Source organism: Physella acuta, unplaced genomic scaffold (genome assembly GCF_028476545.2).
Source record: "Physella acuta isolate Inbredline_101_S28 unplaced genomic scaffold, ASM2847654v3 ptg000150l, whole genome shotgun sequence".
Lineage (NCBI taxonomy): Eukaryota > Metazoa > Mollusca > Gastropoda > Physidae > Physella > Physella acuta.
In genome coordinates, this window is record NW_026731669.1 from 1 (window position 1) to 58,991 (window position 58,991).

Below are 58,991 nucleotides of genomic sequence, written 5' to 3' on the forward strand. Positions count from 1 at the left end.
TAATTAAAGAGCAAATTTGACAAATCCCGAAAACGGTGGATGTGGGGGGGGGGGGGGGGCGATGACGCCGTGACGTAAACCTGCTAATAATAGAGAAAACAAGCTACGTCAAGCTGTATTTATCACCGACTATAGATACAAATCGTTAGTATTATATCTTAGCAGAGGGAGGGGGGGGGGGGGGGGGGAGAGGGAGAGTTACATCAACTCAACGATGCAAAATATGCCTGAGGTAAACGGTTCGGTTGAGAAACGTAATATCTTATGTGTTAATCAATGTATAAAAAAGGTGGGGTTGGCAAAAATTAAATACATAAAAATTATATTTGCATCCATATACGCATGCGTATATACATACTTACTTACATGTGTACATATATACACGTACATATATATATATATATATATATATATATATATATATATATATATATATATATATATATATATATATATATAATATGTAAAAAAGTATATTAAATTGTTTATATATGTTTGTATGTTATTTATGTATATTACTGCAGCTCTGAAAACCTTGCAAGTAATAAGTTTGCGAATACTCCATCAATGCTTGCATGACATAAAATTACTATTTAAGCTTATGCCATAAGCACTCCACATGACAGCCAGTTACCAATAAATTAATCATTCAAATTCTCAAAAGTTTTATGACCTAAGCGAAGCTAGGCAGTATGCCTACTCCCTCTCTCCCTCCCTCCCTCCCTCTCTCTCTCTCTCTCTCTCTCAATATATATATATATATATATATATATATATATATATATATATATATATATATATATATATACATATATATATATATATATATATATATATATATATATATATATATATATATATACACATATATATATATATATATATATATATATATATACATATATATATATATATATATATATATATATATATATATATATATATATATATATATATATATATATATATTAGCTGATAGAGATATTTTTTTGAAAGAATAGCAACAAAGATACAGAACTGATTTTTTTTTTAAACTGGTGTCAAAATAAGTATTTTATAACTGTTTTAAAAATAGTTTCACAGTATATGACTTTTTCTTTTAACAAACTGCAACACAAATTATTGTAAACACGAGATTAACTAATTAAATCAGCTAAAACTTTTCATAAGTGTCGATATCCTCTGCCTGGTTGCAGAAATTCGGGCTATTTTTCTTAAAATAGCCTTAAATAGCCTTAAAACACTTTTTAAAAATCTTCTTATCATTAGTTGTTTGTTTATGTCCTTTTCAACTTAATTCAATGTAATGGTGTATGTTTCAAGTTCGGATAACGGTTTGGGCTTGTTACCTGAGTCTACAAAGCTCTGAAGAATACCTGATTTACGTTTATATGACGAGGTAAAGAAAAATAAGCACTACTTCATCTACCCAAATGGGTCGCTAAGACTAAAGAGAAGGTTTACTTACTTATAATGGTGTATTGCTACATTTTTAAACAAATGTAATTTATTATATATTTTTAAATATTTTTTATATAACGCAACTTTAATTTTAAAAAAGTATTTGTAAATCGTATTTACCTATTACACGTTCAATACATTGAATTTTTAAGACATTTTCTTATTTATACACTTGTTGGTTTCACGTATTTGTTTTTAATAACATTTTATTCCGACACATAATTGAATGTTTGTTGTGTTTGTAGTGACAATTGTATTTAAAATGTTAATTTGTTGTTAATGCAAATTGGTTAATTGAAGAAGTGACAAAAAGGAAAGGAAAGTTGTTGCCTGTGCTACATCATATCCGAAGAGAATATATTGGCCTACACCCGTCTAACCCAACAGAAAAATCGGGCAGATGGTCGATCAGAGTTATCGGAAACACAGAGACTGAAGTAGGTTCAACAAGAAAAGAGTTGGACTTTAAAGTTTTAAAGGCTTCGGTGAAGTTGCAGATGAGATCACCGATAGTCTCACTGAAACAGATCTGATGGGTGGTAGTGTACCGTTGGCCACTATGCAGCAAAAACATCTTGGCAAGAATTCGTTCCTTTTATTTCAGAAAGATTTGTATCTGCCCGGCGAGTCGACTCCGTTGCGGCTCATCCGTATACTGAGAGATACTGGTGACTCTCAGTCATTTATACTGAAGGGAGTCCTACACCTATCAGCATCTACGGAGACAGGAGATTGTACGCTGATCCTTGGAATAGGACAGGTGGTAAATCGTGTGACTCTCCACCACATCGATATCAAGTCAGATCTTGTCAATGGAGCTTTGATTGTAGGGGTCCAATCGAAATTTCCAGAGGAACCAGAAGAAGGCATCTCGCTGTTGCTGGGCAATGGCCTGGCCGACACAAAAGTGTTCGTCAATCCAAATTCCACTCCTTTCTCTAACCAAATGGCACGGCCAGACGGTGACCTGGAGGTAAACACAATTGGCGCCGTTACCAGGGCCATGAGTTCAAAAATCTCAAGAACCGACTTCCGTTGGGGTAGAATTGGCGGGTACATTCCAAAAAAGTTTGCATCAAGACGAAGGGGGCAAACCAGCAAAAGAACATTTAATTGAAGAACAGACCAAGGATGTGGAGATAGCCCAACTCCACTTAAATGCCCTGATGTTGGAAGAGACAAAACAGGGTCCGTCTGTATATTATTGGAAAGAAAGTATACTCATGAGAAGATGAAGACCCCGAGGGTGAAGAGTCCTCTGTCAAAGTGTCGTTCCGACCAAGTTTAGAAGAGACATTTTTACCATGATGTAGATATTGGGTCAGGAGAGACATTTTGATCTTGGCACATGATACGCCTCTTTCAGGCCAGTTGGGAGTAAAAAAACTGCGTATCAGAGGATAGCTTAACAATTCAGGAATTCCCATGTTGCTGTTTGCTTCCAGATAGGCGGTACATGAATCTCTGGGATTTAGTCTTTTCGAACTGGTGTTCGGCCATACAGTTCGAGGTCCACTGAAATCACTTAAGGAGATGTGGATGTCTTCGACCCCAACCAAAGGTCTTCTAGATTACGTCCTTAGATTTAAGAATCAACTAATTGACGCCTGTCGGCTGGCCCGATCTCACTTAAAATAATCACAGAATAAAATAAAAACATGGTATGATAGGAAGGCAAAAGCCCGCTCGTTCTCACCGGGGGATGAGGTATTGGTGTTTCTCCCCATACCAGGTCAGACACTACAAGCCAGATATTTCGGCCCATAGAGGGTCAAATCCAAGATCGATGACTTGAATTACGTGATAAAGACCCCCGATAGAAAGAAGAAAAGACAAATGTGCCATGTCAATATGTTAAAAGAATATTTTAAGAGAGAAGAAAGACACCAAGCCCCATTGAAGACTGTCGCTATGATAAACGTTAGTCATCCTGAATATGAGATCCGAACAGAAAAGGCAGGACAAAAAAATTCCGAGATCTTGTCCAATTTACCAGCAAAACTCTCGCACTATTCTATATTGATCAAATAAATCAACATTTGCATATATGCTTGGGTTGAAATAGTATTACTTTAATACACATTAGTTACCGTAATTTGTATGAGGGATATCTCATAACTATTCCACCCCCTCACATGAATCTACATTTTTTTTTGTACATTTTAAGTGGACAACTTTATAAATAAGGGCACAAGCTACAATGCAAACAGTTTCTAATAAATAAAATAGGTAGAGGGGTGACATATTAAGTAAAAGAGACAATTCAAGATCTGTATTATATCACTTTTTACATGCCCAAAATTAAAACGATTAAATACAACTGCAATGGATATAATTACCGATAGTCCATACACTAGGCTAACAATGCGTTTTAATAAATGACTAGTTACGAGTTATTTTTCACAAGTTATCATATAGCTTAATTATTATGTACCGGAATATCCAACCCGATTTGTCAATTGTACTGATTGTTAAAGAACAAGTACTTTACAGAATGCCAAATAAGGTTAGAATCGTAAATGTTTTCTAATTAATATCCCTTGATTTAGATTTGAGTGTGAGTGGATATAACATTAGACACTAAAGGGTGTGCTCTTCTTCCGTTTTTCCAACATTAGGCGGCAAATCAATTCAATGTAAGGATCGTTTATAGGTTTCACTAAAGGCGCAGTCCACAGTGTTGAATATTTTTCTTTGTCAAGTAGTACAGAATCGTAACCTAAAAATAGATTTAAAACAAGCTTAGTCACGCTGACGTTCAAGATCAATGAATTAAACATAATTTGTGACGTAGCTAACAATAATTGTATCGGTAAACCAGAAATACGTAATGTTTATATTACAGGGTAGCACGTAATATACATAGACGACTACATATTTTTATATACATTCAAATTGTTAGCTTTTTTACAACACATAACTTTCACAAAAATCAGAGAAGAGTGTAACCATTTCAAAATTTGATAAACCAACTGATATTTTAGTTGCAATTACAAATATGACATGAATGACGGATTTATATATTTATTTATTTATATATATATATATATATATATATATATATATATATATATATATATATATATATATATATATATATATATATATATATATATATATATCTTTAAAAGCTTACTATAAAAAATATTTTGTGAATTGCTGAAGTAACGTGTTGCAGTATCATCAAATTTATGGTCAAATTAAAACTTTTGTTTGAGCAATTTGTAGGTATAAACGTCATTATTGTACCGGCATTGTCTAGGCGGGTGATCGAATAGCTGCTAACACGACAGTTCCCTAGTTCAAGTCTTCTGACAGCTGATGCTAATGTATTTTCCAATTAGTATTTTGCCAACATTTTCATTCATCAAGTTAAACTTATTTTTTCAATACGTGATTTATTCTGTAACCTTATGTAGTCAAATTATAGAGAACTTTTAAAAATATGTAATTAGCTTGTTAGCAATATTCTTTCGTTTTTTTTTTTCCAAACCATATAGTCTGGTAACAGACATTATGTCTCATTCAACAAAATAAGAAGTAAAATTAAAATTTGAAACGTGTTTAGAAGAGCTAATAGCCAAATTATTCAATAACATAATATTGCAGACAAAATATGTGGCTAATTCTATCAACTTCCTTTTTAAGATTGTATTGTTTTTTAATAGTGTGAATACATTAGCTCATTATTTCGTTGGACCACTTCAACTAACGCTCTGGTACACGTCCCAAGGCTTCACTTTACTGGAAGCATCTAATGTTTTACGATGCAGTATGAGCCATGAACATTTGACCTAGTTTCAATTAAATTATTTTTACAATTACTGAATATAGAAGAACTTTTAGCACGAAGTGTTTTCATGTTGTAGATGGGTTTAATTAAGTTTGTCTAATTAACTTTTTGCTAAAAATCACTCACGTAAGCCCATAAAATTTAGCGTTCGATTTAAGAGTGTTAATCGATTCACAGGGAAAATTGTAATAGACAACGATGTCCTGTTGGAAACAACCAGCTTTTTAATTACTCACCGAGATCATCGATCTGTAAAGAAGTAATTTGGCGTATTAATTAAAAATACTCGCATGTATATTTCATTTTTAATTTAAATTAAATCATGCAATTGTACTGTCAATTTAGAATTAGACGACGATTTAAATCTGGTTTTATTTTTACATTACACATATTATTATTTCGAAATTTCACAAGTGCCAGTAGTGTGTGTGTGTGGTTTTGAATACGGTTATAATAAACTAGCTGCATACCCGTGCACCGCCACGGTAAATCTTTTTTAAATGTACCATTTTGGGAACAGAGATTTAATGATTTGTTATACTATAGTGCTACACTTGCAAATCCCCCTTAAAGCAATTGAAGCAAAATGAATAAGCAGCTGACTGCATCATTTCCTTTCTATAAGGAGTGTGTAAAAAAAGTGGCGCAATTGTAATCTTTATGTTTTTTGGAAGGGTTCTAAGACAGATATAGTTTAATTAATGAGAAGTCAATACATTAAAATAACAGCGCCGACCACCATAAAATAGACCCCGAACGAAATGAAATTTATATAATTTATAGAGAAAATATATACTTTTAACAGTGTCCGTCCCCCGAATAAAGTCTACCGCCCCCCCCCCCCGAAAATTTCAAGTGCCCTTCCCCCCCCCCCCCCCTGGAGAAAATAAAAAAGTCCGGAAGAAACACTGCTAGCCCAGGGGTCAGCAACCTTTTGATACGCAGGAGCCAAAAGTTACAATTTACAAACTTACCCAGTTTTTAAAGTGCCACAACGTTTAGTTCAATATTTTGGTATTTGATTAAGATTAGGTAAATAAATTTGATTTGTTATTTTAAATAAATAGCTTTAAATAAGAAATAATATTTATTCATATAAAACATAGACATGTTTTGCCAGAATAGTAAAATTAGTAATCAAATAATATTATTCTAGGACTATCTCGATCCACTTTAGAAGCTGTTAATTTTTATTTTATTTTTTCTTTACGGCTCAGGAGGTGTCTGCCATTAGCCAGTCAGGCCTCAACACGACAAACGCCAACTGGCTTGGATATCGGTTTGAATAACTTGCATCGTACGCTTTTATCCTTTGGTTCTTATAAGGCTTAACTTCTATTCTACTGACCGCAGGGTAAAGTCGTACCCCACCGTCCAGTAAAAATGAAATTAGATAACTATTAATATGTTTGCAAGGAGCTGGAGAGCCGCATCTGGACGTCAAAAGAGCCACATGCAGCTCGCGAGCCCAGAGGCGTAGCGACCCTTTTCCGGCGCCCAGGGACAAACTTTCGATTTGCACCCCCCCCCCCTCAAACTTTCGATTTGCACCCCATCCCCTCAAACTTTCGATTTGCACCCCATCCCCTCAAACTTTCGATTTGCACCCCATCCCATCAAACTTTCGATTTGCACTCCTCCTAAAACTTTTGATTTTGACCCCCCCCCTCAAACTTTCGATTTGAACCCCCCTTCAAACTTTTTCCAACCCATTTTGGCGCCCCCTAAGGTCAGAAATTAATATCGAGCTTCTAAGAATAGACCTTAGTAACGCTAACATATTGCATCAGTCACATTGATGCTTAACACTATTTTTTTACGTGTTCAATAACAAATCATGTTCATTTGTGTCACTTTAGTGGATGACGCAATCTGCATCATTGTTAACAGGGTGCTTGTTTGCATAATGGCGCCAATTAGTTTTAAGGAGCCAGGGGTGGGGGGTCCTGAGAGCGCCCCTCTGCGTCTCTCGGACACATAGGCGGTCACCGAAGTGTGTTCTACCATATTATTTCGGTGAGTGATTAGTGTACACTCAAGGTAGTGTAGGTAAACCCGTGTTCGGATATTTATGATCCAAGCACATGCATTGTTTACATTTAAATAACTCACTTTTAGAAAAGACGTTCACGCGTCTAAGAACATATGATTGGTAACGCGTTAGTGAAATCCTTCTAATATATTTCGTCAAACTTTCTTCTATCCCCGCGGCAACGCGCGGGGGACGGGTAAGCTAGTATAAATATAAATTTACAGTTAGACAAACCCAGGGCATCTCATAAAATCGCTATAGTAGAAAGCTGTTAAAAGAGGGCTTGAAGAATCAACCAAAATATGTTAGTTCATTTTTAAGCATTTAAAGAAAGAAATTAGAAATGATTAACATTTACATTGATTGTTAGACAAATAATATAGCAGTGAGTAAAATGTAAATTTTACCTAAAAAGACAATACATTTGTGTATGTGTGTTGTCTATAGAAAACTGCAGGTTTTTAAATTCTAATGTTAGATTTGTAATGCGACTTATTTCCAAAAAATCGACAAATATGGACAAAACAAGCGCAGTTTACCCAGCTAAGATACATAAAATATGACAAAAGCCATTACAAAACACGTATATATATATATATATATATATATATATATATATATATATATATATATATATATATATATATATTTATTTATTTATTTATTTATTTATTTATTTATTTATTTATATAAATAAATAAATAAATAAATAAATAAATAAATAAATAAATAAATATATATATATATATATATATATATATATATATATATATATATATATATATATATATATATATATATATATATATGTTTGTGAAGATATTTATTGTAGAAATTTAATTAAATGTAGTTGCATTTTCCTATTATAATGCATACATCATCCCTGTAGACAATCATGAAGCTGAGATGTGCTATGGAGGAGAAGCTGCTAGACAAGAACATATTAATAGCTGTTTAAAGAATCCAGGTCACCTCTGAAAGATTTCAATATTAAATGTCTACCCTCTCGTTACCATGACAATGACCTCATGTTTGAGACAATCAAAGCTATGGCAACCCTAACCGTCCAGGTAAAGACTAAATTCACCAGTCTAGAGAGACCAGAGTTTTACCCAGGCACTCAAGTTCCATATCCATGTTATAATGACAGAGGAAGTTACGTGATGAGGTTAGGGACTGGAAGAGTGGTCCAGATTTTTAAGTACACAGCAATAGACGGAATTTGTCATTGTGCCAAGTGTAAAGACTCTGCCACACTCAACAAAAGTCTATGGGGTCCTAGGTATTTTGACAGCCAGACACGTGGTGTTTGACGACAGTGAAGCGAGACCGACCACATGTGTTTTAGGCTTTGACGATAATGAAATTCACGTGACCAGTCTAACCGACAGGAATGTGTAAGAAGCAGACGTTGAGAAAGACAGGTGTTGGTTGAATTACGTCACATGTGATCTAGATTTTATTGATGAACTGGTCACAAAGTGGCGACACTTTGAAGATCTTTGTCGTGAAGTAAATAAAATATACAGGAGATTTGCTGATGTCGACAAGTTGACCGTTATTGTATCACATCCTCATGGCTGTCCTAAAGTAACTGCTCTTCAGAAATTCTGAGAATTGGTAGTGTTACCAAGGTCTCTAGTTTCCTGTTGCAATATATTTGAGAATACTTTTAATAAGCTAATAGTGCGTGTGTTTATATAATGAATTACCAATTTACATAATCACGTGATGTATAAACCATTACAATATCATGTATATAGGTCTGTGTCACTATCACATTTCTAGACCATTGCCAGGAATTTTTGACATTCATTAAAAAAAACCTCATAACGTTTATTTAGTAACTCCAACCCACCTCTTCCCTCCACGTATCGCTAGATATTACATACTACTGCATTTGTCACATTTCAGCATACTACTTCACGTCTTTCGAGTTTTTCTTTCTCAAATATACACTTACATGGCTTACATTTATACATTTTAATTAAAAGATTAACAAAATGTTTGTGAACGTGAGAATAGACAACAAGGACTAAAGTATTGAATATTAATTTTTAAACTGCTAAAGAACATGATAAAACATTTTCTTAACTCAACTCTACTCTCTGCCGCTTTTACAGTGATAGAAATCAAATCCCTCTTCCCGTCACTTATTAACTATCTGTCACAGAATTTGAAGATGGGTTTACATATTTAATACTCAAAAAAAGTTAACGATACATTCTCCGTGTAATGATATTTTATCGTATCACATTTAAACGCATCATTTCGTTGTTGATGTACTATTACATTATTACGTATTTAATTAAGCGCATCAGATAGTTTTACTGGTTCATGGAAAATATTTTGTGTAGTTAAAAGTTGCATAGGCATTTACAATTAATACAATAAGGATTTTGCTGTTATTTTCCTGGATTCATTATGCAATTCTATGATAAACTCAAGAAAAAAATGTACAAAATATCAAGTTTTTAAAGTAATTGTTTTACTTTATTTTCCGTATACCCAATTAAAATAGTCACTGACGTCTAAACTGTTTTAAACGACAGATATATAAATTAATACACAGTAGCTAAAGAAATGAAAGAACACCTTTAAGCCTAGTGTATACAGCACCGCAACATTGCGTCATTTCGGGAATTCCTGTTATGATACAGTATCATGTGACTCTTACGTGGCATTTTTAACTTATTTTTGACACATGTAGCGTGGTCACTAAAAGACAAAGGCTAAGAAGATTTTATAATTTTATTTTAATTCCTCTTTTTTGTATATTTCTAATAATCGTATCTGCTTGTTTAAAATATTTTCGTCACAGTAAGAAGACAGATTAAAAAATAGCTGGATGGATTAAAAAGGAGGTAAGGATAATGCTTATGTAGCTCGTCAATAAAGCCCATATTTATAGTCTACACATAGCCTACATTAATATATATATATATATATATATATATATTTATATATATATATATATATATATATATATATATATATATATATATATATATATAATTGTGTGTGTGTGTGTGTGTGTATTTATTTATTTATTTATCTGTATTTAATCAATATTATAATATCCATCTACGAATTATGTGTATTAAGAATTATGTGTATGTGTATGAACACTTATTTGAAGAAAAGGATTTGGCTACCCTAGTTATGTCAGAAAGTATGTTGGGAAAAAAACATGAATGAGCTGATTGCCACAGAGACTTTGCTACAATACCGAGAGTTTTCTATACTAATCTTACAAATATGACAGGGTCTGAAAGTATATCATGCTTTTATAAGACTCAAACGAAAATCTGCATATGATCGAGTGCTGACAATAACGAGATTTCAAGAAAAGCAAAATCAGGATTTTTGACACCTCATATAATCGAAAAAATGTTGAATTAACTACACACAGCATTCAACATATCTTTGATAATTTGGGGCTCAAATAGTGAAGTCTAATGCGGATATGATTAAGGCAGTAACAACACGGGATTGTCTTCAATTGAAGGCTAGAGATGTTAATTTTGTGACTGTGGTTTCTATCGTCATATTTCGGAACTTTTGGTAATTTTTTATGCCTAAAATATTATAATAATCGGTTAATACGTTATAGAACAATGCTGGATAAGAGCGACACACTTTCAGTCTCACACACACGTGAGATTTTGCCTATTTAAGTTAGATATAAATCTGATCATTTACATTTCCTGTTTGAAATAAATCTAGACATATCGATTTACGCCAGAAACAGGTCGCCTTATTTTGTTATACAGTTAAGTCATTATCAGAGTTCCTTCACTTTATTTAGAAATAATTTCTGAAAGCTTTCCAATGCTATGTTGAATGTTATTAATTTATCAAATTGTATGGCGAAGATTTTATTAAAAAAATATTCAAAAAGTTTATAACAAAGTGTGCTGAGGACAAGGAGTATAAAATTGACATATGCTGACTTTTAGAATGTTAATAATGAAAGTTCCCGCTGTTCTTTGCTACAAAAAGTACTTAAATACACACAATATGTTTGTCCAACACATTTTAACCCTCTTTTATGTCGTATTATCTTTACTTGAACATATATGACACAAATAGACCACACGTTATTTAGCCAATGCGGTGTCTTAATTTCCCATAAACAAGTAATAGCGGGGAAATCAGAAAACCGGGACATTTTATAGGTTATAAATAGAATTTCGTTGTACCTGACTGTACGGCCATTTTGAAAACATTTTAATTCGCATCTGAAGGTAGAGTTTAAGATTGTTGTTGATGTACTACTTTAAATTATTAATAATATAGGCCTAGATTTATAGCTGTATATTGTAATCCTATTAATTGGGATTATTGTATTAAAAACGCAACTGAAACCAAATTAGGAAATAACTTAATTTAAGTGGTTGATCTGGATTATATTTAGTTATGTTAAGACTAGTTAGGAGTGTAAAAAAATAGTTTCTTATATAAATTTAACACATTTAACCTATAAGCCCATATAACCGCTATAGTTTTTGCAACAATTTAGAAACTGTCCGTAAAATGTTCTTGTCCTTTGATTGATTTAGCTTTATTCATCTACTTCTAGTTTTATAATTAAATAGAGACGTTAAATAAAAGGCAAGTGTTTATAGAATATTGTTGGACATTTATTATTTAATTAATCGTACTTGTATGTGATGTATAAATGCAATTGTAAATGTAGCAAATACGATTTGCCCAAACATACTAGAACCAACGATATACAAGTTATAATGACATAAGAAAAAAGAAACAAATTTGACAGTCAAGTTATTGATTCGTAGCCCAAGTACAGGGTTGTGCTGCTCTAAAGTCTAAATCATTCAGTTACCATCCCATACAGTGACGAAGCTGAGGTAGAATAGCACAACACGTCACCACCCGCCCCCCCCCCCCCCCCGTTATCTGTCCTTGAAGGGGAAGTGTGTGTCTCGTAGTGTTATTGTACTTCATTCAGCAGCTTATATGCGACAATTGGTCAAGACTGCATTTGCAACAGACTGACTGATAGCGTAAGTGACGGCGTTGAAATGTACGGCCAGTTTTACCACTATCTCTGATCTAAATGGTAAAGTTTCAGTGTGAGACGTTACTTGTTAGTGAATATTTGTACTTTAACCACGTGACCACCTCGTATGTAGGCTCCTATCATAGTGTAGAAGGATGTAGTATTTTCGCCGTTTGAATTGGCAAATACTATGGGCCTACATTCTTTACAAGGAAGTTAAAGGGGGGGGGGTGTGAAGAGAGACTTGCCTAATAGGGAAGCTTTACACCCCCACCCCATAACCATCCCCACCCCCCGAAGAAGTGCTTAAAAGAAACAGTGTTCTTTCTGAAAAAACAAATAACGTTCATCATTTCCATAATTGATGTTTTCTAGTTTTGAGTATTGATGATCCATATGCCAGAAGGGATAATACATAACTATAATACATACATAATTATTAAAATATTTAGCCTTTATAAAATAGTTGCAACAAAACATTATAGCTCCGAGGTACACATTAAACAGCTTATGGACCCATAAATGAAGCAATTACATTTAACATTAATTCCATAATTAATAGTAGACACACTGGTTAACATAAAATTGGGTCCAACACATAAGCGTCAACAGATTTAAAATGTGGCAATTAAAACTTGCGGTATCGACACCCAAAAAGAAATCGAGTACTAGCATCAATAATCTTAGTATTAGATTATGCAAAAACTTAATAATTAAAAATAATTAAAGTTATGTAGATACTTTTTATATCTAGCATTTATTTAGCAGATCAAACTAATTTGCAATCAAAATTTGAGTAGTTATATATAACTTGATAAATAGTGTCCGGAGTGTGTTCGTGTCTTTTTATCGATACTATAATATTTATAAAAGGGATCAATCATTTGTAGCAGACGTTCTCACTTCCTTGGTCGCCCGATTTGTTTTAATGGAGCTGCTTTCAACTTTCGGGTTAGTCCGACTTAAAAATAAAATTCATAGCAGATGGTACAGTCTTATCTGAGTAGTAGATTCTACTGAGCAGTTTGGTAAACATTTAAATAATTGTATTAATTTATTGGGCCCAAACAGTACATTTATGAGTTTAAATATCTAGCTAGAATTAAAGAAGAATCTAGATCTAGATCTAGATCTAGATCTAGATCTAGATCTGGATTCTAGACTAGCTAGTCCCTCAAGATCTCTAGATTTCTAGATGAAGGCTAGATAATCTAGATCTAGATTCTAGATTAGATCTAGATCTAGATCTCACATCTATATTCTGGATCTAGATCTAGAATATTCTAATCTAGATCTTGTCTAGCTAGATTTAGATTCTAGATCTAGTCTAGATTCTAGATCTAGATCTATTCTAAATTCTAGAATAGAACTAGATTCTAGAATAGATCTAGACTAGATCTAGATATCTAGACTAGATCTAGAATCTAAATCTAGCTAGACTAGATCTAGAATCTAGATCTAGATTAGAATATTCTAGATCTAATCCAGAATCTAGATGTGAGATCTAGAATCTAGTCTAGATCTAGATCTAGATTATCTAGCATTGATCTAGAAATCTAGATCTTGAGGGACTAGCTAGTCTAGAATCCAGATCTAGAATCTAGATTTCTAGATTCTACTTTTCAGTTTTCTAGATCTGGGCCCACATCTAGATCTAGTCTAGATCTAGATCTACATCTAGCTCATCTAGTTTCTTGATCTAGATCTAGATATCTAGCTAGTCTAGATCTACATTTCTAGACTAGATCTAGAATTATAGGTTTAGAGTATATATCTAGATACTTAAGACTTTAAGACAAGTTAAGAGTAGTACTTTACTTAGTAGATCTAGATCTATTATTAGGCGGTTGATAGAATCTAGATCGGTAGTTGTAGATCTATAGGCCTATTAATTATGTAGTAGATCTATAATAATATATCATGATAATCTAGATCTGGACAAGATAATAGATCACTAGATATATTGAAAATCTATTCTATGTCTATTCTAATCATCTAATGATATAGATATTCTAGATCTACATCTAAATTCTAGTATTAAACTGGATCTAGAAATCTAGTCTCGATTGGATCTAGAATCTAGATCTAACTCTAGATCAATACAACTTCCAGAACTGAATCCAATTTGTGTTAGATTGTAATCACTGACGAGGAGCCACATTGGTTGTTAACAGTCTTTATTTACAGCCATGATGGAAAGAGGAAGAGGAAGTACGATATACAAGGGACATCACTCATAATAATAACAACATTATAAATATAACTAATACAAGAAGACTGAGTTCCCTTGACCTCACAATTATCTCAATCTATTACATCCCTTTACCCTTAGAACACAATAACACATCTCTCAATAGAACAATTGATAGTATCCTAAAATCACCAATTATATTGTAACATGAACACTATGGTAGATTACATCCTTACAAACAATGCACAATATGCTACAACATAATCAAGATACAAAACAATGATGTCAAAGTCCTTTTGACCTTTAAAATCATAGGTCTAACTTATTTGGGACTTTGATTGTCCTGTTTGACCTTCTCAGTGGCTTTTGATTTGGTGACTCAATATTCTGACCATTTGGATTCTCTATCTCAGGAGGTCTAGGATTTAAATCATTAACTCCAGAATTTACATTTTCTGACTCCAGACAACTTAGTTCACTCATATCAACAGAACTTGGTTGTGGAACAAACTGAGTTGGTGTGAACTGTTCAGATTTGGTGGGATTGACAGATTCACACTTATTATCTGCACAAGTTATTTTTAACTTTATAAGACACAGGTCCTGTACATTGAACAATTTGACCTGGTATCCATTTTTCCTTTCTCCCATAATTTCTTAGATACACATTATCATTAACACCAAATTCTCTTTCAATGAATGTTTGTCATGATTTAATGGAACTATTTTTGAATTGGCATCTGAAAGTATTATGCTGTTATTCAGATCCTTGACTGACATAGATTTCTTTGATTGATCAATTTTCTCATGTAATCTGATAGTGCTTGTTGGTAACCAAAAATACTGTTTAAAAGTACTATCCTGGACCATATCACTTTGCAACTGTGATCCAGTATTTGAAGTGGGTGTATTAAATGGCAAAAATCTTTTTCTTCTTTTGATGTTACCCTTTTAGTTTCTGTAAGTGCTAATGATGTTAGCAAAGTTGTTTGATGATCACATTCCTTCTTACTAATGTATTCTCTTTAAAACATTTGAAATTGCCATATCACCATAATCATTTATTAAGTTACAGATACTTTGTTTAGGCAACTCTGACTGATAATGGACTGCATCTTCTCCATCTTTTATATTATCTTCACAAAGGGTTTTATTTCTTATTTTATATGGTCTTAAGTCATCATTCACAGACTCTTCAGGCCAACCATTCTTACAGTACTCATATATTTTTATTAAGCACTCATCTTTTTGTGTTTCTCTTTTAATATCATTCACATTTATATTGGAGTTATCCATGATAGTGAAGAGAACAAATACATCTTCTGGTACATAGCTAAGGCTTTGGTTTTTTAAAGGTAATCTACTAAGACTATCTGCACTATTCTCAGATCCAGGTTTGTATTTCAATTCATAATTGTATGCAGTTAGTGTGATAGCCCATCTTTGAATTCTTGGTGAGGCATGCTCAGGTAGGGTTTTGTTTTCTCCAAATAAACCTAGCAATGGTTTATGATCTGTAAAGATGGTGAATTTCCTACCAAACAGAAACTTATGAAATTTCTTAACACCAAAAATGATGCCTAAGCCTTCCCTATCTAACTGAGAATAATTTTTCTCAGCCTGGTTCAAAGATCTACTGGCAAAAGCAATGGGTCTGTCACCCTTCTCATCCATGTGGGACAAGACTGCTCCTGCACCATCTGGTGAAGCATCACATGTCAATACAAGTCTTTTCCCTGGGTCATAGTGAGTTAGTAAGGTGTCAGCAGACAAAGCCTCTTTTGCTGTATTAAAAGCAGCTTCTTGTTGTTTACCCCAGTGCCAAGTTGCATTTTTCTGTAGCAGCTTGTACAGTGGTGATAGTTTACCAGACAGATTTCCTATGAACTTTGCATAGTAATTTATCAAGCCCAAAAAAGCTCTTAGTTGTTGGGTATTTTCAGGTTTGGGTGCTTCTTTAATGGCTTTTGTTTTCTCAGGTTGAGGTCTGATGCCTTGCTTGCTTAATATATAACCAAGAAAACTAATTTCTGTCAGCATGAATTGACATTTATCTTTGTTTATCTTTAAACCTTTTTCACCAACAATTTTCAATACTTTATCAAGTGTTTTAAGATGTTCAGTGTCATTCTTACCAGTTATGTACACATTGTCAAAGTAAACACAAACATTTGGAATATCCTTAAAAATACTGTCCATGACAGCTTGGAAAATTCCAGGGCTAGATGATATGCCAAAACATAGTCTTTCATATTGGTAGAGTCCTTTATGTGTGTTTATTGTCGTATAGACTTTTGAATCTGGATGCAGTTCTAGTTGAGTGTAAGCATGACTAAAGTCTAATTCAGTGAATTTGTCTCCTCCTGCCAAATTCAAAGAAATTTCCTCAATGTTAGGTACAGGGTACCTATTTAGCTCTATTTGCTTATTCAGTGTAGTTTTATAATCTCCACAAATTCTTATAGAACCATCCTTCTTTAACACTGGCACAATGGGCGTTGCCCAATCGGAATAGTCTACCTTCTTTATGATGCCATTAGATTCCAATCTACTTAGCTCATTTTCAATTTTATTCCTCATTGCATAAGGTGAAACTCTAGCTTTGCAGTATCTTGGATTTGTGTCTTTAATGCTTATCTTCACTGTTCTATCATTTAGTAAACCTGAATTGCCAAAAACACTTTTATTTTCAGATATTACTTTATCTATTGAAGTAAGACTAGATTCTCTTACATTCTTCAATGAACAAATACTCTCCCAATTTAACTTAAGATCAATTAACCAGTTCCTACCTAGTAATGGTGGTCCATTTCCTTCAACCACAAGAAGAGGAAGTTTAACACTTTGACCATTATAACTTACATGAACCATACACTCTCATATTACCGGAACATTGTCACCAGTGTATGTTGTTAGACACTTGTGACATGGCTGTAGAGGCACTGATCCTCCTGTGACAGCGTCAAAATCTTTCTTTGTTATGACTGTTAGAGATGCTCCAGTGTCAAGTTGGAAGCTTATGCTCTTACCGTTCATATTAACTTGTACATTGATGGGAGCATAACTTATTGATTTCACAGAGAACAGGTTGAAATCCGGCTGCGAATCAGTTTGAGAATTTTCACTGGTAGAGTGGTTCATTGGTTGGGTTAGGTCGTCTTGGTGAGAGTTAACATAGTGCTGCCTTTGGTTGCGGTACTGTCTTGACTGGCTAGATTTAGCAACAGACGAAGACTTTGCAAAGCAGGCCTTGGCAATGTGACCTTGCTTACTGCACTTATAACAAGTTGCAGACTTGAACTTGCACCGATGAGATGCATGGGGACCTTTGCATCGATGACATTTTTGATAATGATTACTAGATTTAGATCTAGGATTTGAACGTGCAGGCTGTTTAGCATAAGTTGAAATGCTCTGATGGGGTTGGTGTTTATTGACTAACCTGCTGTTTACTGCATGGATCTCTGAAGACGTTAGAGATCTCGCCGCATCGGATGACTGCTGGTATGAAGTTGCTAGTTGTATTGCTTTTTCTAATGTTAGATCTGACTCGAGCAGCAACTTTCTTTGAATATCAGGGCTGTTTACACCTGTCACAAACTTTTCACATAGTCTGTCAGACAGCGTATCGCCGAATTCACAATATTTACTTAGATGACGTAAAGCAGCAACATATTCTGATATTGACTCGTTTGGTTGACGAGTCCTACTGTCAAATCTAGCTCTACATAGAAACTTTGATGGGGTAGGCGCATGGTGGTCTGTTAGCAATTTGCTCAGCTCGTTAAAGCTCTTGGTAGTTAGACTAGCTGGTGCGCATAAGTCCTTTAGTAGCCTAAATTGTTGAGGCCCTATGACTGTTAACAAAACAGCTCTCTTTTTGGCTTCCATCGTCACGTCGTTTGCTTCAAGGTAAAAGCTTAACCTATCTAGGTAATCCTGAATGATTTCATCATTCGAATCAAATTCTTTTATTTGGCCATACAGCGCCATTATTCTAGAAATACTTAGCTAATAAGCTCTAGCAAACCTCTTTTTGAATAATTAGGTGCTCTTTCTAGTGGATTATTTATCCTTCGTCGCCAATGTGTTAGATTGTAATCACTGACGAGGAGCCACATTGGTTGTTAACAGTCTTTATTTACAGCCATGATGGAAAGAGGAAGAGGAAGTACGATATACAAGGGACATCACTCATAATAATAACAACATTATAAATATAACTAATACAAGAAGAGTGAGTTCCCTTGACCTCACAATTATCTCAATCTATTACACAATCTAGAACTTCTGTCTAAGAATGTAGGGTCATATAAAAGAGTGCAGATTAAAATTAAGATGCAGAATTCAACCAATAAGTATACAATAAAAATAAAGCAAAGAAAATAGATTCTAAACCTGGAACAAAGTAAATTTAAGTAAATTAGTCTATAACAAATAATAGTAGGTGTATCATTTTTAAAGTTTTATAGTATTCAGTATGAAGTCTTAAACCACCTAACCAAATGTTTGGTACTAATAGGTCATTTTTTACAGTGTAGTATTTTAGCCTAATTTATTATTGCATGTTAATGCATTTATAAGTATAAACATTAGGGATTTATAGAGGTGTATTTTCAATTTTTGTGTACATTTTTTGTTTCAACAATTAACTTTGCTATAGAGCTATTCATAAGTAGATCTACAAAAAATATGAATATTGAAGGACAAATTGATTCTCTTTCAAAAGTTAATCTTCATACATTTTATTTAGGCCTGAGAATAAATATGAAATACAAACCATTTTTATTTGACGACTGTTATTGCATGCAAATACTCTATTCTATTTTTACGTTACTAATAGTTCAAAGTTAAATGTTATAACTGATTTTTATTAAACTCATTAAAGATCCAGGCTAATTAGGTAACTTATTTGCTGTAATTACTACCGAACAAGATTCTTCGGATAAATATTTTTTTTGAAATGTGTTTTAACTTCATCTGAACTTTTGGGCATGGGGATATTCTAAGCTAATTGGATTAGGCAATGTATCCACAGAAGCTTTTAAACATTCACATTGTGTATAAACATGTTGGAATAAGTTACAGTTTCTGCAAACTTAGTGTAGATGTTTTAGTTGCTATGTCCAATGTTTAAATAAAATACTTTATATATTTATAAAACATAGCAGAGGAAAATTAACAGCCAACAAGCTTATATGGATATTAAGACTATAGGGTTTACAAAACAGTGCAATTAAACTGAATATTGATTAGCTGAGAATCAATTGAAATATTTTTTCTATGTTAACACTTCTGACTATTGAGAAAAAAATTGTTTGAAAAATAAACATTCATCTACCTTGTATTCATCAAAATAACCAGATTCTTTTGTTTTCAAGGTTTAGTGGACACTTGTGAGTGACAGCTAGTGAATATCCCAACATTTTTATTAAAGTTAATCAGGTAATTTATTATGTAAGCTGTAATTTTAAGGTCTCATTTTCAAATATAACTTATTCTTCAGAAAAATAAATAGTTGAAAATCACATTTAATTAAAATTATTAACATGTTTATCAGAAGCTAATATCAAATAAATAGTAAGCTGAATACCAAAGGTGCTATGTTTATAGCCAAAAATTATCTGTTTTTTTTTCCTTTTTGGTTTAAATTTTATGTGTTTTTCACTATTTAGAAGAAATCTATTTTAAGTTACTAGGGGTATCTAATACTAGAGATGTAAAACTAATTCTACAAATTCTTATTTGTTTAAATTTTTTATTAGTGCATTTATAAAACCTAGTTACTATTTTATATTAATGATCTATAATCATATCTACAGTCAAACAGACCATGAAAACCCCAATTAAAGTGAGAAAAAGAAAATTGGAGGCATCAAGTACACCTGAAGGTAGAGCCAGATAAATGATAAATCATTCTTTTAACCAAATCTTTAAGTAACTTTATTTTGCTAAATTAAAAACTATTATGGAATTTTTAAAAATTCAATGATCTAAAAATCCATTCCTTAATAACCTAAATGTGTTATCTAAGTGTAAAAGTAAATGCTAAATACCCAATGAATTCTACAAACATAAATTTTATTATATATCTGACACTGAACTTTGAGAGGGTATTAATCAAGCTATAAGAGTTTATCTCAGTAATGTCACATTTCCTGTCACTGTAATTAATAAGTAGTGTAAGTGATATTTTCTTATTATTTATTTTAGATGTGCCATACTGTGAGATCCCAAGTAAAGTTTCCACAAGTGACCAAACAGGTGTCTTTATTCCAGGTAAGATATGACAAACATAAGACAACTCTAGTCTAAACAATTTTAAATCTGTGCTAGTGATAACATTTAGATGACTTTACTATTAGTAATTTTATAGTTCATAGGCGACGGCGTGGTCGAGTTGGGAACGCTCATGGTTGCTAATCCGAAAAGTCTCGAGTTCGAACCCTCGGGCAGATGAGGCTCGTTAGCTGAGGACAGCCACTCTTCTAGGAGAGACAACTCCAAAATTAAACAACTGCTGCCTTGTAGTTTGTTCTTGGTTGGACAAAGGCTATGGAAGCAAATCCAAAAAGAAAAGCAGGCTGAAATCGGAGTCAATGGCCTCAATAACGCATAAACAGTTGACACGTAACGCTTAATTGTGTTGGAGGCGTGGTCGAGTCGGCAAAAAGCTCATGGTTGATAAATTCGAACAAAGTCTCGAGTTCAAACCCACTGGCAGATAAATCTCGATCTCCTTCAACACTAATAATTAAGAACGAAGAAGAAGAAGAAAATAGTTCATTAGACGAAGGAGATAGTAAAAGTTTAATTTATATCTAGATCAGACTGCTAAATCAAGTGTAAGTGTAAACATAGTATATCTAACCAAAATAATAATAGGTGCATTTTATATCAGTGTTTAAATTTTTTAGGCTGTTTAAATAATTTGTTTCCCATATTCCTGCAGGAAATCATGAAGCTGAGATGTGCTATGGAGGAGAAGCTGATCTACACAAACATGTTGCTGGCTGTAAAAAGAATCCAGGTCACAAAGGTTTTATGCCTCTTAAAGATTTTAACGCAAATTGTCTCCCCTCACGTTACCATGGCGACGACCTCGTGTCTGAGACAATCAAAACATTGGCAGCCCTAACTGTCCAGGTAAAGACTAAATTCACCAGTCTAGAGAGACCAGAGTTTTACCCAGGCACTCAAGTTCCATATCCATGTTATAATGACAGAGGAAGTCACGTGTTGAGGTTAGGGACGGGGAGGGTGTGTAGTGTGTACAAGTCCACAGAGAGTGACAAAACTTGTCGTTGTGCCAAGTGTCAAGTCTCTGCCACACCCAGCAAAGTGTGGGGGATGGTTCATGTGGTGACAGCTAAACACGTGGTGTTTGATGACAGTGAGGCGAGACAGACCACATGTGTTTTAGGTTTTGATGACAATAAAAGTCCAGTGGTCAGTCTTGATGGCTGGGAGGTGACGGGTGGGGCAGACATTGAGGAAGACAGGTGTGATTTGATTTATGTTACATGTGACTTAGAGTTGCTTGATGAACTGGACAAGATGTGTCGGCGCTTTGATGGTCTATGTAGGGAAGTAAGTAACGAATACATATTTGTTGATGTGGTCAAGTTGACCGTTATAGTGTCACATCCTCATGGCTGTCCTAAACAGGTCTCTGTAGGACAATGGACACACAAACGTGAGAGGTATGATGGTATCCCCTGGACCAGGTACTGGTACACAACATGTACATGTCCTGGCTCCAGTGGAGCGTCTGTCTACAGGCTGGGAACTGTCGGGTGGTTGTATCAACATCCCCACAGTGGATCAAACTCTGAAGGAAATTATAGTGGGGAGTATTGGGATTGATTTAACTGTTAGTTCTCTCCCCTTGTCTACACATTGTAAACAAACAAAATGGCGGAACTTTTCCCGTCATTAAACTGTTTGTGTTAAGACTTGCATATGTTGTAAACATTTTATTACATGTAAATGGTTAAAACAATTGTTTTGATTGATTCGTATTTTACGCACTTAACATGTTTATTGTTGTAAATATTTTGTGTTTAACAAATGTCGGCAACATTGTTGTTCTAATCTTACCATGAATTGTATCTTTACATTATATTACATTTCTTGCTCTTCTTATTTGTTTATAAAATTATTTCATACTAGAAAATAAATGCCCAAGAAAAAATCTGTTATGTTGTTAATTTCATTTTTATAGACTAATTAGAATTAGCAAATTGTTATCAAACAACTTTTTGATACTGATGTTGGTATTACCGTCATGCTGTCATTGGTTTTAAAACATTCCCAATTCATTGTAACGACAAGGCCGACAAGTAGCCTATATATGGATAAATAATGTCTAGTTATGATCTACTTCAATGAAGTGCAGTTCAAATAAACTTAACTGTTACCAGAAACAACCGTTAAGATCTACATCTTGTGTTGTCCTACTCCAATAGAAATGTTAAGTGAGATCGGAGTTCGTCGCTCTGATAAACTGACACTTGTGTAAACATTTTTTTTTATTCTTATTTCTTCTAAATACTTTTACCAACTGGTGATAGAACACTCGCATGTTGAAATGTAGGTCTCTCGTTGCTGAGTCCATCCAGCTCTAATAGGTTCCTGAGTTAATCGGGTAGTTTAAACGCGGCTGTGACGGCATAATTTAATTATGCCATTTTCAAAGAATTATTTGACTCTATTTCATCTGCTAGATTGACCTTCACATTTTAAAGATAACGTAACTTCCTTAGATTGTATGGCAACTCTTGGTAAATATTGGTAACATTACAAACAATAATTAACGTGAACAAAACCAACGGTTCATAATGAGCTCACAAAATATTTAAAGATTGAACGGATATTTTTTATTTATAGAATATATTTTAGACTTATTTTGATACAACGGAAATTGCTTAAATTTTGACAGAAAGCAGAGAATTATATTGTTCACTTACATGTGAAATGTCGTTTATCTATTTAAAACAGTAATCAAGTTATATGCTTTTGAAAAACCAAAAAAGAATGTTCCACTATCTGTTACCGGAAATCGCTGAAAAGTTGATACAGAACTACAAATTTGATATAATACTTGTACATGAAATTTCATCCACCTAGCTATAACAGTATTCAAGTTATCGTGTTCAGACACACATACGCACACATAGACATGCGGACATAATTGCAAAGCCCAGTTTTTCCGATTCGATTTCGCAGAGATATTCTTTTTTGCACGATAAAATTAAGTCCTCTATACTCTGTATATGATGAAGTACTGAGGTGTAAATCGATGAAAAGTGTCATTTGATTTTATGTGAACGATCATAATACTTCCTCTATACTCTGTATACGAGAAAGTAAAAACGAGTACAGTCAAAGGGAAGCAACAATGAAAATATTTTAAGAGAAAAGATTTTCATGATTATCTTTCTTTTTTTTCCTGTAGTGTCAATAGTTTATGTCGTAAATCTCTCTATGCTTAACACAGGAATATATTAACCTCCATCGTATAATAGGGGCATTCATATATTGCATAAATTGTGTTCCATAATATGACTTCTTAATGTATTTAATTTTTTGTTTTATCTTTGGTCATTTAGTATTGGTGCCTTTAGTTCGCGTTGTACTGTAAGCTCAGCACGAACAAAGTGCCATGGTCAAAGGGAAATAACAATGAAATTATTTCACACTCTATAGAATTTCATGGTTGTCTTTCTTCATATTTAATTTCAGATCCATAATTGTTTTGTCAACGTTATAGCAAACATCAATAAAAACAATACCAAAAGAGATGCTACCGAATCAGCACCAATGAAGTCGTCAACTTGTGTCGTTTAAACCTTACCGAAAGAATCTATCTTAAAGCGGCTATTAATACAATAGTGCCAAGCTGGGTAGCCTACAAGGAGACAAGCTATTGTACACGGTATCAAGTGCCCATACCGTTTAGTTTCTTTGATACTAAACTTTTTATTTTAAAGTTAACAACTGAAATTTTAAACAAAACTTTAACACGTTTTCTCTGCCGCCCTTGAATTGAGATTAAAGTCCAGGCCAGCTTAAGATGATGTAACGGGCCTGTTAGGGGAATTCAAAACAATATACATTAACATGCAGACAATAGAGACAGCTATTTCAGAAAGAGAAAAAATACGTCAGACACGATTAGACGACCACATAAAACAAAATAGGACCGGCTCTTTGTGCTAGTCAGTGAGTGTAACACCGATGTAGATACAAAGAAAACCTCTAGGTGTGAGCTGTATGGCAAGGAATATGCATAGAAAAATTGTCTACCTGCTTTGTCAGGTAAGTTGTCAGGATTGCTTCGATTTTCTGTGGTATTGTGCTGTTCCTTATTGGATGTCACGTACGCTTCTTTAAATACCTCATTTTGTGATAAAACTCATTAAAATTGGCGCCATACAATACACTATATCCAAAACAACGTTTATACCTAATAAAATAACATTCGTTTTCTACAATATTTGCAACTTGATAATATGAACATGTACGTGGGAAAAAAGAATGCAATCGAATTGAAAAACCGTTTAAAAAAAGCCCTGTAAAAAATACATTGCTGAAATAATTATATTATTTTTGTTAACTAAAGTGTGTAGAAATTTTAAGAGCTACCAAAACTTTGAATATTATATTAAAACGAAGCCTGTTTTATTGTGTGTGCATGTGTGTGTAGGCTTATGTGTGTGTGTGTATGTCTGTGTGTGTGATCTGTGTATCGAGCTTTATTTTGCATCTTTATCTCATCACCAGAGCTACGGCAACATCTAAATTTAGTATCGATATGGTCTTACAGGGATAACGCACTTATCAATGTTTATTCCTAAACACCTGAGCGAGGTATGCAGTTCTATGATAGCACAGGTCGAGTTGTTTAGGTCTATGTTTAACATTGCTAGAGGTTGTGTAAAAATAATTTGCTCGTTATAAAGTGTTTCAGTCGAATTGTAAATAGAATTGTTTATAAATAGAATTATAATTAAATTGGATCTGCGACTAGTTGAGCCTGGACGTCTTAGCTCTTGTCCTCTATTTTGTCGCTGATGTCACTTGAGGAGGAATTTTGAAGTAATTTAATTTCAGCTGCTTTTTCAGCATAATATTTCCCATCATCTACACAGCTGGTATTATGCGTTTTTCCCCAATGGTTTGTGGTTTACCCTGCATTAGGGTCAGGTAAACGGCTTTGCAAGGATCCGTTTGTTGATGGGTACAAAGCCTAGAACAGACAGAGTGACCTTATCATCGAATCTGGCTCTCTTCACCTTGAAGAGTATTGAAATTCCGCCGATCTGTTCATAATAATCTGCTCTTTGATTTATTATAATAAACACTAGACCAACCCGTACTACTCAATCCTACCAGTTGTCCATAGACAAACAATTAGATTACAGTATGTTATCGTAAAAATAGAGAAGTGTAAACTCCGGCTATCCCAACAGTTGAATTACACCCATGTGAATAACCCAAATCCTTCTATTACTATACACATTATACCTTGTATAAGTAAAATTTAATACATTTTAAACGTTCCTGGAAGCGCCGGGTACTTGGGCTCCCGGTCTAAACCCCCTGGACATAAATCCCCTGGACATACACCCCGCGACTTAAAATTTAACAATCTACAATTAATCCACACATTACAGAACTACAGAAATTAATTAAAATTCAAGAGCGAGATCGTTTCGAAATGAGCAAGTATTACAAAGGTCTAACCGGTCGATAAATGATACGTGTCGTACTACCATTGGTATCTTTTTAATGTTAAGCTTGACATACTTAGGCGGATCCAAATGAGAATAACCATGGCCAGGGTCTCGCCCGTTATGACCCATACAGACAGAGTGAGCAAGTTAACGAAAAGCTTGAAAAAATACAATGTTAAAACAAAAATCTCTTCGGGTAGGGGCGAAGCCCCTCCGCCTCCATGGTTGAAAGTCTTGACCCATCCCCCCCCCCCACCCCAACCGAATTATAATTTGTATAGAAAATATATACTTTTACCAGTGTCGGCCTTCCCCGCCCCGGAGCATTGTATTCAAGTGCCACACCCCGGAAAAAATTATGAAAGAAACACTGTCAGCGTGAGTGAGGTTTGTCGGCCGTAATTAGAAAACAGGTCTATATTATAGAAGTAGGCTCTATAGTCTGTAAAATTTACAAATGCGATCAGACTTTTTCCACCCCATGAGGGAGGAGGGGTACATGAAATATTCGGGTGTGGGTGGGGACTATATTTTCTGGGGGGGTTTGTACGAAATATTATTTGTATAGAAAATATATTCTTTTACCAGTGTCGGCCTTCCCCGCCCCGGAGAATTGTTTTAAAGTGCCACACCCCGGAAAAAAGTATGAAAGAAACAATGTCAGCGTGAGTGAGGTTTGTCGGCCATAAGTAGGAAACCGGTCTTTATTTATTTAGACCAGACTTTTTCCTCCCCAATGCTAAATTTTCAATTTGTTTAAGATTTTTTTTTCCTCAACCACCTCCAACAAATATTTCTTTTTCCGTGGACAAAACTTTCTCCGAGGGCCGGATGAGATGACCTCGCGGACCGTAGTTTGGAGACACTTGGATTAGGGTTTATGGCTACGACTGTATTTAGTATCAATGTGCAGTAACTACGTGTACATCAATTTAAATCTGATTAAAATGTAAATAGCAAATCTATTATTTTACCAGTGTCGGCCAAAAGTAGAAAACGGATCTTTATTATAGACGTAAGTTCTATCTTTAGTTTGTTTAATCTACAGATGCGGCCAGTGTTCCTTTCAGACTTTTCATGCCCGCGAGGGGAAAAGGGGTACTTAAAATTTTTGGGTGTGGAGTGGACTAAATTATAAGTTTTAATTAAATTTTGTTGAACAAAGTACATAATTATATTTTGTTTATTGGGACTGTTAACGTGCTTTGGGGTGTGTGTGGCAGGGACCCTCTTCCCACGTGGAGTTGCCTGAAAGAAACTCTAAATGCGACTTTTGTCATGATTTACATTAGGTGCATAATTTAGGGTATGGCCACGACTTTATTTAGTATCAATGGACAGTGACTACGTGTAGATCAATTTAAATCTAATTAAAATGCCGATTCTGGATATATATTTTCGTGTTTAATGTCATTTTTTGTTTCCGGTTCAATTTGAAGTTAAGGTGATGATTTTAGTTTTAGTTTTGAGAAAAGAGAAAACATTATCATCCCAGCGCTCGTTGTATCTATACCTCAACGGGCCATTTATCACGCCAATAATATTTTTGCTGTATATCCATCAATCCTTCATCCATCCATCCATCCATCCATCCATCCATCCATCCATCCATCCATCCAAAAAGCCAAACCCCAAACCCTAAAATGACGTCACACCTCAGCCTACAACCCCACTTAAAATCGCAGTTCATTTTTTTTTAAACATCGTTTTTTTTTCCAAAATTTTGTATGAACTCTGTCAATATAGAGTATTTTAATAAATTCCTATTTCAATTTTATAAAAAACAGTTTTCTTAAAGTAGTTTTTAACATTGCTTTTTATGATGCAAAAGAATGACGTCGCACCATCTGAACCCTCATCACACACCGTCACAAAATTACGGACCCCCAACTCCCCCCTTCGTGTGTGACGCCATTTAAGGACGACCCGTAAGTGAGATTGGAATGCGTCGCTCTGATAGACTGACACATGTGTAAACATTTTCTTTATTCTCATTTCTTAAAAATGTTTGCATCAACTGGTAATAGAGCACTCAAATGGTGGAATGTAAGTCTCTGGTACCTGAGTCCATCCAGCTCTAATAGATACCTGAGTAAAATAGTGAAATATAATCAGTCGCGGAGCTGGAAAAAAAAGGGCCACCCCTTAGAAAAATGTCTAGGGCCACCACACACACACATATATATATATATATATATATATATATATATATATATATATATATATATATATATATATATATATTATGAGCTCGCGAATCTTTTAAAATTATATTATTATCTTTTATATATAGGGTACATTTTAGAGCTATTTTAATGCATGTAATGTTGATCAAAACAATTACAAGCTGTACTGGTAAAATATACCAGGCATGTGGTCTGATAACAATTGCAAAGATGACATCGCTTTCATTTAACACAAGTCTGCTGATGTTTAAATAATGTAATCGTTAAACATGTTCTTCCAATTCTGTAACGCTGTTTATATGATTTAAAAGATCAAAGTTAAAATTTTGCTGAAAATCCTTTTTTTTTTGCAAAAAATGTTTTTTGCGTTCAACCAATTTTTTCCCCATTACTTCGTATCATTTAAAAAACACATTATAATAGATAGTGAATAGCAATGTGGCCACAATTTAAGTTTTAACAACATGACAGACCTGTGAAACACCCAAAACCTTTCCCCAGCTAAATCTATTTCAATACAGAAAAATTCCCTGCAGATCACAAAACTAGTCTATATTTATACTTGTTCAATACCGACATGATCTGTGCATAGTGTTTAGGTAGAAACAATGTTTTTAAAAAGTTGGATATTATTTAATACATTTTTATGTCACTTTATTGATTATATATTTATGATGTCAGTTGAACTTCATATCAAATTATTGGATAAACAAACATTTGTCCAACTAACATACATTTTGCTGTATAATACTATCGTTTTAAATCTCAAGCATCAAAGATGTGACTGATTGGGTCTTTCATTGGGTAAAAGTTATTTACACTAAACCTTTACATTTTGGATGAAATGTGTAGGTTTGTTTTTTCTAATATATTTTATTGGCAATGACCTCATGTAATTATTTTGTTCTAATTTATCCTTTTTTGGTCTTAAATTTAGTTAAAATAATGCATTTTTTTACATTTTTTTGTCTAAGCTTACTATTATGATGTATTAAAACTATTGAATCATAATTACCACCGTAACATGGACAGGTGTATGTCTGATAACTTTATTTTGGGAACATTATTTGTGTCTTTCCCCTCGTCTATCTAAACAGCCCAATTCAGTATGTTTCCTACAAAAACGTCTACTACAGGTCATAAATCCAGAGTATAGCTCGTGACACCCAGGTCTACAGTTTCCCGTTCCATAAAATTCGAGAATATTTTTGAGTAGATAAGCGTGCGTTTGTTGATAAAATAAATCACGACTTTATATTAACATGTGCCATATGAAACATATAGTGTCACTTTAAAAGTTCAGATATCACTAACACATTTATTGACTATTGCCTGTATTTTGTGTCATTTATTTAAAAAAATAAAACGTCACATTTATTTGGAAACTGTTTACTAGTGCCTCCCCCCCAATCGTCTATATAGTACATCTTACTAAATTTGTCACATTTCAGCCTAATATTTCTCCAATATCCGCTTTCTTGGCTAAAATGTATACATTGTGAAAAAATGTACAAAATGTCTATGAACTTTAAACTTGACTACAAAAATTAAGTACAGAATATTATTTTCAAACTGCTAAAAATAAACATTACATTTTTTGAACGCCATTTTACTCTTCTCATTGCCACTTATCGTGACAGAAATTAAATCCTCTCCCCTCACACACTAAGCTTTCTGTCACAGAACTTAAATCTATTGTACATGTTAAAGTACTAACATAAGTTAGCATTAATATCTCACTTTTCGACAAATCATTTAATTGTTGTATTGTTATTTTAATATGTTATAGTGCATCGTATATTTTCACAGGTTGGTTTAAAATAGTGTAACTTCAGTTTGGTATTTTCATTTATGTTGTCTGTTTCTTTAATTATATCTTAGTTATTTACAAGAAATAGCAATTTTGCTATTACATTGCAGGTTACACTATGCCCTTCTGTCATAAACTCGAGAAAATAAAAATTAAAAAACAGACAAGTCTCAAGTTTTGAACGTCACTCTTTAATATGTGTATAAATTGGATTGCTGTGCAACCAAATACAAATATTATCAACCTCTCTAAGCAACAAATATTTAAAACATAGGAATTTAAATCAGTGGCGTAGCGAGGTCGGGGTCACCCGGTGCGGCAATTAATGGTGTCACCCCCCCCCACCCCCCACCCCCACCCCCCAGAGGCGTTGCGACCCTTCCCGGTGACAAACTTTCAAGTTTTCGATTTGCATCCCTCCACCCTCAAACTTTCGATTTGCACCCCCCCCCCCTCAAACTTTAGATTGCACACCCCCCCCCTCAAGTGTTTTTCTCTATATATTTTGCTATTTTTTGCCTTGGTGTCACCCCCCTAAATGGTGTCAACCGGTGCGATCCGCACCCTCCGCCCCCCCCCCCCCCTCGCTACGCCCCTGATTTAAATTAATACATAGTAGCTAGAGAAACCTACTTTAAGTATTGCAACATTGCGTAAGTTCGGAAATTTCTTATCTGATATTCATCCACACAGTATCACGTGACACTTACCTGGGGGTTTAAGCTATTTTTAGAAAATAGGTCAAATGGATTTTTTAACACTTTTAATTTAGTCACTAAACGTTACAGGTACTAAAGAATTTCTTTTTGTTTTTAATTAATTGTGTGGCTTTTTCTGTTTTTACTTGTTTAAAATGTTTTCATCATAGAAAGAAGCCATTAGAAAACAGGTGAGTTAATTATTTAAAAAGTAAGCAATGGCAATATTTAATGTAGAAACACACACACACACACACACACACACACATATATATATATATATATATATATATATATATATATATATATATATATATATATATATACAGACATATAGTTCTACAAATATACCACCCATATATACTTTCATACATAAACGTATAAAAATATATATGTAAACCTATATTTATAATTATGCATATTATTTTTATTTATCTATATTTATATGTGTTTTTTTTAATATGTATTTGAAGAAGATTTGGCTACACTGATGATGTAATGTTAGAAAGTATGTTGGGACATTTAAAAAAAATATATTCCTGTGATTGCCTTAACACCTATCAGCATATTGCTACGTATACAAACGTTCCCTTTAACTGACCTTACACAAGTCTTTAATTTGCCGGGGTGGTCATAAAATGCATTCTGTTTTCATTAGACTTAAGCGAAAAGTTGTATATGCACGAATGCTGTAAAAACGAGAAAAACAAGAGGTTTAAAGATAAACTAAATCAGTATATTACACACCGATAAGGATGGTATGTAGTGCTTGGTGAATTTAACTCTTCGTTGGGGTTTAAAATTGTGACGCTGAATGAGGCCATTGCTAAAGAATTAATTAACGTCTTTAATCGGGAACTGGAGATGTAAATGTTGCAATTGAGGTATTTATTATTGTCTAATTTCGGGCAATGTATGTAACAGGTATTGCATGCCTGTAGTTGTAAGCATTTGATAGAACAATACTAGGCAAGAGAGACACATTCTCACTCGCACATACATACACGCGAATATACGTAGGCACATACACGCAGGCACATATGCGCATAAAAACACACTAACACACCGTTAAAACTTAGTTTCTCCGTCTTAGGAAGGTTTATAACATTTAGATTTTTTTAGTTAACAGACTATCCAGTAAGTAGGATCGTATGTCCGAACTCACCCCACAATGTAGCGCAGTAATAGAGGCAAGTCATGGGGTCTAGCACCTATTGGCTTACCTGGTAAGAACCCACGGTCGATAACGACCAACATGCAGTGATCGAACCGACATCTTCAAAAGCCACTTAGTCGGAGTTTACTGTGTCGAGGCCAGTCTGGTAAATGCGAGCTCTGTCATAAAAGTAGCTAGGCTCTCCCTAATGGTTCAAATCCAAAACATTTATTTACCCCGAAACCTTACATACGCCGCTGAGTAAAAGTAAGTAAAGTTTCCCTTTCATACCTGACGGTCTATGGGGCAAGTGAAGTAGAGTTCACTTGTTTCTGTGACCTCGGCATATGAAGAGTAGCCTCACTTTATAAACGTAACTTTACGAAAGTGAATGTATACATTGATTTAGCCTAATTACGTCAGATCTTTCCTCTTTCTGTTACATATATATCTAAGCATAATAATTTTAAGCAAAAAATACTTTTTTTTTTAACTTTTAAGAGTCACCTCATTTAATTTAGAAACATCTTCTGAATGCTAAGATAAAAGAACGACAGTTGATAAAAATATAGGCCTACTTTAATATTTTTTTCTAATTGTTGTTTCCTTATCAGATTGTATGGCGAAGATTTGAGAAATGCCATTTAAAAGAGTGTGAAGGACAAGGAGTTATAAATTTAACAATACGGACTATCAGGATCTGAATTAATAATGTATTTGTTGTTCTCCGTTAACCTCAAGTTCATCAATACACAAAAGACGTCATATACAATACACAATACACATTTTAAACCGTCTTTTCTGTCATATTATCTTTACTCGAACAAATGTGTCACAAATAAACCAAACAAGTTATTTAGCCAGTGCGGTGTCTTAATTTTTCATACACAAATAATAGCGGGGAAATAAAACAACCGTGATAGTTTATTTTTAAAGCTAGGTTATAAATAGAATTTCGCAGTAACTGACTGAACGGCCATTTTGAAAACCTTTTATCTTGAAGCTGATGGTAAGAGCTTGATTTTTCTTTTGATGTCTTAGTTTATAGATTAAGATAGATAGATCATGTATTTGGATTGGATTGAAAACACATTATTGAAAATTGATTAAGAAATATGTAACAGTTATTAACTAAATTCAACATTTTCAGCAACATTTTGGAAACTGCCAGTAGGCAATTCCAATTCTGCAGTTGCTTTAGCGTTCCTCTTGTTTTAAAATTAAATGAAGAAGATATAGGCCTATAAGGCATGTGTTTGGATACAAGTGTTGGAATTTGTCATTTGATGATTGAGTGTACGTGTTTGCTATGTCTAAATACAATTGCACGCATACAGTCTTTGTTGAAAACATTTGAAACAACGGTACAGAAGTTTCTACGATATTGGAAAAAACACGATATATTTTTTATCAAGGCCAGTACCGGTCGAGTTATTGAATTCATAGCTCAGGTTAAGTTTTTTTTTTCTTTAAAGTTTTCAACTCCCGTTCCACACTTTGACGTTGGTGGGAGGAGGATATAGAAGACATCACCGTCCCTTACCATTCCCTAACTTGTCCTTGGAGCGGGAGTGAGGTGTCTTGGATAAGGAGGTTATACGTTGCCACTGAAAATGACTGTCGATCTATAAATCATACTGAATTATACCATTTTCAATTGTAGACTCTAGCTAATAATTAAAAATAATTTGTAAAATAGTTCAAACTACAAGATACACAAAACAGCTCATAGATCCGTAAGTGACTACAATAACATTTTGTTGTAATTAAACTGGAATAATATGTTAATTTAAAATTGAATTATTACACATTCGTCATAAGATGAAAAATATGAAAATAGAAACTTATAGTATCGATATTTAAAAAAGAAATCGTGTCCTTGCTTTTAATGAAAGTCATCATTACAAAATGCACAATTAATGAAAATTGCAATAATTAGTCCTATTGTTTGTAGATTTTATTTTATTATGGCATGTGTGTAACCAATAAGCTTTATTTAAAATAAAAATCTAAGTAGTTTTAACTGAATACAATGTGTTTGTATTTTGTTGTCTATACCAGCATATATAGAGCATGTACGTTTTTTTCTAAATTTATTTTCTTAAATTTATTTAGAATGACGTCTTCATTTTAAATAAATTGTTATTATGATTTTAATATTACAAAGAATTTATTTCTATGATGCAGCTTTTAGAATAATTTGAAAGTTATGTTTTGTGAATAATCAAGTCTTTAGAAATAACTAAGGCTAATTAAGCAAAACACATTATAAAGTTATCTACATTATAATTTATTTTCATATTGAGATTACATATTGAAAATCACATTTAATGAAAATTTTTAAAAGGTTTACCGAAAGCAAATTTCAAAAGAAACAGTTAGCCTACCACCATATTTGCTATGATTATAATAAAAACCAAAATATTAAACTTAAACACCTAATGTTTTCTGTATAACTCTAATATTATTTTCTTTCTTTTACTTGTAAGAAGAAAATTGTTGACTACTAGGTTACTACTTGTTAAATAAAGCTTGGTTCATTAAACATAAGAAATTGGTATACCCAAATGTCAATAATTCTACAGCTAGTGTCATGTTTAAATTTTGCTTTCAATTCTTCATTAGTTTAATTATTATTGTCATATTATAATTAAGTCTTATTTTAAATGCTCTATTAATGATAAAGAACTTTATCTACAGAAACAAACCATGGAAACCTCAATTGAATTAAGAGAAGAAAAACTAGACTCACAATTTGAACCTGAAGGTAGAGCCATATAAGCATTAAATCCCTGATACGAACACATGTTTTAGTAATGTAGTTTAAGAACTAATATGACGGTTTGTAAATAAATTTATATTTTTATTTTTCCTGAATAAGTTACACGAGTTTTTTACAAGATAAAATATAAATAATATAATACATAATATAATTTATAAGAAAAATATTTTAGTGAAATTTTAAACAGTGTTGAGTAAAAAAAGGGAAACATTGACAGCTTTTATTATATTTCTTGTCAATACAATTTTAAATAAAGTACATTTAATGTGTTTTTATGTTTAAAAATTATAGGTATGTCATACTTTGAGAGTCCAGCTGAAGTTATCAACACTAACCAAATAAGTGTCTTTCATCCAGGTAAGATATGACCATTATAAAGCAACTGTAATATAAACAATTTAAAACTGAGCAAGTGTAAACACTCATGTGAGTTTGTTAGAGCTGATTTAGATACAAGTAGAACAAGTTAAAAGATACATTCAATTTGTATTGGTTTCAAGCTGCTTAAATAATATGCTGTTACTTTGCTCCTCTAGGCAATTTTGTTATTGTTCTTGTAGAAATCATGAGAACTTGATATATCCATATGTGAATACTTCTACAGGTGTTGTTATGTTTCCCTATTCCTGTAGGAAATCATGAAGCTGAGATGTGCTATAGAGGAGAAGCTGAGTTACACAAACATGTTACTGACTGTAAGAAGAATCCAGGTCACAAAGGTTTTATACCTCTTAAAGATTTCAACACAAGTTGTCTCCCTTCACGTTACCATGACGACAACCTCGTTTTTGAGACAATTAAAGCAATGGCAGCCCTAACTGTCCAGGTAAAGACTAAATTTACCAGTCTAGAGAGACCAGAGTTTTACCCAGGCACTCAAGTTCTATATCCATGTTATAAGGACAGAGGAAGTCACGTGATGAGAATTGGGACGGGAAAGGTGTATGAAGTGAACAAGTACACAGAGGGTGACAAAACGTGTCGTTGTGCCAAGTGTCAAGTCTCCGCCACACCCAGCAAAGTTTGGGGGGAGGTCCGTGTGGTATCTGCAACACATGTGGTCTTTGATGCCAGTGAGGCGAGACAGACCAGGTGTGTTTTAGGTTTTGATGACAATAAAAGTCCAGTGGTCAGTCTTGATGGCTGGGAGATGGAGGATGCAGAAATTGAGGGAGACAAGTGTCAGTTGTATTATACTACTTGTGACTTAGAGTTGCTTGATGAACTGGACAAGATAAATGAGCGCTTTGAGGATCTATGTGACGAAGTAAAGGACAAATACAGGGGATTTGATGACGTGGACAAGTTGACCGTTATAGTGTCACATCCTCATGGCTGTCCTAAACAGGTCTCTGTAGGACAATGGACACACAAACGTGAGAGGTTCGATTACTTAACAATGACCAGGTACTGGTATACAACATGTACATGTCCAGGCTCCAGTGGAGCGCCTGTCTATAGACAGGGTCATGACATGTTTTACCACCATCCCCACAGTGGATCAAACTCTAAAGGAAATTATAGTGGGGAGTGGTAAGACTAACATAACTGTTAGTTCTCTCCCCTTGTCTACACAACGTAAAAAACAAATGGCTGAATTATGTGCTAGGACTTGCACGTTATTACATTTAAATGATTAAAACAAATGTTTTATTGGATGTAAAATATTTAAAGATTATTTTTGACATCTACCATTCTAAATTTTAGAGTTGTTTTGGTTTTAAAATGTTGTAAATATTTGTCCATAACTAATATTGTTAGCCTAGATAGGCCCTAGATGTTCTTATAAATAATCTTTTTTTTTTTGTTTACATATATTTTAAATAACTAGAAACTTAATCCTAAAAACAAAACATCTTTTTTTTTTATAATCGTTTGCTTCACTAAAAGATTTCTGACTTCTGCCATGTAAAACGAGTTACATTTACATTTTTGACTAGCTGTCTTGTGAGGATGGACGAATGCAGTATCCTTTTTTACGGGGATCGCCTCTTCTTATATATCTGGTAAAGTTTTAAGAAATCGAACACAAGTCCAATTCAACATATACTACATCGGTTTGTTAATCAACACAAATAAATTGTTCTACTCATACCCTAACTAGTCTATACTATATACTGCCTACTAACACTAACTAACTATACACTCTCACGAACATCCCTAACACACTATATATCTATATTCAAATCTCCGGAAGCTACATTTATCGACCCACCTCTACGACTTTGATGATGCGGCAAAAAGTGACCGATGTTCACTGCCTTACATAGTCTCGTCGACAGCAACCAGTGAAACTGCATGGGTTGATTGCTTAGCCCCAAGATAAGAGTTTATTATTTTTTTTTACATAACTGTTCGAGGACAAAATACGCATTTAAAACATATTTTTCAGGCATCTCTTCGGCATGGAACTCCTCCCCCCTCCAAAAACACGTCCTCAAACTAAAAATTATAAATACAATATCTAAATAAAATATATACTTCAACCAATGTCCGCCCCCAAATAACAAAGGTAAATGTCTGAAAGAAACACTGCTAATTTGCAAAGTACGTGTGATGAACCCCATTGTGGAAAATCACCGGTAGCAAAAGTTGACAAAGTGACGGGAAAAAACAGTGGCAGTATAAGAAAACGCTCAAAACTGACCAAAGTCAGCATTTGTATATTTAAATGTAATTAACTTCCTGAAAAAACGGCAGTGAAATTTACAGCTTTATTAAGTGTACTACTAAAATTATATGTATTAAAACACAATCAGTAATTTGCGGTCTCCGAAAGGCAATTGTCTGCCTTTTCGCAGAGTACGTGGCCGTTCTGGTGCGTGGAAGCAACTGCAGTTCACGGACGACACTCTGATTAAGCGATGGCTAGTAAATTTGTTTCTTCCATTTAGTTTCAAATTGTATAAAAACTCTATTATCAGAACCTATTGAGCACTACTAACTTCACTTTGTTCAGAGCTTGTAAACATTTGTCGTGGATGACACAATATATTGTGATCTCGAAAAGATAGTAAACTGACCCTACTTCGCGCCTCCTAAAATCAGTCAACTAAATTTTACCCACGACGGCCCTTTGATCAAGCAAACGCTGGCAAGTATTTTATCTTTTAATCCGCGCTTTTATTCCCCACGCTTTTCTTTATAGTAATTAAAATAACAGTGTATTATTATTATATATAAAAAAAAATGTTTTTTTTTCTCCATTTTAGTAATTTTTACATGAACGCTTGTTATTTAAACGTTTTTATGCAATTTTTTTCAGTACTTTTTTTTGTTGTATGACTTAAAACATTTGCGCATCAAATGAAAATGAAAATGTGGAAAGAGTGGTACTATTTTTAGAAAAAAATCATTAACAAAAAAAATTAGGCATCGAATTAAGTCAAATTCAATGTTATATTGCATAGACTTTATGTCGTAACCTGGTTCCAACTTTGAAACGATTCTCTTAGTCAAAAGTGCCCGAAATTGTGCTCGCCCGTTTCGATCTATTTTTTTTTTTGGACAGACTGACGACTGACGCAGAGGAAGCAAGTAAAATAAAAACGTGTAAAAAAAAGTCTATACCCCGATTGCACCCCTTAGTGTTTATTAGAATATTGGAGAAAATTTAAGGGATAACACTGTCGCTTTATTTCTGTAACTACCGCATTACTGGATTACATAACAACAGTGATTTTTTTTTTTTTTTTTTTTTTTTTTTTTTTTTTTTTTTTCATTTATTTTTTTTTGTGTTAATAATGTGAACATTTATTAAAGTGTTTTAAGGGATAAAAAAATAAAAATATGTTATCAATGATAAAATCTTCTTATAAACTTCAAATTGTACTTCTAAAATTCATTTTGCCATTCCCCAAAATGTTTAAATAGTGGAAGCAAGGTGTTAGGAAGAGTTAGATTTCCCATATTCTATATTATACCCGTGTAAAGACAACACATGTCGGTAATTGTTAAATGCTGATTACATATCCGAGACAAGTAATTAAGTTTTACAGAACCGACCATACAAACAGCAAAGTAGTACTCTACTGATTGTAGTACGGCGGAACTTTTATCATTAAAGGCTAGTTCCAATGCTTGAGTCAAACTTGCTCTACTTTATATAAACAAAACCGAAAGTTGTGGAGACTAAGAAAAGCTTGTGATAGAGCTAATGATACTACACTTAATATATACAAAATACACGGAAAATGGTATATTTGCCTATAACTCCTCTATTGGTCACCAAGTTGTAAACAGCCTTCTTCGGTTAGTTGTACGACAGACAAGCTGAAATATTTTTAATTGTTATTTACGCTTTTTTTCTTCGGTGCTTTATTTAGTCTTCTATTGGGTTGCAATTATTTAAACAATTAAAATTAAGATTATAAAAGACGTCTAGTTTATTGTGCAGTTAATATTGTAATTGGAATATAATAATTTACAAAGACACTTTAAAAGATTTTGTTGCAAATTAATATTTTAGAAATTTAATGTAGAATTTAAATCCAATGTTCCAAAATTGTTAAGCGAAGTTTGTAGAATATTTTAGCAAGTGCACCGTCCCATGGATCTAAGGAAGGTCATGCTATCTGTAATAAAAAAAGACACAAAAGGTATTAAACAAAAATGTGATTTAATTTACTTTAACACTAATTGTGTAATTTAATACATTCATGCTTTTTGTGTTGCCTTTGAAAATGTTCCAGTACACCTGACTTACAATGGACCATATTTCACTTCCTGCTAGTTCTGAAATATCAAAGATAAGCAATTATGTATTCTACAGGGCACACTTTGCGTACGAAATTACTCTAATCTCTTAAAACACAAAACTAACATGTCAGTAGCTCTCTCCGTCGTGCCTGTCGAACTAAGTCAAGTGGGTGTATTTTTATTTTTATGTTGTGGTATACATTTTATGTAGTTTTTCGCTATTTAGAAGAAAAACAATTATACTTTGAGGTGGTACATTTTTCTTAAACTTGAGAAACGTTTATACACCGATGTAAAATTATTTAAAAAATATTCTATTTGTTCAAATTCAACAATAGTGCAATTATTAAGCAATCGATTTATTTTCATATCTACAGTAACACGAACCCGAACAAAATGAGAAAAAGAAAATTGGAGTCACGAAGTACACCTGAAGGTAGACCAGATAAATTTTAAATCATTCTTTTAACCAAATCTTTAAGTAATTTAGGTAATCTAAAAACTATTATTGCATTTTTTTACATTTAAATTTAAAAAAAAAAAAAATTCCTTTATAACCTACAATGGTTTTAAACGTGTAAAAGTATATGCTAAATACCCTATGAATTATTAAACAATGATTTTTTTTTCAAATGACTAAGACCTGTGTGAGTGCAAAAAAAAAAAAAAAAAAATTAAAAGAATTTTTCACAGTAATGTCACAATTCTTTTTCTTTGTAACTATAAAGCAATGTATTTGTTAATTGATTATTATTTTATTTTAGATGTGACATATTTTGAGAATCCAGATAAAGTTATCAAAACTGACCAAGCAGGTGTCTTTTATCTAGGTGAGATATGACAAACATAAGACAATTCTAGTTTGGTCAAACATAAAACTGTTCTAGTGAAAACATGTAGATTATTTTATTATTGTGAATTTATAGTTGATTAAATGAAAGAAATGGTAAAAGTTTCCCTTTTATGTATATCTTTATCAGCATGCTAAATAAAGTGTTCGTTTGAACACAGTATAGCTAAACAAAATAATACTAATAATAGGTTACTTTTATGTTTTTACCAGTTTTAGACTGTTTAAAGAATCTTTTTCCCCTATTCCTGCAGGAAATCATGATGCTGAGATTTGCTATGGCGCAGAACCTGATCTTAACAAACATGTTACTGGCTGTAAGAAAAATCCAGGTCACAAAGATTTTATACCTCTTAAAGATTTCAACATAAATTACCTCCCCTCACGTTACCATGACGACAACCTCATGTCCGACACGATCAAAACATTGGCAGCCCTAACTATCCAGTTAAAGACGAAATTCACCAGTCTAAAGAGACCAGAGTTTTACCCAGGAACTCTAGCTCCATATCCATGTTATAATGACAGAGGAAGTCACGTGATGAGGTTAGGGACGGGGAGGGTGTGGCGAGTGGATAAGTACACAGAGAGTGACAAAACTTGTCGTTGTGCCAATTGTCGAATCTCTGCCACACCCAGCAAAGTGTGGGGGGAGATTTGTGTGTTGACAGCCACACATGTGGTGTTTGATGACAGTGAGGCGAGGCAGACCAGGTGTGTTTTAGGTTTTGATGACAATAAAAGTCCAGTAGTCAGTCTTGATGGTTGGGAGGCGGAGGGTGGGGCAAACATTGAGAGTGACAGGTGTGAGTTGAAATATTTTACATGTAACTTCGAATTGGTTGATGAACTGGACAAGATTTGTCAGCGCTTTGATGGTCTATGTAGGGAAGTATGGGACAAATACAAGAGTTTTGTTGATGTGGACAAGTTGACCGTTATAGTGTCACATCCTCATGGCTTTCCTAAACAGGTCTCTGTAGGACAATGGACACACAAACATGAGAGGGATGATATTTTCGAGGATGAAATCACCTGGACCAGGTACGTGTACAATGCATGCACATGCCCAGGCTCCAGTGGAGCATTTGTCTACAGGCCAGGATATGTGGTTTTATATCTGCATCCCCACAGTGGATCAAACTCTCATGGAAATTATAGTGGGGAGTACTGGGGCTAATGTCAAAATTAGTTTTCTCCCCTTGTCTACTCAATGTAAACAAACAATATGGCGCAACCTTCATTGAGTTAAGACTTGTATATGTTATCAACATTTTTTACAAATACATTATTTTAAAAAGTTAAAATTTGTTTAAAATGTTGTAAATATTTTGTCCCTAACTAATGTCGACAAATTGTTTTCTGAAAATAAAACATGTAATTGTGTAAGTTGACATTTTTCCTAATAAATGGCTTTTATGTATATATCACAAATTGTACACAAACACACACATAAACTACCTTCGTCTGAACCTTTTTATGTAAATATTTTTTGTCATGTCAGTTAAGGCGTTATGTTAAAAGATAAATGGCCAGAAACATTGGTAAAAATATAAATTATGTCCTATATCAGTTGTATTTTGTTCGGGAGTGTGGGGGTAGGGGGGGGGGGGCGGTAGACGTTCTTCGACGACGGGGGGGGGGAGGTATTCTGCCCCCTACCCAAAGAGAAAGAAACTCTACTTGCAGTGCAGAACACTTTAAGATTAGACCAAAACTTTAGGCGGTAAGGTCGAGTCGAGTCAGTAAATCTCATGGTTGCTAAACCGAAAAGTCTCGAGTTCGAAACCTTGGGCAGATGAGGCTCGTTAGCTTGGGACAGCCACTCATCTAGGAGAGACAACTCCAAAATCTAATAACTGCTGAATCGTAGTTTGTTCTTGGTTTACAACATTTATGGAAGCAAATCAAAAAAGAAAAGCAGGCTGAAATCGTACTCAATGGCCTAATTAGCGAAAACTGTTGTCAGTATACTTAATCGTGTTGGAGGGGATCCCTTCCAACACTAGAATTATGAACGAAGAAGAAGATTGGGCGGTAATGTTAGAGTCTTTATCTTAGAGCAAGGGTCTCCAAACTACGGCCCGCGATGTCATTTTATCCGGCCCGCGACGATCTTTTTGTCCACTGAATAAATGTTTGTTGGAGGTGGCTGAAGAGCTTTGCACAAAAAATTCAAAACTATTTGAAAATGTAGCTTTTTGTGCAAATACAATCACTCGTCGTGTTGCAGACATTGGTGAAAACATAGTGACTCTAATAGCGAAAAATTCAAGGAAGGGGCGCCACGACCCTTAAGAGATGCTTTAAAGAAACTCTGGCCCCCGAACTGATATTTGATAGTTAATGCGGTCCTCGGGCTGAAAAGTTTGGAGACCCCTGTCTTAGAGTATGGATGACGTCATTCTTTGTTAAGGAATTTCGTTTCGTTTTGAAAATTTCCATTTGTTCCATGTGATGTCACGGTCGGGGACAGTTTCGTTTGACTGTGGAAGTAATTATTTTCATTGTTGTTTTTTCTTCTAGAGCATGACAGACAGACAGACAACATTAATTTCAGTAAAGCTTGATCTTCAATTTGCTATGTCTGGGTCGAACGGAGAGCGGCGAGTCGACACACAGGCGTCATATATATATATATATATATATATATATATATATATATATATATATATCAGTATGTTATTGCTTTGCAATGCTCTAAGATTCATTCAAAAAGTATACTTCGACGAGAAAGAAATTGACAAAATACACTAAAGGTCTAAAACTCAAAAAATGTATCACACGAACCAAGATACAATACAAAATATAAACACAACACAACATAAAGCAAGAAACGCACACTCCTTGTTTCGTAATCCTTGTGAAACTTAATCTGCTTACATTTCAATGTAAACATAGCACAACCTATCAAAATAACAAGGTTAAATCTTTAGACTAAATAAAAAAAAAATTGCAATAATATAAGAAAATATACTCATAACTATTATTAACTTCATGCACACCTTATTATCGTAGTGACGTATAGAGGAAAATATAAGGTGAACCCGTCAGTTAACCATCTGGTTACCCATATTGATTATCCGGCAACAGACCTTCATAATACAACACACACGAACCGAAAAGATTTCCTTTGTCTTGCCTTGAATGACTCACAATTCACACTCTGGTTCCTATGTCCTTGCTTGTACTTGACAACACACATCCCACACATTTCACTTGTACTTGACAACACACATCCCACACATTTCACTTGTACTTGACAACACACATCCCACACATTTTACTTGTACTTGACAACACACACGTCCCACACATTTCGCTTGTACTTGACAACACACACGTCCCACACATTTCGCTTGTACTTGACAACACACACGTCCCACACATTTCGCTTGTACTTGACAACACACACGTCCCACACATTTCGCTTTTACTTGACAACACACACGTCCCACACATTTCGCTTTTACTTGACAACACACACATCCCACACATTTCGCTTGTACTTGACAACACACACGTCCCACACATTTCACTTGTACTTGACAACACACACGTCCCACACATTTCGCTTGTACTTGACAACACACACGTCCCACACATTTCGCTTTTACTTGACAACACACACGTCCCACACATTTCACTTGTACTTGACAACACACACGTCCCACACATTTCGCTTTTACTTGACAACACACACGTCCCACACATTTCGCTTTTACTTGACAACACACACGTTCCACACATTTCGCTTGTACTTGACAACACACACGTCCCACACATTTCACTTGTACTTGACAACACACACGTCCCACACATTTCGCTTGTACTTGACAACACACACGTCCCACACATTTCGCTTGTACTTGACAACATAAGGAAAATAAGTGGATTTTTGTGGACGGGGAGGGGGGGTCGGGGTCCAAAATCCAAAAAAAATTGTGGACAACATGAATGGATGACCCCTAATGTCAAAACCATTAACTTCGTTGATTCTATGTAAAATGTCAATATTCTACTAATTTTCATAAAATTATTAGATTGACTTTGCTTTAAACAAATGTTAATGAATGTAAATTATGTTTATTTAGTCGACCTGACAGAGAACCTACGAAATTTTCAAGAGTGTGTTCCTGCCATTTTATGAATGGGGAGAAGAAGAATTGTCCAGTTTCCTTATTGATGTTCCAACCTGAAGATGTACCTTCTAGCTCTATAAAATCTAATTTATTACCGCTTTTCAATGCATCTGCTACTGACATTTTACATTGTATTTCCAATACATCCACAATGTCTTCAACATCACTTCATACTCCCTCCAGTTTATGTGTTGCAAGCATTAAAACATCTAAGTTAAAAGAAATTGAAAATTTGCCCTATTTTGTAAATCCATCTTCATTTAAAAAAAATGTAAGCCTACCACCATATTGTCAAAATGAAAATAATTATCAATGCATTGTTAATTTTCCATTTAATGACACATCTTCATGTATATCTGAAAATATACCTATTCATACTTTGCCAGTGCCATCTTTAAATTCTACCTTCAGTAATAAAGAAGGAGAATGGACATTTGATCAAAGGTCTCTTCTAGCTCAAAATGCAATGCTTCAAAAATCTTTAGAGTCAGCTAAGGTAGAAATTAAAGTACTCCAATCTGAATTATTGAAAAAACCTATTTATAGTTGGCTTAATGTGACAGAATCTATACTTAAAATGGAAACTGGTATTTATTCAAAAGATATGTTTATGGTTTTGTGTAACCTTGTTCGCCGTTTTACAGATAACATTCATTATTACTGTGGCTGGAAAGTTAATTTTAACACCATATCCTTAGAGGATCAGATTTTTATCACATTAATGAAACTAAGACAAGACTACACATATCTTCATTTGTCATCTCTTTTTAATTGCAGCATTAATACTATACGTAACATTTTTCTTACATTTACATACTTAATGCATGAATTGTTATTTAAAAATATTTTAATGAAAACATACCCTAGTATGAATAAAATAAGAAAAGCTGCACCTTCAAGCTTTTCAGAATATCCCAATTGTAGAATGGTAGTTGACTGCACAGAAGTACAAATTGAAATCCCAAAAGAGATGGATAAGCAAAGAGCAACATATTCCTCTTATAAATCTAAAAACACATTTAAGGTGTTAATTGGCATCTGCCCTAATGGCTACATCTCATTTGTTTCAAATATGTTTCTTGGATCATTATCAGATAAACAAATTTTTCTCAAATCAGGTGTAATAAGGTATTTTCAACCAGGAGATTTAATTTTAGCCGATAAAGGATTTTTTATTCAAAATATACTTCCCCCAGGTGTGTCTGTAAATATCCCTCCTTTTTTAAGTAATCCCCAATTTACAGAGAATGAGATAAAATGTACAAAAAGTATTGCAAGATGTAGGATACATGTAGAGCGTGCAATTCAGCGCATTAAAGTTTTTAAAATATTAACATGCATACCCCACGAGATGAGAACACACATAGATATTGTGTTTCAATTAATTGCTTGTCTTGTTAATCTACAAACTCCTCTAATACAAAAATAATGTTTTAACTTTGTACAAACACACACACACACACACATATATATATATATATATATATATATATATATTAGGCTTCATGTATGTATCACTGGTGGCAATTTAAACAAATGCATAATTAAACATACATGAATACATGGTGTACAAAATCAGTATATTCTAAAATAAAATATCTTAAAATAATGGCAACTTATACTCTTCATCTTGTCTTTCTGGCGTTGAGAAACCAAAAGCAGATCCTAAACAGCATTTTCATAAGTTGTACATGGGGTTTCTTGGTGAATAAACAAGGCAAAACTGTACAGCAGTCTGTGAACACCTGTTAGCTCCTCTGGGACATTCACATGAAGAAATGTTACTTTCATAGCTTTGTTCAAATGTAACTGAAAAGAAACAAAACTATTAAACATTCCAAAAACACTCAATTACAATTTTGGAGTGTAATAATTTATTCACTTAATTTACTGTACATTTTAAGATGTTTATATATATATATATATATATATGAATACTTACAGTTACATTTACATTATACATGTTTTTTTTCATGCTTGCACAAGCTAGTAACTGATTCCTTTGTGTAGATACAAAAGACATCACCAGATTTGTAGTGGCATCCCTATTTCTTTACTACATTTAAATTGTCCTTGAAAAATTCCATTAAAGTGGTGATTGCAGCAACCCATAACACCATGTTCATTTACTTGTTATTAATTTTTCTTCAATTTTCATGAAGTTCCATTTACCTGGGAATGAAATATAAAATATTTATGGTTCATCATGTCTGTAATTATATATTTCAAACTATTATACTTATTAAATTTAATATGTAAGTATTATAAGTATATATAATACACAATGATCTATTCTTTCATGTACATTTAACAAAGGATGACAAAAATAAAATCTTTTCACTATGTAAATTGTATGGTTTATGTGTGATCAGGTTGTGCAAGGTACACATTTATTAAATTAATAATCAATGTATATTAGATATATATAATAATATTGTTAAGATTAGTCTTTTTGCTTTTCACAATAATAAGAACAATGCAATCCTGTCAATATTGTGGAAAAAAGCAAAACTGAAGAATAAATAGCTAATTGAATATCACCTTTTTTCATTTTACATGATCACAGTCAACTTTGAGAAAGTAATCTTGATTTTCCCAAGAATTTAAATTGTTACATGTATGTATTATTTTATTATTTGTTTATGATGATGTAATAATTAAGCAATATGATATTGAAATAGTTTCATTTATATGTTAAACATTTTAAATAAATAATTAGAAAATTGAAAATGTTATGTCATTTATTGTAAAGGACCAGTTAGTTATGTCACTTGAAATAGGGATGATTAATGTATTTACACTTATGGGATGGCGTGGCTGAATATTAGAGCGTTTGGCTGCTAGCCCAAAAGTCTCAAGTTCTGATCTCGGTTTGGACTTGTGTCTGTGCCCTGTAGGACGTACCTGAGAACACTCAGCTCTGATGGGTACTTGACATTGGGGAAAGCAAAAAAAGTGGCTGGGCATAGTGCTGACTACATTATCCCTTCATAATGGCAACTTATACTCTTCATCTTGTATTTCCTGGAACTTGTGTAGGCTTCTTTCTAGAGGTCTATATGCACTGATTTAATTCAGGTAATCTGAAAAATAGATGTTCACACAATATTTCTACTCAGAATTTTCTCTTATAATTATAGTTTACATTTTATACATAATCAAAATTTTAAATAAAATTGAATCTAAAACTAGCCATTAAATCTATAACTACTTTAGGTCAATATATATTGAACATTAAGCCTAGATTCTATTACTAAATCTAAACTCTAGATCTAATAATCAGGGTACAAGGCCTACTAAATAAGTGGATATAGATACATTTTGCTACATTCCATATTAGATCTAGATTGTGGGCTAGAGTAATAAGTGTATGTTACAATATTTACTGACACTAAGTCCTAGACAAAATTTCTAAATTACTGTGTAGATTGTTACTACAACTCACACTGACACTAGCAATGCTACAGTCACTCTCTATTACTATTACACTAGTGAACTCTACAGTCTACATTTACAACTCTACACACCTTTTAGGCCTTGCCTTAGCTTAGACCCCACTAGACTAGACAGACTGAGATAGGTAGTACTAGACTAGAGTAACTAGATAGATTAGATAACTTACAACTAGCTCTCTACTCTACAAACACACACTTACACTAGCATCTAAAATCTAGAACTAGAATTCAATCTAGATCTAGACTAGTTAGATTCTAGATCTAGTAGTTTCTAAATCTAATCACTGTACTGAAGTGTACTGTCACTTTTTATTTAGATGGATCAGTATAATTAATAAAGTAATAAAGTAGATATAGGCCTACAGATATTATATATTAAGGATCAGGTAGATTTAGATTTTAGATCTATTTTTTTGGTAATATTCTGTCATCGAACTAGACGGTCTAGATAAGTGTTTACTACTGTTTACTGTTTACCAAATCGTTCAGTAGGAGTAATGTCCCCTGGGGCTAGGCTTGCTAGGTCTTACATTAACTTTAAAAAATAATTAATTTACTTACCGCCACAAAACTTTTCTGTCAGAATTGAATGCAAATACATTACTTCCCAACCGTACGTACACAATAGACTTGAAATTGTGTATATTTGTTGCATATTGGGAGTTCATGATGAGTTTAAAGTGTTGAAGCGAAGTCAAGAAACAAGCAGCCGCCATGTTTTTTTTATCAATGGGAATCATGATCACAAAAATTCATTTAGTTTGGAAAATTTAATCTCTCCCTGGCGGAAGTTTTTCCAAAACTTGGAATGGATTAATTAATTAATATTATTAATTATTTCAAAAAAAAATTTCAATAGTTTATCTTGAATTAAAAAATTCAAAACACGTAAAAATCGATACTTAATATTTTGTTTTAATTTTTGACAGCTAAAACATAATTTTAGCGCTTGCCAATTAATTTATATAATTTTTTGAAAAATAGCATGTTATATAGCAAAGTATTACTGCAACACCCAATTACTTTATAATATAAAAAATGGCATTTGTTACGTCCCTTACATGTCCCCTGTTTGTGTGTGTTGTGTACTCAAACGACAGGTACCCTCAATTTTGTGTATAGTTGTAGCCCTTGGTTGAGTGTGTTTACATGGAGCGAGTGATGTTCACGCGAGGTGTGTCAGGTGACAGCTTGCAGAGCGTGTGCTAGTGTGTGAAGCAGTTGGTTGTATTGTGTCTGTGGACGTAGCTGTAGCTGTGGAAATTGGTGTTGAGTATGTTTATCTTATATTATTTTTTTTATTGTATATATATATATATATATATATATATATATACATACATATACACATATATATATATATATATATATATATATATATATATATATATATATATATATATATATACATATATATATAATCTCTTACTATTATTTATAGAGTGTTAGTGTTATCTACTGTTGTATTTGTGGTATTTGTCTGTTGCTATAGGCCCTTAGACAGGTACCTTCAATTTTGTGTATAGTTGTAGCCCTTGGTTGAGTGTGTTTACATGGAGCGAGTTGTGTTCACGCGAGGTGTGTCAGATGAGCGTGTGCTAGTGTGTGAAGCAGTTGGTTGTAGTGTGGCTGTGGACGTGGAAATTGGTGTTGAGTATTGTTATTTGTGTTGTAGACCCATTTTATCTTCTATTATTTTATTTTTGTATATATATATATATATATATATATATATATATATATATATATATGTGTGTGTGTATATTTATATATATTATCTCTTATTATTACTTATAGGGGTAATTCCATACACTACATTTCTATAAAAATTGTAAAAAATCTAAAATTAACACTATGACAATATAATATTGAGGGTATAAGTAGACATGCATTATTTATATAATGGCAAACAAATATAGAGATAATTCATGAAACAAAAAACAATTTTTAAATATTTCACTTTTGTTACAAAAACATGGCAAGTGGGGCAATCCCACACACTTTATGAAAATTTTAAAATTCATCTATTTAAATATTTGTAAAAATCATTTTTCCCCTTGGAAACAATTTTGCATGGGGGCAACCAATCTTCATCACTGGGTAAGGAGAAAGCCTCAATTTCTTCCTCCTGAATTCTAATCTCATAGGCCTAAATTATTCGTTTATAATTGCGGAAAATTCTGAAATAAGAACAAAAGTAAATGTTAGAAAGTCTAACTACTAATGTGTGTATGGGAATGTTTAGCTATAAATAATATAGGTACAGTAAAAATAATAATAGATAAAGAAATAAATAAATAAATATATATATATATATATATATATATATATATATATATATATATATATATATATATATATATATATATATATATATATATATATGTACGTGTGTGTGTGTGTGTGTATAATTATATATTTAAAAAATTACGGGGGGTGGAGGGTGGGGGTGAGCGACATCCAGAGGCGTATCCAGGTTTTCGTTGTAGGGGGAGCGAAAAGAGCAAAAAAGGCGCCGAATTTTTAACACGTCCTATTGAAAATTGAAAGTAGCACTCAGAAGAAATAAGAAAAAAAAAACACAAAGTAGGCCGACAAAACAAAAATTGCATCAATCTAAACCAGGGGTCTCCAAACTACGGCCCGCGGGCCGAATGCGGCCCGCGAGGTCCTCTTATCCGGCCCGTGGAGATATTTTTGTCCACGGAAAAAAACGTTTGTTGGTGATGGCTGAGGAGCTTTGCCCCGAAAAATCAAAGACTTGCTTGGAAGAAACTGGCCCCCGAACTGAAATTTGATACTTAATGCGACCCTCGGACTGAAAAGTTTGGAGACCCCTGATCTAAACAAAAATATATATATATATTCACACACTACAACAAAAAACAATGAACGTAACACAATCTGTTTTGTAATTCTTGTAAAAATAAATTCTTACATAATAATTCCTGGGAAATTATTTAAGACAAGTGAAATAGGGGAAATAATCACTCTCTTAATATAAATATGTATATATCTACACATTTAATTATAAATGTCAAAAGAAATAAATAATTACTTTAGAATATAATGAAATTGTTTAACAATTTTCGTGTTTACAAAATGTTTTTGTCTATAATCAGAATTTAATGTATCGTCATCATAAATGCTAAAGTATTACAGCATAATGAAAGTTTTTAAAATCAGAGTTGGTATAAAACCAAGCTTTTCGTTATAATAGAGTAACATTTTGAATAACATCCTACATTTAACTAAATATCGGTCTTTTAGTTCAGATCATATATTTTTAATTAACTACTGCTTCCTTGTGTTCTTTAAAGATCATTTTTAACATAGTGATAGGTAAGTTAAGATCACTGTATTGATGACACACCTTTTTACTGGTAATTGCAAAAACAATATTCACAGAGTTTTACGTTTATAAAGCTAATTTTCTGGCGGCATGGTACTTTGGTACATCATTACGCGGTTTTCTACATGTACTTAACATATTAGTTCGGGGTGGGTTGGGGGGGGGGGGTTCAACTTAATTTACCACTGTCCGTTCACTTTAGGTCAATTATCCAACCCAGTGTATACCTAGGTGTGACATTAATGTCGCTCTACACAATTGTGGTGGTGAGGTGTGTGTGTGTGGGGGGGGGGGGGGAGATAACCAACTCAGAGTGAACATAGCGTCAGTTTTTAGATGACTGTTCTAAACATACATATATATTACACAAATATATATTACACAAATATATATATATATATATATATATATATATATATATATATATATATATATATATATTACATAAATAGATTTAAATAAGTAGCAGTGGTGTTATGACAATATTTTTTTTACAGAAGGGTCCATGGGGGAGGGGGGGGGGGGGGGTTGTAACTGTTTCATATAATTTGTAATCGTAATCACTATCGCTCAAACTGTAAGAATACTACTACTTCATCGTGATGACGTTGTTGACCTTGTCAAAATGTCCCCACCACTACGCAGTTTGCTCATAAGTAAATTTAAATAGAGGTGCCACATCAGTTGTATTTATTTCTGTATTGTAATTTTTTAAAAATTAATCACACGATTCAAACTGTATATATAAAGTAATTATGTGTGAAGTTTTATGTATAACATTTTCTAATTCAATTATTCGTAAGCAAATACATTATACAGTTGCCTTAAACTTAACACCCCTCTTGCCAAGTGGTACTACCGTAGAGGTTTTTTAAACATTGCAATGTATCGTAATGGTTATTTTTAGAATGCAAACTGATGCAGCTGTTAATAGGTGTTTTAAACATTACTCTACTAGACTAGTACAATAATGCTTAATTGCTGCATGAAAAGAAATCTTCTGATTTACATAGATGTGCCGACCAAAAATATTTTTTACAAATATCATTGTTTAAAACTTTTGAGTTTAAAAAGTTTCCAAAAAGGCGCCACTTTGCTGAAAATGGCCAGAGGGGGAGCGGCCGCTCCCCCTGCTCCCCCCCTGCGTACGCTACTGGCGACATCTTTAAGTGCGCAACTGATGACACCCGACCTCTCTAGGCCACTGAATAGAATACGCATTAAAATACTTCGTACTTTGAATTTAGTTAAATAAGTTACAACGACACGTAAATAGAAAGTTTTGTAATCGTGAGTCAAAAAAAACATAGTTTTGCAATATTGTCCGTATGTCTGTGTGTGTGTGTGTCTGTAAACACGATAACTTGAGTACCTTTACAGCTAGGTTGATGAAATTTCATAAATAAGTATTATATCAAAATCGTAGATCCGTATAAATTTTTGAGCGATTTCCGTTAACCGGAAGTTGAATTTTTTCTACTTTCAGATACATAAATGAAATTTTACTTGTAAGTAAAACGTCTAATTATCCGCCTTCTCTCAAATTTTGAGTAATTTCCGCTGACGGAAAGTATTAATTTTCTGTATTTCTCAAAAGAAACGCATGTGAATTTATAAAGTACTAATAATATTCCGCACTGTTATGTACATTTTATTTTGCTTTCGCCTGGTGTGCAATTTTTTTTTCTACAAGAAAGCTTAAGTATTTAAAATGGATTAAAATTCATGTCTTTATCCCGAGTTGCCATACCCTGTTGTTTCATATAAGAATATTCGAGAAAATTTTGGGGAGATCACTCCCGGTTTATTAGCGATGCGAAAGACTAAATTTGAATTAGGCCTATATATTAAACTACTCTTTTATCTAGATCTAGATTTAAAGTATAGCTAGATTCTATACTAGGTACATTTTTAGTATGGGCCCAAGATACATCAGTCAAAAACAGTATGTAGGCTCTATATCCCTACTAAGTAAGCAAATCTACAAAGCATAAGTCATATTTTACATTTCCTATACCCTACAACCATTTGGCATTATTGATTTAAATACCCCCACTCAAAATACTATAGATCTATATTCTTTTGTTTTTTTTCTTACAGTTTCTTTAATAATAATAATACACATATTTCTTTTTACATATTATATGTAAATTCCTATAGATTGCCCCAACTTAGTCTTCCATTTTACTGCTCATTTTTTTTAGCATTCATAATTTATTTATTATGCTATTTACAACATCTCTAAAAAAATCTTGAGAATCTTCAGTGAAGAGATAAGTTGCATAAAGGAGTGCTCTAAAAAAACATAGAAACATGGAAAAAAAACTATACTGTACAATGAAAAACGTTTTCATTTTTTCAACTTCTTCTTCTTCGTACTTAACTTTAGTGTTGGAAGAGATCCCCTTCAACACAATTAAGTAAACGTCTCAACAGGTTTTGCGCCGCTGAGGACATTGACTTCGATTACACCATTCTTTTCTTTTTGAATTTTCTTTTTTTTTTATATTAATGATTTAGAGTATTTAACCTCTTAAAACACAATTGCTGGTTTACAATAAAACGTTTTAAATATTTACAGCTACACAAGCCATGGGAAACTCCAACAACAAGCAAACATTGTCCACAATTACAGGTTATAAACATTTTTTTTATGATTCATAAATAAAAAAACTATTTGTGCTACTGTAGCAATACAAATCTATGCTGATGTGTTTTTAAGTCAACAGGTAGGGATATCATTTAATGTAACATTTTCAGAAAATAAATAATTTTTATTAATTTTTTGGGCTTTGTTTTATAACATATTCCTATAAGTAAATAATCTTACATACTACTACTGTTTTCGGATTTAAAACATATAATATATGTACTTGCATAAACATATAAGTATATGAAACCATATGTGAATTTTTGTAGCACTATTTTTCTGATTTGGGCTGTTTAAATAATCTGTGTCCCTTATTCCTGTAGGAAATCATGAAGCTGAGATGTGCTATGAAGGAGAAGCTGATTTAAAAAATTATGTTACTGGCTGTAAGAAGAATCCAGGTCACAAAGGTTTTATACCTCTTAAAGATTTCAACAGAAATTGTCTCCCCTCACGTTACCATGACGACGATCTAATGTGTGAGACAATCAAAACAATGGCAGCCCTAACTGTCCAGGTAAAGACTAAATTTACCAGTCTAGAGAGACCAGAGTTTTACCCCGGTACTCAAGTTCCATATCCATGTTATAATGACAGAGAAAATCACGTGATGAGGCTAGGGACGGGAAGGGTGTATGGCGTGGACAAGTACACAGAGAGTGACAGAAAAACTTGTCGTTGTGCCAAGTGTCAAGTCTCTGCCACACCCAGCAAAGTGTGGGGGGAGGTTTGTGTGTCGACAGCCAGACACGTGGTGTTTGATGATAGTGAGGCGAGACAGACCAGTTGTGTTTTAGGTTTTGATGACAATAAAAGTCCGGTGGTCAGTCTTGATGACTGGGAGGTGGTTTGGGCAGACATTGGGAGAGACAGGTGTGAGTTGAGATATGTGACTTGTGACTTGGAGTTGGTTGATAAACTTGACAAGATGTATCAGCGCTTTAATTGTCTATGTAGGGAAGTTAGAGACAAATACGATAGATTTGTTAATCTGGACAAGTTAACCGTTATAGTGTCGCATCCTCATGGCTGTCCTAAACAGGTCTCTGTAGGAAAATGGACACGTAAACATAAGAGAGATGGTTACACCAGGTACTGGTACACATCATGTACATGTCCAGGTTCCAGTGGAGCGTGTGTCTATAGACCGGGATATGTCGGGTTTTGGTATCTCCATCCCCACAGTGGATCAAACTCTGAAGGAAATTATAGTGGAGAGTATTTTGGCTGATGTGATTGTTAGTTTTCTCCCCTTGCTACACAATGTAACCAAGAAAATCGCGTCGTTCAGATGTTTGTTTTGAAGACTTGCCTTACTTGTAAAAATGATATTACCTTAAAAGATTTATAAAAATGTTTTTATTGTTTTGAAACGTTTCACGGTTATTACTTGCACTTCCATAATGTATTTTACGCACTTTGCATTTATAATGTTATAAATATTTTGCCTGTATGAAATTTCGAAAAAAATGCTATTGTATCCTTATTAATTTTGGTTATACTACTATGCTTTATTATTACTTTCATTTTAATAGGATGATCAGAAAGTTGACGAATTATAAAATTTTCAAATTGTTTTAAACAGCTTTTGTTATTATTGATGACGTTATATCCTTCAGGCTATCGGTGATTTAAAATCATTTGGATTCAATGTAGCGACACAGCCAACAGGTAGCTTCTAAAAGTATAAATAATTGTCTAAGAATAATCAATTTTAATGAAGTGAAGTTCAAATAAACTTAGCTGATACCATACACAACTGTTAAGATCTACATCTTGTGTTGTCCTACTCCAATAGAAATGTTAAGTGAGATCGGAGTTTGTCGCTCTGATAGACTGACACTTGTGTAAACACTTTATTTATTCTTATTTCTTCTAAATACGTTCACCAACTGGTGATAGAGCACCCGAATTTAAATCTCTGGTACCTGAGTCCACCCAGATCTAATGGGTACATGAGTAAAATAGGGTAATTTAAACGCGGCTATGACGGCATAAGTTAAACATGTAATGTTCAAAGAACATTAAAAACAATGATCTACTGAAGACCAAATCACCTACATTTCTCAGGAAATAGAGGATGGCTTCCAAGAAAAAAAAAACAACCTCAATAGTGTGGGTTGACTTTGAAAAAGACTTTGACAAGGTCTGGTAGCAAGGTTTAATTCTAAAGTTAATAAACCATCAAGTATCTCATAACGTGCTAAATTGGATTAAAGGATACCTAAACAACCGAAAAGCATCAGTCTCCATGCAAGGAAAAAGAAGTCACACTGTAACTATAAAAAATGGAGTCCCTCATGGAGGAGTCTTGTCTCCTACTCTCTTTCTCATCTATATAAATGACTTAAATGAAAACATCCGAATGAGAGTAAAAATAAGCATGTTTGGAGACGACCTTTCACTAATCAGCGCAGAGGAATATATTGGTACCTCAAAATTTCGTCTTCAAGAAACACTTGACAAGCTCGGCAAACGGACCAAAACCTGGGACTTATCTATTAATACCAAGAAAATCTTCACCCTATTAATTAAGCATCATACAATGAAATTAACCCTAGAAAACCAAGTGCTAGAAAAAATGATACCTAGGAGTCACTTTTGACACTCGATTTACATGGAGGAAACAAATAGATAACACACAAAGTAAGGGAACCAAAAGACTAAATGTAATAAGGAAACTGGCTGGAACAGACTGGGGAGCAAATAATCACATCCTGAAAGAAAACCTACACCAGCTATGTGAGACCTACGTTAGAATATGGTGTTTTGGCTTGGGGATCATTAGCAAACGCAAATATTAGAAAAATTGACAAAGTTCAGAACATTGGTTTGAGAATAATGACAGGAGCTATGAAAACAACGCCTATAAAAGCAATGGAGGAAATAGCCGCTCTTAGTTCAATAGAAGAAAGAAGAGAATCAAAAATCCTCACTCAATACACAAAGCTAGAGGCACTGAATAGCTATAATCTAAAATATAAATTCTAGAAGCCCAGCCCATCAAACACACCCAGGACAGCACTTGAAAGGCTACAAAATACCTGCAGCAAGTTTGTCCTGCAGTGGATCCCGGGGGAAAGAAAAAACATCCAGAAATATCGCTACATCCAAAAGAAATCAAAAGAATCATAAAAAACAAACACATGTGTGGTCTGAAAGACACCCTCACTTCAAAAAAGACGATGGATATTACAATTTGACACGATACCAACAACGCATAATCTTTAGACTCAGAAGAGGTCACAACAGACTAAAATAGCACATGTATAAAAAACTAAAAATTGGGTGTGGCGAAATATGCTCTTGTGGCAAGGCCACGGAGAATACGGAGCATGTCCTGCAAGACTTATCATTATATAGCCAGGCGCGATCCCAACACTGGCCCCTACACACCCCACTCATGGAAAACTATATGGGGCACCGGCTGATCTGGAGACCACAGTCCAGTTCATACACGAAGTCGGGCTTGTTGTATAAATCCTCCACATATACTGAATTAAGAACGAAGAAGAAGAAGAATGATTAATGCATAAAACGAATGGTTCATAATGAGCTCTCAAAATATTTAAAGATTATACGGGCATTTTTTATTTACAGAAATTATTTAAGAGCTATTATAATGCATCTAATATTGATCAAAGTTATTACAAGCTGTACTTGTCAAAATACATAAGACAAAGAACCTCATAACAAGATCAAATTATTTGTTTTATAAGTTGAGAATTATAAAACAAAAATAGAATACAGTCAAAAGAACGCTATAATGAAAGTATTTTAAAAGAAAAAAATTTCATAATTATCTTTCTTTTTTCCTGTTCCTGTCAATAGTTTATATCCTAGATCTCTGTATACTCAACAAAGGAATTAACCTCCAGCGTATTATAGGGATATTCATATATTGTATCAATTGTATCAATTGTGTTACATAATATGACATCCTCTTAATGTATTTAATGTTTTGTTTTATCTTTAGTCATTTAGTATCAGTGCCTTTGGTTGAATCTGTAAACTATGCACAAACAATGTGTCATATTCAAATGGGAAATTACAATGAAAATATTTCACATTCACACATTCAATAGAATTTCATGGTTGTCTTTCCTCTCAATTAATTTCAGAGCCATAATTTGTTTTGTCAACGTTACAGCAAACATGAATAAAAACAACACCAAATAAAATACTTAAAAAAAACTTTTTTAAAAACCACGTTTTTCTTGTGGACTAAAAAGTAGAAAATAAATTTTCATACATTTGATGACAAAAAACGTGGGTACGTTCACCATCAAATTTCCCGACCCATCTGCCCGACCCACGTTTTTTGTCATCAAATGTATGAAAATTTATTTTCTACTTTTTAGTCCACAAGAAAAACGTGGTTTTTAAAAAAGTTTTTTTTAAGTATTTTATTTTCTCCTTTTTAGTCCGTTGCTACACATGAAAAACGTTTTTTAAAAAGTTTTTTATATAGTTTATTTGCTACTTTATCTAATGACTTGATTAAGTATGACTTGACTAAGTGTTTATAAATACACGGACTAAAAAATCTTGAGCGACCAGGATTCGAACCTGGGTTGTCGCGGCCACAACGCGAAGTACTAACCGCTATACGATCACGGCCAGCGCGCTCACATCGATTGGGGCCGAAGTAACTGTGCCAATAGGCCTCCAGTCTTGTCGGTATCTTTAGAAATCATGTCCTCAATTTTATGGTCCTTGGGGCGTAATTAAATTAAGCTAATTACGGTCTCTAATTGCTAGTTTTTATGATTGCATCTGAAATTGTTAGGCGAAAGTAGCCTACATGCCAAATTTCAGATCTATTGAGCAATCAGAAGTGGGCTAATTTTCGATGTCAATTTTAACAACAAACAAACAAATCCACAAACGCGAAGCTGAGTTAAGAAAAACGTGTTAAAAAGATGCAACCGTACATCACCAATGAACGCGTCAACTCGTGTCGTTCAAACCTTA

General features: G+C 33.5%; 4 protein-coding genes and 1 long non-coding RNA gene across 10 annotated transcripts; 4 read left to right on the forward strand and 1 right to left on the reverse strand.

Moving 5' to 3' along the window:
* The first annotated feature begins 10,002 nt into the window (after positions 1–10,002).
* On the forward strand, positions 10,003–22,646 carry LOC131935634 (uncharacterized). Of its 3 annotated transcripts, none has more exons than XM_059292137.1 (5): positions 10,003–10,150; positions 19,882–19,945; positions 20,323–20,391; positions 20,714–20,779; positions 21,453–22,646. In XM_059292137.1, exons 3-5 carry the CDS (start codon positions 20,334–20,336, stop codon positions 22,364–22,366), a joined length of 1,038 nt encoding a protein of 345 aa, XP_059148120.1. In that variant the 5' UTR covers positions 10,003–10,150; positions 19,882–19,945; positions 20,323–20,333; the 3' UTR covers positions 22,367–22,646. The 3 variants fall into 3 exon arrangements, with proteins under 3 accessions (XP_059148120.1, XP_059148121.1, XP_059148122.1); XM_059292138.1 differs by lacking the exon at positions 10,003–10,150 and adding an exon at positions 11,487–11,533; XM_059292139.1 differs by lacking the exon at positions 10,003–10,150 and adding an exon at positions 12,756–13,260.
* Positions 22,647–32,717: 10,071 nt separating this feature from the next.
* LOC131935614 (uncharacterized) lies at positions 32,718–36,707 on the forward strand. 4 transcript variants are annotated; one of them, XM_059292113.1, is made up of 5 exons: positions 32,718–33,097; positions 33,564–33,824; positions 34,789–34,855; positions 35,162–35,227; positions 35,503–36,707. In XM_059292113.1, the coding sequence occupies exons 3-5, from the start codon at positions 34,798–34,800 to the stop codon at positions 36,405–36,407; spliced, it is 1,029 nt and encodes a 342-aa protein (XP_059148096.1). In that variant the 5' UTR covers positions 32,718–33,097; positions 33,564–33,824; positions 34,789–34,797; the 3' UTR covers positions 36,408–36,707. The 4 variants fall into 4 exon arrangements, with proteins under 4 accessions (XP_059148096.1, XP_059148097.1, XP_059148095.1 ...); XM_059292114.1 differs by having other exon boundaries at positions 33,564–33,681; XM_059292112.1 differs by lacking the exon at positions 33,564–33,824.
* Positions 36,708–39,960: 3,253 nt separating this feature from the next.
* Positions 39,961–41,725, forward strand: LOC131935615 (uncharacterized). The gene is made up of 3 exons (XM_059292116.1): positions 39,961–40,004; positions 40,333–40,398; positions 40,673–41,725. The coding sequence occupies exons 1-3, from the start codon at positions 39,965–39,967 to the stop codon at positions 41,596–41,598; spliced, it is 1,032 nt and encodes a 343-aa protein (XP_059148099.1). The 5' UTR covers positions 39,961–39,964; the 3' UTR covers positions 41,599–41,725.
* Positions 41,726–46,136: 4,411 nt separating this feature from the next.
* LOC131935633 (uncharacterized) lies at positions 46,137–48,811 on the reverse strand. Its single transcript, XR_009385962.1, has 4 exons — positions 48,577–48,811; positions 47,465–47,643; positions 46,503–46,732; positions 46,137–46,369 (listed from the first exon to the last, which is right to left on the reverse strand). It is a non-coding gene; the product is annotated as an uncharacterized LOC131935633 (long non-coding RNA).
* Positions 48,812–49,658: 847 nt separating this feature from the next.
* Positions 49,659–55,478, forward strand: LOC131935599 (uncharacterized). The gene is made up of 3 exons (XM_059292089.1): positions 49,659–49,669; positions 53,949–54,002; positions 54,341–55,478. Exons 2-3 carry the CDS (start codon positions 53,960–53,962, stop codon positions 55,246–55,248), a joined length of 951 nt encoding a protein of 316 aa, XP_059148072.1. The 5' UTR covers positions 49,659–49,669; positions 53,949–53,959; the 3' UTR covers positions 55,249–55,478.
* The last annotated feature ends 3,513 nt before the right edge of the window (positions 55,479–58,991 follow it).

Excerpts from the sequence above, each read along its gene's own strand:
- LOC131935614 (XM_059292112.1), top strand. Across the intron at positions 34,856-35,161 it reads CTCACAATTTGAACCTGAAG|GTATGTCATACTTTGAGAGT; the intron begins GTAGAGCCATAT and ends TAAAAATTATAG. Across the intron at positions 35,228-35,502 it reads AATAAGTGTCTTTCATCCAG|GAAATCATGAAGCTGAGATG; the intron begins GTAAGATATGAC and ends CTATTCCTGTAG.
- LOC131935615 (XM_059292116.1), top strand. The coding sequence starts at position 39,965 with ATGAGAAAAAGAAAATTGGAGTCACGAAGTACACCTGAAG. Across the intron at positions 40,005-40,332 it reads GTCACGAAGTACACCTGAAG|ATGTGACATATTTTGAGAAT; the intron begins GTAGACCAGATA and ends ATTTTATTTTAG. Across the intron at positions 40,399-40,672 it reads AGCAGGTGTCTTTTATCTAG|GAAATCATGATGCTGAGATT; the intron begins GTGAGATATGAC and ends CTATTCCTGCAG.
- LOC131935599 (XM_059292089.1), top strand. The coding sequence starts at position 53,960 with ATGGGAAACTCCAACAACAAGCAAACATTGTCCACAATTACAG. Across the intron at positions 54,003-54,340 it reads AACATTGTCCACAATTACAG|GAAATCATGAAGCTGAGATG; the intron begins GTTATAAACATT and ends TTATTCCTGTAG.
- LOC131935634 (XM_059292137.1), top strand. The coding sequence starts at position 20,334 with ATGAAAACCCCAATTAAAGTGAGAAAAAGAAAATTGGAGGCATCAAGT. Across the intron at positions 20,392-20,713 it reads GGCATCAAGTACACCTGAAG|ATGTGCCATACTGTGAGATC; the intron begins GTAGAGCCAGAT and ends TATTTATTTTAG. Across the intron at positions 20,780-21,452 it reads AACAGGTGTCTTTATTCCAG|GAAATCATGAAGCTGAGATG; the intron begins GTAAGATATGAC and ends ATATTCCTGCAG.